General features: G+C 39.5%; 3 protein-coding genes and 1 pseudogene across 4 annotated transcripts; 3 read left to right on the top strand and 1 right to left on the bottom strand.

Moving 5' to 3' along the window:
• The first annotated feature begins 6775 nt into the window (after positions 1–6775).
• Positions 6776–12085, top strand: LOC140853799 (uncharacterized; annotated as a pseudogene).
• An 8631-nt stretch (positions 12086–20716) lies between these two features.
• On the top strand, positions 20717–22764 carry LOC140853798 (pentatricopeptide repeat-containing protein At5g66520-like). The gene has a single exon (XM_073248781.1). It carries the CDS (start codon positions 20783–20785, stop codon positions 22442–22444), a length of 1662 nt encoding a protein of 553 aa, XP_073104882.1. The 5' UTR covers positions 20717–20782; the 3' UTR covers positions 22445–22764.
• An 11788-nt stretch (positions 22765–34552) lies between these two features.
• On the top strand, positions 34553–37764 carry LOC105039639 (ribulose bisphosphate carboxylase small subunit, chloroplastic). The gene is made up of 3 exons (XM_010915853.3): positions 34553–35163; positions 36361–36492; positions 37356–37764. The coding sequence occupies exons 1-3, from the start codon at positions 35011–35013 to the stop codon at positions 37596–37598; spliced, it is 528 nt and encodes a 175-aa protein (XP_010914155.1). The 5' UTR covers positions 34553–35010; the 3' UTR covers positions 37599–37764.
• Positions 37765–40816: 3052 nt separating this feature from the next.
• On the bottom strand, positions 40817–50490 carry LOC105039638 (VIN3-like protein 2). Of its 2 annotated transcripts, none has more exons than XM_010915852.3 (5): positions 50081–50490; positions 49884–49953; positions 48056–48734; positions 42303–42610; positions 40817–42129 (listed from the first exon to the last, which is right to left on the bottom strand). In XM_010915852.3, exons 2-5 carry the CDS (start codon positions 49900–49902, stop codon positions 40961–40963), a joined length of 2175 nt encoding a protein of 724 aa, XP_010914154.1. In that variant the 5' UTR covers positions 49903–49953; positions 50081–50490; the 3' UTR covers positions 40817–40960. The 2 variants fall into 2 exon arrangements, with proteins under 2 accessions (XP_010914154.1, XP_010914153.1); XM_010915851.3 differs by having other exon boundaries at positions 40817–42201; positions 50081–50483.
• Between the last annotated feature and the right edge of the window lie 1929 nt (positions 50491–52419).

The following is a 52419-nucleotide window of genomic DNA, read 5'->3' as shown; positions in this document are numbered from 1 at the left end:
ACCCACCGCTGTAGATTTACTAGAGGAGATCCTACGGACTAAATCAAAGGTGGGACTCAACAACAGGTTCCAGGGGCCATTGTCCATTCTGATCACCTATCTTTCTTAGATGAGACCCACCGGATTGATGGCAGTGGGTGAATGGCTGAACCGTCCGTCTGATATTTTATGTAAAAATAATAATGGATCCAATAATATTCATATGTTATCTAAAACAATTTTTTTTATCTAAATCTACCCAAAATGAATAGTAATTTGAACATCTGACAATTATTCATATTTATTTTTTAATTTATAAAATATATATATATATATATATATATATATGAACAGATAATTATCTGATTTGTAAAAAATATTTTATTTTATTTATAATCTTATTTAATTTTATATGATGTTCATTAATTTTTTTAAAAAAATAAATAATTATATTAACATACTTAAAAATATTTTTCATTCTATCGTTATAAGAATCAAATGTCTGAATTATACCGATTCTGATTTGAATCCGTATCTATTTTTTAAAATAAATATAGATATAAATTTTTAAATCTAATGATCGTATATATATCTATATCTATATCTATATTTTATCAAATTAAAAATATAAATATAAATATTAGTCAGATTTTAGTCATATTTTTTGTTTAAGAATCAAATCAAATGGTAAGAAATAAAATCAAAGTAACTGCATGCAAATTTCTTTTAAACCAACGAGGAGAAAAAGATGGATGGTCACCTGGGGAACGAAAGAGGAGGCTTCTGCGTCTCCCGCTGTTCCGTCTCACTGCTCCCGGACGAGGGAGGGGGCGAGAGATGGCGACAATTTTTATGAAGAAAGTTTTTAGCGAAAGGAGATGGCGCTCGTAATGGTGGTGGGTTGGGTTTTCTCGAAGGTCTCACGAATCCCTCGGTTGGAACGTTTGATTTGCCTTTTGTGCTTGCCGATGCCGTCGGTCTTCTCTTCCTCTGAAAGTTGGGTAGTAAAAAGAAATGGTAGCAGTTGATTAATGAGAGCAGTAGTAACGGAGGGGGAGTGGGCGTGAAAAGGAGCGCGGGAATATTATTGCTCGGACCGCCTGCCCGAAACGCACGCGTGTCTGGTCGCATGTAAAAAATTTAAAGATTCGGGTAATTAAATTAGAAAGGAGTGGTTACGATTGCTCCGCTTGGACCGTCCAGATTTTCTATGTTGCCACATGGTCGGATTAGGTTCGAGTCGGTTCCTAACATCCATGCGTCTCGGTTCCTTCTTATTCCATAAAAATGGTGCCTGGGCTGGGGTGTCGGCATTAGTATAGCACCTGTCATTAAAAAATATTAAAATATTCATAACTTCTTCTGATGATTAATTTCTTAAATAATTATAGATTAACCATGATAATGAACGATTACCCAATTATCTATCAATTATTTGAAGAACAATAACGACAGCAAACCAACCCTCTTTTTACCCTCTTTTATTTTAATTATCCAATTATGGCCAAACTTTTTTACTGTTAGTATTCTCTATATTTGTGGATCTCTCCCGTTGCCAAAATATTCCCGGATATTGTTTTAGTGTTGCTGCTTGGTATGTGCTTTAGAATGGTGACATTGGCCTCTTGGATTAGCTCATGATACATAAGTTTGAACTCTAATCATGTTTTAGTTGATTTGTCTAGAATTGCTATGCTGGTCCATGATCTAAGATTAAATTAAATATAAAAAATTTCTGGAACGTCTCCCCAATATAGGATCAGTTTCATTTAATGCCTCTTAAGTTTAAAAAATCTAAGATAGTCCTAAATTTAGTTAAATTGTTCGCTCGAATCCAATACAACATTTATTGTTGTTAAAACACCACCATAAAGGATAATTTTGCTCGACACAAATGGCTTATTTATCAAAAAATACCATCTCTTTTTCTTTTTTTCATCCTCTCCACTCCCAACACCTCTTTTTCTAAGATTTTCTTTTCCTCCTCTCTAAATTCCATATTTTGTCCTCGTTCATCCTCTTTATCTAACATGATCTCAGCTCCATCCGCTCTCACCACGACCTTCTCTTCCGATATATCATCCTCCTTTTTAGACCTAATTGCTATCCTCATTTCTCCTCTAAATTCTTTCTTTCCATCTAACTTGGTCTTGAGCCCTATCCGTGTCCTACCCACTCTCTCCATCTCCTCTTCTAGCACCTTCTTTTCCTCCTTTCTAAACTTGGCTACTATCTCCATCCCTCTCTCTCTAATTTAGTCCTAAGCCTCATCCACTCCTACCATATCCTCTTCTTCTAATATCCTCTATCCTATCCTACCTGCCCATCGCTCCTCTCATCTAAACTATTCCACATAATAAGTATTTCGATCTTAAAAATCTCAAGCAACCATCACACGTCAGAATCTTATAAGTTCGGATGAATAAAAATGAACGATAAGACCATATTGAACTGCTTAACTAAATTGAAAGATCATTTTAAAACGTTTGAAACTAAGTAGGTGAAGGCTTCTAAGTTGACGGGTGTTTAACTAATTTTTCCATTTAAATATATTTCACCTTAGGAGTCAAATGAGCTAGAGATGACACATGGCGACCAAGTCTAATAATTTTGATCTTTTATCATGGGGGAAACTATTATATTTTTGTTGGTAATATTTTATAATATAGTCAATACACTTCCTGTTTTCAGCTCGTTCTAAAACCAACAACCATCCCAAGCTGGATGCATGCATTTGTAATGTTTGCCACATAAATTGCCTTGTCAATTAGCTAGGCCTCATTTGTTCTAGAACAAGAGCATGCATGCGTACATTAGTGATTAGTCAAAGAATTCGCAATCAATAAATATCACCCCCTCTAAATATAATGCAAAATATAAACCCTTTGATGTGACCTTTAATTATCACATGTGATGCTTTTAATTTATATGGAATAGTTAAGTTATTTTTTATCGTAATTGTAAGTTAGTCTAGTTTGCTGAAGGAGAGAACGCACTCCCCCGTTGCACTACTATAGCAAGGAAGGAATGCACAAGCACTCAGTCATGTGGCAATGTAGACCGGCAATATATGCAAGTGCAAGTATATAAACATTAGATAAAAGAGGCAAAAGAAATTTAGCCAAATACAAAACTTTCTTCTACCTTTTAATATTCTATGTCCGTTATCTTGACAATAACATGACCATCCTCTTGTTCTCTCATAATTGTCCAAAAGTTTTCTTGACTGCACACCAATTACTCTTTTAATTTAACTTAAGTGAGTGAGTTGGATGTTGATCGAACTAGACAAGTAACCTTAACATACACATCTTGGGACATGGATTGCGGATGCGCGTTGGCAGGTTGGCCTAGGCAATAAATGGTCTCCAACTCCTATGTCATTAGGCACCTGGTATCTTCGGATGGGCCCATACCCAACCGAAGAAACTATAATTAAGTTGGGACTAAAATCAGGCTAATTAAGCCGTCTTAGCTTGAATAGACCAGGCTTCTCAGTCTATATATTGGACAAATACAATCAAATTTTTGATGAACTATAAATTTATAAAATAACAAAGAACAATTTTAGAATTCTTTTTCTAATAATATGTTCACATTCGCAATAAAGAATGATTTTTCATTCTTCATTTCATATATTTATAGTTTCAAATATGAATTGATACAAAGCTTAATTTTTTTTAAAAAATCATAAAAAAAACTACTATTCTGTACTTGTAGAACATGCAGTAATGTCATATATTTTTATCATGTATGTGAAATATATATGCTTGGCATATATGCTCACAGCTCGTATTATATATCTATATATATATATAAAAATGGAGCAACCGTGTGGAGGCGTCTCTATTCGACACGTGGCTAAACAATTGCACGACATGTGGCTAAAAAAAAAAAAAGAAAAAAGCTCGAACAATGGAGAGAGGGCCGGCCTTCAACTCCCCACTATCACGACTACTCCGACGATGCTATTCACATTCTCGGATCATGCCCTAACAACTCTCTTGTACGCTGCCACGACGCCATGCAGGAGAGGAGAAAAAAAAAGACCTAACGCTAGATTCAGCAAGAAGGGATGAGCGAAGAATCTTTGAACCTCGTCCCAGGAGTTGGAGAAATTTACAATTTTTCCCTCTAATTTTTTTCTCCCCTCCAGAGAAAAAGATTATCGCAACGAGTCCGCGATGCACTTTCGTTTATTTTCCTACTCTTCCCCTCTCCACCCCCTCCTGCTCTCTCTCTCCTGTCTCCCTCTCTCCGCCCCACCCTCGGCCTTTTATTTCTTTTTCATTTTAATTTTGAGTTTCGAGCCCAACAATTGTTGGGCGGAGACGAACTAGGTCCGCATAAGTTAGGGGTGGGACGTCTTTGTTTTATTTTGGGCGGCGGAGCAAATGAGAACCGTTGAATTAGATGTCATGGGTCGTCTAAATGTGGGGTTGAGTGCGTTGTGTTTCTTCTACGAGAGAGAGAGAGAAGTCCGTTTGGCTGGTGCCAGTGGAGATTTTTTTTTTTTCTTTCTTTTTTCTGAGTTATGGTTGGAGATTTGGGAAAGTAGATAATATCGATGGAGAAAGCGTAAGCTCCTCTCTATCGGCAATCGGGGAAGGAAAAAAAAAGGAAGGAAAGAGATGGGCCTAATGGATTTGGATTTTGGATCCCAACCCGATCTGAAATCTGACATAGATCTATTTATTTAAATAGAAAATCTTGCATTTAGACCCTTGATAAAGACTATATTCAATTAAGCCCTTTTGACAATTGACTTAACCAGATCATGTTGAGTTAATTTAGTTTAGGGATGTTTTGCAATTAAACCCTGACAATGTATTTATTATATAAAGGCCCTTTTCTACTGGATCTCCATATTTCTGGCTTTGAACCCAAGGGCAAAAAAAATATTAATTGGGATTGTCCCCATGAGTCAACTACTACAATCATGCATATAAATACAAATACAATATGACTACTGTCTACCTCCTACTATTACTTAACCATCCATTCTTAAATACATACAAAACGAATACAAACTACTAATCTCAGATATGTATATATCATCATTGTCTCTTAGTCATTCTGGAAATTCTGAACTATTGGGACTAAGAAGTTATTAACAATTCAACTATCAGAAAATTTGTCTTTATCTTTTCTCTGAAGTAAGTTGATGACTAAAAATTCAATAAAATAAAAAATTATATAATAATAAATATATATTATTTTTATTGATAGACTATGAAGAAAAGAGATATATGTGGGATGCAAATAGGTGGTCATGTTCTGCTTAATCATGAAGATTCCGAAATAATTGATGCTGAAAATGTTGATTCAAAAAATAATTTTTCTGCTGGTAGAAGATAGAAATAATTATGTTACTTCTTATTATTATGTTATTTAAATATTTTAATTTATATTTTAATTTGAAATATTCGATATCATCTATGATGTCTTTTATATTATATTAAATTTTTAATTTATAAAAATATTATTTTAAAAAAATAAATATATATCGTGGCATCGCATGAGATTCTAAACTAGTTATTATATATATTTCAAGCCGGCCCAAATTGGGCCATGTCATAAATCATAAGCCTAGGCTTAGTTTAAGACCGAAACGTGGACAAGCCCACCAAACATTAGTCCAACCTATTGGAAAAGGGGCTTGGTCGAGTGAGCCGTCGGCTGCCTAGTCGAATGTGCATCAAATGGACGCAGGCCATATTTTGGCAGAACGACAATATTGTGAGGCCAATAAGTCACTGTACAAGACAATTCAGTGTAATTTTTTTTTTGGTAATCAATCATTGTAAAATTTATATCCACAAACTACAGCCAGATATTTTGCATGTACATGGGATAATAACTTAATAAATGTATATGTTCTCGTAGCAACTGTGTGATCCTATCTTCTTTTTTTTTTTCTTTTACTTTTTTTTTCTAATTAGTTTTTTGCATGAAAATTAGTAATATATTATTAAGAGGAAGGTAGGGGAGACTCACATACATTAAGTACATCCAAGAAAGAATCTACTACTTGTGACTGCTAAGCAAAACAATTTTACATTGAGGCAAGCCCCAATTTATAAAGAACAATGTTAGGCTCAAAATGAAAATTGAACTAACATCTATGCCGGCCTTGTTATTCATCAAAGTGGAATAAAATTAGTGGCTTATCTGTTATATGTAGAGGGATGGGATTCATACCATGAAAAATAGTGGGATTTGGGTGTTTGGCTGAAGAAATAAGTACAGGAAGAATGGAAGTGCATCAGAATTCATGATACATTTGGATTTTGTTAGAAAGACAAAATTATCCTCCCTTTTTTAGATTAGATTAAATAAAGACGAAATAAGACTGAAAAGTTGTTAAGGAGAATAAGCTTCCTTTTATTCCCGCAACTCTATTCCATTATTTTAATGAAATATAGTGTTTGGGCCCACTTGCATCTTCAGAAGGGCCAATGTTCCTTGGCACCTTCTTAGTTATTGGGTGTCAGAACCACGGAATACGAGTTTTATCGTGCCCTATTTTCATGGATTACATACATCTACGAACATGAGGACCTTGGAGACACGCATCCTAGGCGACCCGCACTTCTCGCGTTTCTTGATGAATGATCAGGGGGCTCGCGCTACACAAGACCATCGATGAGTCTTGCGAATGTGGGCTTAATTGGCCTGATTTGTCTCCAAAAAAGAGCCAGCCGAACGATTCCCACTCTACGGTCTGGATTAAATGAAATCGACGGTTTGAATCCTCTAAAGGCCTCATCGCAGGGGAGCCCTCCCTCCTTCACAGGCTTACAAACATTGGTAACAGGCTATTCCGCCTCGACAACAAAACCTCTTCAAGGTTCCGACGCTCTCTCTCTCCGTTCTCGCTTCTCCCTCTCCTCTCTCCGTAGGGGAGCTTACACCACAGTAGTGCGGGGAGAGAGGAGGATATGGCGGAGAGGCGAAGAGAGAAGGAGAAGATTCGCGATCGAGACCTCTACGGGCCACCGCGACCGAGACCGAGACCGAGACCGGGATAAGGACCGCGACCGCGACCGAGATCGGGATCGGGAGCGTACCAGAGACCGCGACCACCGGAAGCGGTCCCGCTCCCCGGACCGCCGCCGCCGCGCCCGCTCCCGCACCGCTCCCCCGACACCCGTCGCGGCTCCCGATCCCGCTCCCTCTCGGCCGACCGCTCCCACCGCCGCCACGGCCACCACCGCCGCTCACCCTCCCCTGACGACCACCGCCGCAAGCGCCGCCGCGAGGGCAGCGACGACGAACGGGATCGCCACCGCTCGTCCGCCCCCTTGAGACAGCGGACGGCGCCGCCAAGGAGCGCAAGAAGCAGGGCGGCGGTGCCGCTGCCCCCGACGGCGGTGCTCCGGCGGAGGGGACGCTGCGGTGCCCACTGACCTGGACCCGGACGAGCTGGAGATGATGAAGAAGCTGGGGATCCCGCTGGGTTTCGACTCCACGAAGGGAAGCCCGTATCGGGGGCCGACGTGAGTGGTGTGCGGGCGGTCACCAAGAGGCAGCCGAGGCAGTACATGAATCGGAGAGGGGATTTAACCGCCCATTGCCCTCGGAACGGAACCGGTAGAATCGAAACGCCGGTGAACAGGTCAGGGTTTTCTTGATGCCCTAGTTTCGGATTCTTTTCTTTTCCTTCATTTTTAATTATCCTGTATGGTGATTCTAATATTGAATTAGATAGTATACCTCACGAATGAATGCGCTCTAAATGACGATCTTCTGGGAACATTTTGTAGAAACATAATTAAACATAAACTTATGTAATTTCATATAGTTTTATAGCATAACGCATACTTGAAAACCTTATTAGGTGATGTCATATGAGAAGTTCTTGAGCTGTGAATATTGGTTGCAAAACACCAGGTTTATTTTGTTTTTCACTGGATTATCAAAATTAGCATATTTGTTTGAGTAATCCAGAGGATGTTCGATATTGATTATTAAATCACAAGGAATTTTTGATGCATTTATCCTGAGGCTAAATGATGCTAAGTTCAAGGTTTGACGTTGTTTTGTAATTTCATGGGACCTTCGTGCAAGAGGCACTATCAATGTCTGAGAATATGGTTGTCTTGATATTCAGCAGCACACTAAAAGATTTAATGCTTGAGCCAATGCGCTCTCATGCACGGGCTACTTTTCTATTTTTTTTATTTTTTTATTTTTGTTAATATGTGTTACAGCGAAGTCAAACCTAGTTAAATGTATTTTCCAAACCTCAATGGCAGGCTTAGGACTTTTGAACATGTATGCAACTAGGGTTCAAGTTAAACACTTGAGTGTTTATGTGTTTTTTACTGATTCATATTGTATGGACTTGCTTAGAAGCGTTACATGTTAGACAAGCTTGATTTAATGTTCTTCCTTGTCCTGGAGCATTGCTCAGTATCTAATCAATTTTCTATACTGAAAAGTTAAAATTGTAGCATATGTTACTGGGTCCAGTTTGGGATCTGTATATTAACATTATACCATGGAAAATAAAATAAGCTGTATATCAATATTTACGTTCATATACAAGTTAGATGGTAGAAGAATTTTGAAAGAGGAATCCAGTCTCAAGAATCAAGGAAATACAAAGTAAATGACTTGTTCTCTTGTTAGTTATAAATAGATCTATATATTTTGTTTTCACTTTCCAGAAATTATATGATTATGGAACCCTAGGAAACATAGATACCTCAAATCATGTCATTTCTGTATAGTATCCATATTAGATATCGATATTTGCCAAATATATCTTGAATAATATGTATATATATACCTTCTGAGCAAACTGTCACTTGCAAATATATTATATGTATTTATATGTATAAAATCAATTTGCAGAGTTGCATATATTTAGATTTTTGAATTTTCATGTCGAAATATCCACTGGTTCAGAAAAGTTATAGATTTGTTCACTAATATCATATGAGAAGTTGTTGCTTTGTATGAGGTTTGTTTGTTCATATCACTTTAGAAATTTATGTAATTAAGATGCTTGATAGAATTACAGCCTGCGACTTGATTATGTATTTATGGTTGTATGTATGTATCTACGTTTATGGAGAGAGAGAGACAATTGTTGAACCCTGTGGACTAACAAAAAGTGGAGTGGGCTTTCATCAAGGAGAGTTCATGTGAAGTTTCAAAAATAAAGGATGGAATTAAAGGCACAAACCACTTTGAGCGATGTGGTAATTTGCTTATGTTTTTAGAACTTTTAATTAGGAGGGACGAGTTCGAAATCAAGATACATGCAATGGAAATTATAGAGTCATATTTTTCTATACCTTAAAATAAGGGTGTTTATGTTGAAGGTTTTCTGCACCCTCTAGCAAGGAATATGAAATCACAAGTCAATTGGTACTTTGTTGTGGTTTAACGCAAGTATGTAACACATTTCTTTGGGCCATTTTTGAGAGGATCTTGTTTCTAAATACCGTTATGTTCTTTTGGCAACATCATTTGCTCTGGAGTTGAGGGTACAATATAGATGTCCTTAGATTGGCATAAGTTTTTATAGATTGCCCTTCTAGCTGAGTGGCTCCAGCGAAGCAGATAGTTTTTGACGGTTTCTGCATTGGTGTAGGCAAAGTACTTAACTCATGGATGAGACAAGCTTGAGTAAATCATGAGTAATTATGAATTAAAAAATTAGAGTAAATTATACTGATTTCCCCTTGAAATTTGGGGGTGATTACAAATTCCCCATACTACATTTCGGAAATATACACATATCCCCCTATTATTATCTTTCTATTAAATAATCTGAAAGGCCTTACTAACATCACTCCTTCTTATTTTATTAAATAACCTATTTGATTTTAAAATAAGTTATATTCTTAATTTTATTATCTTCTTCTTATTTCAATTTTTCCAAACTTGAAATTTTTATGTTTTGGCCGAATTATTCCCAAGTATCGAACTTATGAGGATGATTAGAACTCAATCAAAGGAGTATGCTTATTAAAATCCAAGATGTTGTATATAATTTACCAGATTTGGGCTTTGAGATGGGCCATGCCCGCTTTTGGCCATAGATTCCAGTAGCCATGAATAGCCACATGACACAAATGAGCTTATAAAGCCCAAATCTGGTATATTATATATAAATATCTTGGATTTTAATAAGCATACTTGTTTGACTGAGTTTTAATCATCATCACAAATTCGATATTTGGGAATAATTTGGCAAACCATAAAATTTGAAAATTTGGAAAAAATTTCAAATAACAAATGGAATAAAAAGAAAATAAAAAAATAAAAAAAATATGAGATATTTTAGGACTTAAATGGGTTAGAAAGTGATGATGGCAGCAAGGTTTGTTAGCTTATTTAACAAAAAGATAATGGTAGGGGTTATGTGTTATACATAGCAATAGTTACGTAGTGTAATATATATTTTTGAAACATTAGTTGGGAATTTATAATTATCCTAAACTTTAACGGGGATCAATTTAATTTACTATAAAAGTTATTATGGTGAAACCACCCACAAAAGTGGATTTTTTAGCCCCTGTACCTACCAAAGTATTTTGAACTAAAAGCAGAGAATGATATGGTATTAGTGGATTAAAGAGCCTACTTATACAATTTGGTAGATGGCGTAACCAACATCAGCTACGAGACTTATAGGTCCCAGGCCTAAGATAAGTTCAAGATGGAAACACCATTGTTCAAATTTCATGTATACATTTACTAAAATCTACTCTTAAGTGGACAAGAACTTTAATTCTTTGTTGGCCAAACACACTTAAAATCTACTTCAAAATAGGAACCACAAAACAAGAATCAAGAAACTTGTACATCAAACCATATAGATAGCAGGAGCAACCAATGTGTTACTCAAACAATTTATAGGCTATGGATGGCATCAAAGCCACTAATAACCTGAATTTAGATACTTGAAAATCCATGTAGCAAACCTTCCATCATGCAAAGGTCTGATACTGACAAATGTCAGATAACACATGATTACAACCATACCAAGTTTTAGATGAGAAAGAATAAGACTACTAGCTACAGAAGAGAAAATCCAATATGTTAGCACATATTGTGTAGCTCCTTGGGCTTTCTCACTTCTCTTGCTTGCTCTAGTATCATAAACAGAGCTGGTAGGAGTATGAATAAAACAGTAAATGATAGTCTATCAACTGACTTACGCGAATTACCTTTGAAACTGTTCAACAAAGAGCACATATGAAAGCTCTGGCAGACTGCTGAAAGCATGAATGCTCATTATGTGTGAATTTGGATTAGGAAAATTTGAGAAGTTTATATAATTCTTTTCTACTAAAAAGAAAGAGAGAAGTCCATATAATAGAAAGAATAAATAGTTTACTCTTATAGTGGTTCTAGAGCTAACTATATATGAAACAGTATTTTACACTAACCCTATTAATAGAATCTGAGTTTCTTATAGGTTATAAAGCTCCAGCAGAGTTGCGCTACAACCAGCTGGGTTTTTTTTTGACGTGCCTGGGGAAATGGAAGCTCAGAGCTAATCTAATTTTTGAATTGCCGTGCAGAAGAGACACCACAGTTCCAAGGAAAATGCTTACTAGCACTGGTGACTGGTTTTGGACAAATTTTCCTGCTAGCATACACATAATGAAAATGAGTATCTCACTTACATAGTTTACTGCACGATGCTAATGTCTTACAACGGAAAAATTCAGAATGCAGCTGTTCAGCTTTTGGGCTTCTCTTTTACCTACCCTTACATATTACCATATTGTTTCTCAATGGCATTGATGTAAATACTTATGTTATTTCAGGATTCTGGAATCATACAGGTAACGCAGCACAAGTTGGAGAACTTTGATGTTCTGTACCTAACCCAGGAACGCACTTCTACCTATCATGTATAACTTTTAAGACGACTCATAGATGTGACTCGTTTGAACATTCATAGGATAGCAGAGTTATTGGAGCTGCTTTGTTTCATCTTTTGTGCTCTTGCAGCATTCCAGGACAAGATATTTGTTGCCATTGTATTGAAACTATTGGTTGTCATGCTGTTACTTCATCAAATTTGGTGAGCTCCAATAGATTGCTTGCCTAATGTATTGCTTTGGATTTCCAATGCTAACTATTCTATTCGTTCTTCAAGTTTCTATTTTGCAGAAACACACATAAGGCCTGTCAGGTAAAGAACTCTAGCATCCCTTTCCCGTCATCTTTTTCTGTTAGTGTGTGCAATGAAATCATCTGGCTTCAATGTCATTTTTCTGTTGCTTGCTACCTCCGTACAGATCTCATGCCCGATTTATATACTTAAAATTCATGACATGTCAACTTAAGTTAGGAGTTGATCCTTGTTCTATTTAAAGTTTAAAATTGCTTATTTTCATATCTGCCATGTTCTGCACTGACCTCAAAGCGAACCTGGCGGATTAAGGCCATATTTAAATATGAAACGGTGAGCTTACCCTCGACAAACAATCCTCTGTCGATGAAGAATTGCCCTGCTCAATGTATGCTACAATTCTTGTCCACCAATCCAAGTTTTACCGGCCAGGGGTCTCTTCCTCCATGGAGGAAGAATTATGTCCCACCAAACCTCAAGCATGTCGAGAAGCCATCTTAGGTACCCTGGGATTTTAATGGGTGCGTGTTAGCGTACATGGAAACTAAATACAAATCCTCTTAGAGCACCGCTCTAATAAGCCGTTCCTCTCTCGTGTACTGATAATTTCCCTATTGACTGTTAGGAACCCCATGTATGGTACACGATTGGTATTGAAAACAGAAATTCTTTGTGCACCGCGGGCGGTGCGTGCGTGGTTGGCTTACGCGTGGGGCCGAAGCATGGTGTGAAAAATTTTTTTTTTTTTCTTCCCGTCCTTCTAGCTGGATTTTATTCATATGTTCAAAGCGTTACATTTTTTCGTGCATGCGGCCCATGTGCAGGCAGGAAATATGTTGTTCTACTCTTCATTGTAGGGAAGGATTGAGATTATATATATATATATATATATATATATATATATATATATATATATATATATATATATATATATATATATATATATTAAAATTCACTAAATTTTAATATTTTTGAAACATAAATTATGCAAAACATTGTATTGAGTTATTTAAATAGTATATTTTTGGATCATTTGATGCATAGACAAATATTTTCTAAATCAAATGATTTTTTCTTTTGGTTTCAAAGTACTTTTTATGTCCGAAATCATAATCAATGGTGTAGATTTTCTATATAGAATCTCTATCAGTAATTTTGAATTGATGAGATTGAGAGTTTAAACTTTCCAAAAGAACGGGAGACCAAGTAGATTTATGTATGTTGGTCCAAACCACTCGATCTAATATGTTAGAAACACAAGTTGATTTGATGGAAACACAAGTCGATTTACCAAAAAAAAAAAAAAAAAGTTAGAAACACAAGTTGATTTGATAGACATGACACTAGCTTGTTTCATCTATTATTTATGGTTAAGTCATGAATGTCTTGTTTAATTAGTTTATTACTTTGTAATCTTTCGTATACATAGTTTTGATATAAATTATATTCAGAAAAAGTTAAATGAATCATTTTCTAGTTTGAGCTTAATTTTGTTAACTCAATTGATTATTAAATAAATCAAATTCACATGAAGCCGATTAGGCCTCTAAATCCAAGCTTGATGCATTTCATGAACAAATTATATCTGGCAATTTGTTTATGATGTGTGATCTTGAGCACTTACCTAGTTAGACTAGAATTCTGTTTGAGATTGTTGTTGATTGTAGAGCTTTTGGAGTTTTTGAAAGTAGAACTTTCGAAGAGTTGAATTTTTATAAAAAGTTATTTATTGTTTGATAATTATATTTATAAAATATTTTAAAATTTTAATATATATTTAGTAATTAAAATAAGAAAATATTTTAGGTATGATAAAATAACAATAAAATACATCACATAATATTGTATAATAGAAAATAATATGATATAATATCATAATATAATAATACTATTGTTATCATATAATACAATATAAAATTATATAATTATTATATTATAATATAATATATAATGTAATCATGGATTATAATCTAATCTAGTATTATATTATTATAATATAATAATATTATATTATTATTAAAATTTTATTATATTATATTGTATTATTTTTATTATAATATTATAATAGATGATATTATATCTTTATAATATAAATATTTTCATATTTTTAAAATATTATTATATTCTATAACATTGTATAAATATTATGTTTATACTATATCATAATATTAATTGATTATTATATCATGTTATATTTATAGTATAATAATATGATATAAAATATAATTATTAGATTTATTGGTGGGTATTTTGGTTATCAAAAAATTTCATTCAAATTAAAATAGCTTCCTAACATTACTCAGAAAGTACTTTTGGAAAAAAGCTCTAAAATGAAAATTTTCTCAAATATATCCTTTTAGCTTTCTAATCAAGCCAAAATAATTTTCTAATTTTTTACTAAACATCTTTATACCATATAAAAGTGCTTTTGAAGAATCAGAAAGTACTTTCTGACATTTTAAAAGCTTTGTCAAACAAAACCTAAATGTATTTCCAATGGTTGTGAAAAATATTTTGCTCAAGTTTGTCCTATTTTATTTTAGGATGAAAATTATAATTCAAGACCGGCTTAGAAAAGCAAGAGTCTAGGTTCAAACCAATTTTATTTAAGGATTTTTTTGGATATTTTTATAGGATTGGATTGAAAATCTTATACAAATTGGATTTGTTGGCTCATCTAACTTACAGTTTCTAAGAGCTTATCTAAGCTCAACCTAGATCTTAGCCTGTAGGCTGTAAGAAGAAAGGAGCGTGGAGATTTCCTTTATTCCCTCAAAATTTGGGCTAGTATTTGTAGAAATATTCAAACAGCAAATTCTTTGTGCACTGCGAGGGTATAAAAAATCCGATGTGGAGCGCACTGTCTTATCCGACTAGTCCACATAGTCATCACTTTTCAATACGTATTTAATATCTGTAAATTAATTTTTTCGTTTAAAATTTTGTATGACGAAAATATCTCTGTTCTTTGATAAAATTATGATATTTTATGTCCATATTATGACATCCTGCATCCAAAAAATCATAATTTTTATCCTTAGGATATCATAATATAATGCAAGATGTCATAATATGCACAGAATGTCATAATTTTTTTTCAAGAACTAAGATATTTTCGTCATTAAAAATTTTCAAACAAAAAAAGTAAAACTGCGGGCATTAAATACGCATTGAAAAGTGGTTGGACAAAAATATCTCTTTCATGTTATGATATCTTAGGTCATATTATGACATCTTGGGCTATAATACGTTATAGGATATCATAATTTTTTTTCAAAAGGTAGGGGTATTTTTCATCGTATGAAATGTTTAAACAAAAAAACAGACCTACAGATATTAAATGTGCATTGGAAAGCGATAACTTCGTAGACCAATCGGATAAGATAGTATGCTCTATGTCGGATTTTCTATACCAACCATGGTGCACAAAGAATTTCTCATATCCACACACACATGCATAGAGAACAGAATTTGTGTGGATTGGGAAATGGAGGCTCTGGCCCTTTTAATGGTGGTTGGAGCTAGAAGCTTTGATTGTTTGGCCCTTTCTAAGCTATGGGTGAGGGGAGGGAGGAGGGGGGACGAGAGAGAGGTGACGATGGGCTAGAAGTGGAGAAAGAGTAGGAATTTCGGCGCATATACTCTGTGGTGGTCATGTAGTAGTGTTGTGACTTGTAAGGGAGAATAAAAGAGCGAGGGTTGGGCCATTTTCTTGGCCACCACTGGCTCTACAAGTCTTCAAAAGTTGTGGAATTACCATCTGGCCCTTTTAATTTTATGTTGCAGGTTCAATCAATGGAACTTTGCTTGGGTCATCACATGTTCAGTTCCACAAAGCTGAAGCAGGTTTTGAGTATTTGTTATTATCCTTTGTATCTCCTCAACACGAGGCATATCCTACTTGTTTGGATTCTTAGTTCACTACTTCCTCATGTCTCCAAAGGGTTGTGTAAATGATTTACAGTCATTGATCTCCCAAAATGTTATCACTTGGTCTTCATGTTTTCATTCTTAAAGACTTTAGTTCTTCAGTTTACAGATTATGTACTGCTCTGCCTCAGTTTCAGAAATAAGGCAATACTTTAGGGCCATGGGACATCAGCGTTTCTTATTCCTCTATGTGTGTGCTTATTTTATTCTCTCGCTTGTAATATTGTATAATTACCTGTGTTTCTTGTTTTGGTGGGTTTCTGATAGTTTTATATCCCAAGTCGGGATTTGCATATATACTTTGATTTCACTCCCCTGAGTTCTTTTTCTAATTAATATAAAAAAAAATTATTTATCTAAATAATTTAATTTTTAACTTATTTATCAGAATGATGCAAAATCGATAAAACGCCATTTTGAACGACGTTTTATCATGACCACGTCACCCCCTATTTTTCATGTAGACCACATAAAAAAAAAAAATTTAAAAAAAATGTCAAATGATATGGCGTTTTTAAAAAAGCCATTCCAAACAGCGTTTTTAAAAACGCCATATTTTTTGATATTTTTTTCCTCCAAAAAAAAAATAATAATAAAAATTAAAAAAATTAAAAAAAATTAATTTTTTTAAAAAATAAATATTTTAATTTTGATAAAAATAAAAATTATCATTTAAAATTAGTATCTCCATTTTAAATTATCTTTTTAAAAAATATCTGAAAAAAATTGGTGTAAAAAAAAATTTAAAAATATCATTAAAAATTTTAAGAAATAGAAATTATAATTCTAAAATTTAAGAAAATAAAAATTTTAAATTTTAATTCAAATAAAAATCATCATTTCAAATTACAATCTCCTTTCAAATTATTTTTTTAAAAAAATATCATAAAAGAAGAAAAAAATAGAAAAAATAAAATTATAATTTTGAATGAATTTTAAAGAATAAAAATTTTAATTTTAATTCAAATAAAAAAGATAATTTTAAATTATTTTATCCATTTAAAATTTATTTTTTTCAAAAATATCTCAAAAAAAAATTTAAAAAATTAAAAAAATAAAAAATATCATAAAAAAAGAAAAAATGAGAACCAAATAAAAATTATAATTTTTAATTTAAAAAATAAAATTTTTAATTTTAATTAAAATAAAAAATACCATTTCAAATTACTTTTCCCATTTCAAATTATTTTTTTTAAAAAATATTCCAAATAAAGAAGTAAAAAATGAGAAAAAAATAAAAATTCAAATGTTAACTCAAATAAAAACATAAATTTAAATTATTTTTTTCATTTAAAATTAATTTTTTTAAAAAAATATCCCAAAAAATTTATGGGGGTTAAAAAAATAAAAAATATCATAAAAAAGAAAATATCAAAAAAATGAGAAAAAAATAAAAATTATAGTATTTAAATTTAAAATAATAAAAATTTTCATTCAAATTTTTTTTTAATACCGCACCGTACATAGCTGTTTGTGCCCGTACCAAATCGAGATGTATCAGTGCGGTCCGATTAATCTCATAATTAAATTATCCGATATACTATTATTATTTATATTATAATTTTTATAGTCCTTTTAGCATAACTTTTTCTCTCGTAATGTTCTGAGATATATTAGTGTATGTGTAACCATATCCACAAAGCATAATATCCGATCACTTGAAATTAAATAATATAAATAAAATTAATAATTAATAATATTAAATAGAATAAAAATGTCAAACGTACAAAAAATAGTACAATAAAAGTTTCAAAAATATTAAGTACAAATCTAAAAAAGATTAAGTCCCATAAAGACGTCGTGGTGCCCGTGATCGCTTGGACCTTCTCAGGAAGGTCCTCAACGGCTGCTCCTGCTCCTGCTCCTGCTGTGATGGCCCCTTCTCTATATCAGTAGAGGAGGTCTGCTGGTCATGCTGCTCAGGAATAACGGATACTATCAGATCATTTACGGACTGATGCCGTGCTGTCGGAGAGGAGAAAATGCTGGAGATAGCCGGAGAAGAAGGAGAGAGGGGTTTTTTTTTTTTTTTGGAATTTAAGCTTCAAAAATGCCAAGGGAATGACATTTTTGAAGGGAATGGCATTTTCAAAAATGCCATTCCCTTTGACGTTTTCCTCTATTTTTTTTAATAATTTTTTTAATTTTTTTAATTTTTCTTTACTTATTTTTATATGATTTTTTAATAAATAAAATTAATTTAAAATGGACATAGTAATTTGAAATGATAATTTTTTATTTGAATTAAAGTTAAATTTTTAAGTAATAATTATAAATTTTATTTTTTTACTATTTTTATTTGAATTATAATTATAATTTTTAATTTTTTAATTTTAAAATTATAATTTTTATTTTTAAATTAGAATTACAATTTATAATTTTTTAAATTCAATTCTTTTCCCTTTTTTCTTTTTTTTATGGTGTTTTTTATTTTTTTTACACCAATTTTTTCTTTTTTTCAGATATTTTTTTAAAAAAATAATTTGAAATGGAAAAAGTAATTTGAAATGACATTTTTTATTTTCATTAAAGTTAATTTTTTTTAAAATTTTAATTTACAATTTTTATTTTTTTTCATAATTTTTATTTTTTTCACTTTTCGTATGGCATTTTTTTCTTTTATTTTTCTTGAATTTAAATTTAAATTTTAATTTTTTTATAACTTAAAATTATAATTTTTATTTTTTTTCTCATTTTTACCTTTTTTTCTTTTTTTATGAAATTTTTTTGAGGTATTTTTTTATTTGTTTGGAATATTTTTAAAAAAATTATTTTGAAATGGAGAAAGTAATTTGAAATGATGTCTTTTATTTTAATTAAAATTAAAAATTTTATTTTTTTTAAATTTAAAATTATAATTTTTATTTTGTTCCTATTTTTTTAAATTTTTGACTTCTTTATGGCACTTTTATTTTTTTAATTTTTTATTTTTTTGAACATTTTTTTTAAATTAATTTGAAATGGAGAAACTAATTTGAAATGATGGTTTTTATTTTAATTAAAATTAAAATTTTAATTTTTTAAAATTTAAAATTTTTATTTTTATTTTTTTTTCATTTCTTTCTTATTTTTTCTTTTTTTTATGGTATTCTTTATTTTTTAAAATTTTTAAGTTTTTTAGATATTTTTTTAAAAATTAATTTTAAATGGACAAAATAATTTAAAATTATCTTTTTTATTTGAATTAGAATTAGAATTTTTACTTTTTAAAATTCATTCAAAATTATAATTTTTATTTTTTCTCAAATTTTTCTCATTTTTTTCTTCTTTAATGATATTTAAAAAAATTAATTTAAAAAAATTAATTTTATGGTATTTTTTAATGCTATTTTTTAAGATCTTTTTTGATATTTTTTTAAAAAAAATTAATTTTTAAATAATTTTAGAATTATAATTTCTATTTCTTTTCGATTTTTTAATGGTATTTTTAATTTTTTTTTACATCAATTTTTTTCAGATATTTTTTTAAAAAGATAATTTGAAATGGAAATACTAATTTTAAATGATAATTTTTATTTTTATCAAAATTAAAATTTTTATTTTTTTATAAATTTAAATTTTTTTTTCTATTTTTTACCGTTTTTTTCTTTTTTTTTTGGGAGAAAAAAATGTCAAATAATATGGTGTTTTTAAAAATGCCATATCATTTTACATTTTTTTTTTAATGTAGTCTACATGAAAAATAGAGGATGACGTGGTCACGATAAAACGCCATTCAAATGACATTTTACCAATTTTACATCACTCTGATAAATAAGTTAAAAATCAAATTATTTAAATAAATAAATTTTTTTTATATTAATTAGAAAAAAAACTCCACTCCTCTCTATATGATAAAGCAGCTGGTTTGTTTGCTTACCAAAAGAAAGAAAAAAAAACAGCTAAGGCATGTCCGGAAATGCCAGATTTGTTGGGGTCAAGATAATGCGGCTGATGGAAAGGAGGGAGTGGGAGAGATGGGATCAGTGGGCTCGATCATTACAGGTTGAAAAGACAACCTATCAGGGTCCTTTTTCCCTCATCCTAAGGGGATTGAACCACGCGATCCTTGTGTTATCCCTCTTTTGTACCCCGGTTCTCTCCCTTCCATTCCTTGCACCTTCTCTCTACCAAATTTCATTGGATGTGGCTATAAATTTCTAGAGAGATCCTTAGATCTGCCTATAGGATTGGGCTGAAGCTTCCGTGAGAATCGAGTCTGATCCATCCAACATATATCTTCTAAACTATATACACAGATATATCTAATATTGTAGAATATAAGACTCCTCACATCAACTAGACCTCTTCCAGTATAGGATAGAAAAAACTAGTGAGGTTATTTTTTTCCCTTTATGGAATTCAAGCTGACCCATTCCATTCTTGACAAATTTGTGAAATGAGCCTTTTGTCCGGCGTGTGTTTTTATGAATCCTATTGGATTGCACATAATTACCCAAACAGGACCCACAGAGGTATAGGATTCCCTAGGTTCTTAAATCTCAGAACTCATATATATATATATATATATATATATATATCATACAGATAATAAATAATATATAATAAATATGTATGAAATTATTTATTCATCAGGTTGAATTGGCCCTCAAGCTAAATCAAGGCCTTGCCCATCTCGTCAGGCCTAAAGGCCCATTTAAAGTCGGGCCGGGGTCGGGCGGGGCAGGCTGGCTGTTTTTGGTGATGTCCATGGTGCGCATGGGATAAATCTTTCAGCTTCAGCTTCATTTCGATTCGCGCAGGTCATCCATCGTGCGTGTGCCTCTCTCTATGAGGCGAGGCATCTCCAGGAGGGCCATCTCGGCTCTCTCCGTCGATCTTCCTCTCTCTCCATGCCCATCATCTCATCCCCCACCAAATCCCACCATCACCACCTACCCCTTTCTCTCCCTCCTCGAGAAATCCTCCACAGTAAAAGAAGTGAAGCAACTGCACGCCCATGCTATCGTCTTGGGCCTCGTCCGCTATACCTATGTCACCAGCCGAATCCTCGCCATCTACGCCCTCCACGCCAACCCCGACATCCACTCTGCCCTCCTGGTCTTCCACCGGATCCCCGAGCCCACCATCTTCAACTGGAACACCGTGATCAAGGGTTACTGCAGAACCCCCTACCCCGAGAAGGGTCTCCTTTTCTACTCCCACATGAGACGCCGAGGGCTCCCTCCCAACATGCATACCTTCCCCTTTGCCATCAAGGCTTGCCCTCGCCTCTCGTCTCTGTCCCAAATCCACGGGCAGATTGTCAAATTCGGGTTCGACCTCGACGTCTTTGTGACGAGCTCTCTAATCAGATGTTACTCGCATCTGGGTGGCCTGGACTTCGCTTCTCAGGTGTTCGACGAAAGCTCTAACAGAAACATCGTGTGCTGGACCAGTCTTATTAGCGCGCATTGTGCTCATGGTCTGGTGGATAGAGCGAGGGAATTCTTTGATCGGATGGCCGAAAGGAATGATGTTTCCTGGAGTGCAATGATAACGGGTTATGTGCAGAATGAACGTCCGGAAGAGGCGATTGAATTGTTTCGCGAATTGAAGGGTGGTGGGAGCGTAAAGCTCAACGACTCTTTGCTCGTCAGTGTTCTGAATGCGTGTGCTGGTTTGGGCGCTTTGGAGGAGGGTAGATGGATCCATGATTACATTGATAGGAGAGAGACACAGTATGGACTCGAGCTAGGGACTGCCCTCTTAGATTTCTATTCAAAATGTGGCTTTATAGAGAGTGCGAGGGAGGTGTTCTGCAAGATGGGTCGCAAAGATGTGACGGCTTGGAGTGCAATGGTCATGGGTCTGGCTCTCAATGGGCTGAGCCATTCAGCCATCGAGACTTTCTCAGAGATGTTGAGGTGTAAGGTTGTGCCAAATGCCATCACCTTTGTTGGGGTGCTGACTGCTTGCAATCATGGCGGTTTGGTAGATGAAGGATGGGCTTATTTTGAGGACATGAGCAGGGTTTATGGTGTGTCTCCCACGATCGAGCATTACGGATGTGTCGTCGATCTCTTAAGCCGTGCCGGGAGGACTGCTGTGGCCGAAAGCTTGATCCAGTGCATGCCAATGGAGCCCGACGGGGTCATATGGGGGGCTCTGCTCAACGGTTGTCTGATGCATGGACATGCTGAGCTAGGGGGGAGAGTCGGTAGGCATGTGATCGAGTTGGAGCCACACCATTGTGGGAGGTATGTGGGTCTCGCCAATGTATATGCTTCAATGGGAAGGTGGGAGGGTGTTGTGAAGGTAAGACGGGCGATGAGGGATAGGGGAGTGAAAACTACTCCGGGTTGGAGTCTGATTGAGATAAATGGAGTTGGCCATAGGTTTATAGCTGATGACAATGGCCATCCCCAACAAGAAGAGGTATACGGGATGTTGGGTGATGTCATTATGGAATTGATATCACCAGGCAATGGGGCTATCATAATTGACGTATAACAGGTCTCATACTCTCATGAGGAGCACGAATAATCTATTCGGGTGTTCAAATACGAGCTTTTATTGATGTTGAGTTGGTCTGGAATTGATATATTTGATTCAGTTTTTGGTGCTTCTAGAAACATATGTGCTCGGATCCATCAACAATGATGGAATGGGTATTGTTGCGCTGTGGGACAGTCCAGGATGAGGCACGTTCTCACACGGAGCACAGAGATGCTTCTGAACTGGTCGGACGAGAAGCCATTTGATTATGCTAAAAAAATTATAAAAATTATAATATAAATAATAATAATATATCAGATAATTTAATTATGAAATGAATTGAATCATATTGGTACATCTCGATCTGGTACAGACACAAACAGCTACTATGGTGCGGTATTGAAAAAAATTTTGAATTAAAATTTTTATTTTTTTAAATTCAAAATTATAATTTTTATTTTTTTTGATATTTTTTTTGATATTTTTTATTTTTTTAACCCCCATAAATTTTTTTGGGATATTTTTTTAAAAAAATTAATTTTAAATGAAAAAAATAATTTGAATTTATTTATTTTTATTTGAGTTAACATTTGAATTTTTATTTTTTCCTCATTTTTTACTTCTTTGTTTGAAATATTTTTTAAAAAAATAATTCGAAATGAAAAAATAATTTGAAATGATATTTTTTATTTTAATTAAAATTAAAAATTTTATTTTTTTAAATTAAAAATTATAATTTTTATTTTTTTCTCTATTTTTAAATATTTTTCTCTTTTATGTCACTTTTTTTATTTTTTATTTTTTTAGATATATATTTTTTAAAAAAATTAATTTGAAATAGAGAAAGTAATTTGAAATGATGGTTTTTATTTGAATTAAAATTAAAATTTTTATTTTTTTAAATTTAAAATTATAATTTTTATTTGGCTCTCATTTTTTTCTCTTTTTTTAATGGTATTTTTTATTTTTTTAATTTTTTAAGATTTTTTTGAGATATTTTTTTAAAAAAATAAATTTTAAATGTATAAAATAATTTAAAATTATTTTTTTATTTGAATTAAAATTAAAATTTTTATTTTTTAAAATTCATTCAAAATTATAATTTTTATTTTTTCTATTTTTTTCTTCCTTTATGATATTTTTAAAAAAAAATTAATTTGAAAAGGAGATTGTAATTTGAAATGATGATTTTTATTTGAATTAAAATTAAAATTTTTATTTTCTTAAATTTTAGAATTATAATTTTTATTTCTTAAAATTTTTAATGGTATTTTTAATTTTTTTTACACCAATTTTTTTCAGATATTTTTTTAAAAAGATAATTTGAAATGAAGATACTAATTTTAAATGATAATTTTTATTTTTATCAAAATTAAAATTTTTATTTTTTTATAAATTTAAATTTTTTTATTTTTTATTTTTTATCATTTTTTTTCTTTTTTTGGGAGAGAAAACGCTAAAAATATGGTATTTTTAAAAACGCCATTTGGAATGACGTTTTTAAAAACATCATATTTTTTGATATTTTTTTTAAAATTTTTTTTTATGTGGTCTACGTGAAAAATAGGGGGTGATGTGGCCATGATAAAATGCCATTCAAAATGATGTTTTACCGATTTTGTATCATTCTGATAAATAAGTTAAAAATTAAATTATTTAGATAAATAAATTTTTTTTATATTAATTAGGAAAAGAACTCTGTTAATTGAACCTCGAAGAAAGTAGGGTGGAAAATCTCTTATTTATGCATCATCATTCATTTGTAATGTTTCATCTCTTTGGTTCTGTTTTGATGCTTAATGTATTCCATGTGTACTTTTGTTTTGGGTAAGGTATTACATTTGTACTTGGAATAAGGCATTGTTGGTGCAAAAATCCGCCTGCGCCGGGGAAGCTGGAGTTGAGGAAGCCGCGGTCGCCGCCGGGACCTGCAAGGGAAGTCTAAACCGGATGTGGGGTTGCTCCGGCAAGACCCTCCGACGCTCAAGTCAGTTCTCTGCCTCAACAAGAATGGAGTGCTCGAACGGAGAATTTAGCAGAGTTTTGAGATAAGACAAAAGAGCTTAGAGAATAACGTATCTGGGTCCCCTTTTATAGGCGGGGGAGGCAACGGGCCGATGGCGACGTTTGTAACCGTCTGGTAGTGGGCCGCCCACAGTCAGGGGAATTGATTGCAAAAGATAGTGGGGTAGACGCGTGGGCATCATCGTGGCTTGCCACGTGGAATCTGTTACGCTGGGTGGGGCAGCATCCGTTGTCGTGACTTGCCAGCAGCTGGGAGAATCGCATGGAATCCGTCGCAGGGGGTGGAGCAGATTCGTGGCCGTTACTGCGGCCTGGTAGTGGAGCTGTACAGAATCTGCTACGAGAGGTGGAGCAGGGCGGCGATGGCTGCTGTGGCCTGTCAGGGAATGATGAAACTGTGCGGAGTCCGCCATAAAAAGTGGAGCAGGATCGTGAGTGGAGCCCGGCTCCCGTAGGAGTCCGGGCGGAACCATTCAGATGTCGGCGGTGGAGCCCGGCTCCCGTAGGAGTCCGGGCGGAACCATTCTGATGTCGGTGGCGGAGCCCGGCTACCGTAGGAGTCCGGGCGGAACCATTCTGATGTCGGTGGTGGAGCCCAGCTCCCGTAGGAGTCCGGGCGGAACCATTCTGATGTCGGTGGTGGAGCCCGGCTCCCGTAGGAGTCCGGGCGGAACCATTCTGATGTCGGTGGTGGAGCCCGGCTCCCGTAGGAGTCCGGGCGGAACCATTCTGATGTCGGTGGTGGAGCCCGGCTCCCGTAGGAGTCCGGGCGGAACCATTCTGATGTCGGTTCTGCTGAGGGTTTCAGCCGTGGGTATTTTATACCCAACACCAGTCCCCCTACTTCCGAGTTTGAATTTCAAACGAAGGAAGTACAGAGAGGGAGAGAGACATAGCTGAAACCGTCCCTTCGAATCCTGCGCACTGCCGCCTCCAGATATTTTGGCATTAAATGAGCGCGTGCCGGGGTCTTTTCGAGTTGGGGCGATACGAGGGGGCGCTTCGAGAATCCCGCAGGTACACTGGCCTAGGTACGGCGTAATTATGGCCCTGCCAACCGCCAGCCGCCTTTAGTCGTCCGTCGCGGGGAGTGGGACACGTGTCGAGCGCGGACTGGCCTGGGGGGATTCGAGATCATTATGGCGCCGGATCCCAGGGTCTATTTAAACCCGTCCTCCCCCCTTCAGGCATCCTACTCCATTTTTTATTTTCGCTGGCGTCTGTCATCTCCCCGAGAGTCTGCTCTCGCGAACGCCCTTTCGAGCCGTAGGCGCCTTCCGTCTCTCGCCCCCCGGGTCCTCAGAGCAAGATAGGTTAGTGCCCACCTTCTTTTCACCGCCTAGGGATCTTTCGTCTTTTCATTCTCTTCGTGTCTTCCTCCGGGTTGACCTTTGGCGTTTCGTTCCCCTCTCGATTTGCCTTTCTAGGGCCCTTTAGATTTTCCCCCGAGAAAAAATGTCTTCTGAATCTTCTGTCCCCGTAAGTTCTGGGAGTTCTTCTGCTTCGAACCCCCAGGCCCCCGTTTCTGCGGATGAACCCGCGCTCGGGGCAGGGCCTCGCCCGGTTTTCGCGCCGGGCGCCATTTTGTGTTCGTCGACTCCGGACGAACTTCTCCTGATAAGGGCTCGATACGGGGTCCCTGCGGAGTACGACCTGGAGCTTCCTGGCCCCTCTGATAAGGCCAGCGCTCCCCCTCCCGGCCGCTTTTGCCTGTACCAGGAGGCCTTTCGTGCCGGGCTTCGGCTTCCGCTCCCAAACTTCGTCGCCGCCTTCTTTCGCTTTTTAGATATTTCACTTGCTTCTGTTGCCCCGAATTCCTTTAGGTTTTTGATAGGATTTCTCTCTCTCTGCCATATAGCCGAGGTCCAGCCATCCCTCTCCTTATTCAGACATTTCTACACCTTCAAACGCCATCCTTCAGCGAAGGACTGGTGGTACTTCTCCCCCCAGTTCGGTAAGAAGGGGTTGCTGAAGGGCGCCCCTTCTTCGATTCACAACTGGAAGGGGAAATTCCTCTTTGTCTACTGCCCGACCTTAGAACTAGGTCTGCCCCGTTGGGGGGCTCTGAGGGATTCCGTCCGTCGGGCTTCCAGCCTGGGAGAGGACGACCTCCAGGCCACCCAGAAGCTTCTGAGTTACCCCGCTCCTTCCCTTCCTAACCTTCTGAGGGAGCAGCTTCTTTTCAACATCGGCCTGAGCCCCCAGGATCCAGCAAGTATTTATCTTTTCTCGCCTTCTTTTTGTTTATTTTTTCTCTCCTCTTCCTTTTCTTTCTCTTCTTTCTCTTCTCTCTCTTTTTTTTTTTTTTTTTTTTTTTTTTTTGACTCCGAACTGATCGATGTTGCTTCTTTTTCTTCTTCTTCTCTCCCCCCCTCCTTTTTCTTTAGCAATGGACGCCGAAGCCACGCGGATGCTCGCCAAGTCCATGAGAGCCCAGAAGAGGAAGGGCGCGACGACCTCCGGCTCAGCGAAGAGGGCCAAGGTGGGAGAGACGAGCTTGGTCGCGCCCGTCCAGGCGACCCCGGCCATCGACATTCCTTCGGATGCCGAACCAGTGGTCCCCCGGGCTCCCTCAAGGAGCTCGCCGACCGAGGTCCCCATTCCGGAGGTCCGCCCCGCGGAGGCGCCCGCCGTGAGGAAGAGAAGGAAATCGGTGGCCCGCAGGGCGAGCGGCCACCGAACTGCCGCAGACGAGTCCGTCTGCTCCGAGGGGGATCGGAGAACCCCTTCAACGACAAGGCTCTGATCAGGCGGCTGCTCGACGGCTGCATTCTGCCCGATGTCGTGGAGAGGATCGACCATGCCGATCCCGAGCAGCGGGCCTGGGATACTCTGGGATCCTTTCTTGAGGTAAGCGGATGTTTATTTGCATGGTTGTTCGGTCTTTGTTGTAACTTTCTATCCATCCTTGCAGATCGGGCACCAGCTCTTCGCCTACGTCGAGGCGTCGGGCCGCGCGAGAAGGGACCTTCTCCGAGCGGAGGAGCGCTGCCGGGACGAGGCTGCCCATCTTCAAGCGAAGACGGTCGAGATGGCCGCCCTCCGGGAGGCCCTGGAGAGAGAGAGACAGGATCGGGAAGAGGAAAGACAAGCCCGGGAGGAGGAGAGACAAGCCCGGGAGGCGGAGAGACGGAGTCTGGAGGAGTCGGTGAGGAAGGCGGAGGCCGAGGTCGCCCATCTGGCCGAGCAAACTCCGGTTCTGGTCTCGGAGGCCAGGACCCTTGCGGTGGAGGAGTTCAAGGCCTCCGCGGAGATGAGGGAGCTGAACGTCCAGTTCGGCCTGGAGGCATTTACCAAAGGGTTTGAGCTTTGCCGGGAGAAGGTGGCCAGCAGATATCCCGATCTTGGCCTCGAATTCTTGGAGGAGTCCGACGACGAGGCCGGCCCTTCGCCCGTCGCCACAGCAGTTGCACCCCCCGCGCCGAACTCTCCACCCCCCGCTCCCGAGGTCTGAGACCTCCGACCTTGTATCTTTCTTTTGTTGTCATGCTTCCTTTTCATTTGTCTTCAAGATCAATTAATAAAGCCGAATTTCTTTTTGTGGATGATTTTTTCCTCCCTCTGCTCCTTCTTTCCGACCTTTCTTCTTGTAACGAATCGGTCTTTGACGCTTGCCTCTTCCGATGGCAGTGTCTCGCTGAAGCACTCCCCTTGCCCCTGGGGGTCCCGCTGAAGTCCACTATCCGACGGTTGAAAAAGGAGGTCCTCCACTTGACGAGGAAGCTGAAGAAGTCGGAAGGCGAGCTCCGTCAGGCGAAAAAATGCTACTCCGAGGCCGCTGCCGAGGCCGCCCACTTCAGGAGTATTCAAGTGAAGGCGATCATGGACTACAGTCGGAGGAAGGCGAGCTTCACAAAAGAGCTTGAGGAATGTAAGAAGAGCGCCAGTGACCGAACTTGGGCTCAAGAAGCCAGGATCAGCGCCCTTAAGATGGAGCTTTCAGCTGCGCAGAGGAGGATTGGCCAGCTGGAAGGAAACTCATCCCGGACCCTAGTGCGGGCTGACGATGCCCAAAAATGGTCGCAGAGGGTCTCCGACCTCCAGAAGCAGCTTCAAGACGCCGAAATGAGCCACGACGTGCAGCGGGCTAGCTGGCGCCGACAGGTAGAGGAGCACAAGGGGAGATTCCGTCGAGCGGCGGACGAGGTAGTCCGTCTCCAGAGGCAGTTGGTTACTAGGGCGCAGCTTGCTAACGCCCAAGATAACGAAGAGCTCCGAGCCCTGAGAGGCTCTGTCGAAGGGATTTCTGTCTCCCTTGGGGAGAAGACAGCTGAGCTTCAACAAGTAAAAATTCAACTGGGACTTGAGCGGAAGGCCGTCGCGGACGCAGAGGCGGAGTCCGAAGTTTTGCGGAAGTGGCATCGGGAAGCGGAGGCTGAGAGCCGGCGACTTCGTCAGGCGCTCCAGGATATGTTGCAAAAGAAGGAAGAACTAGAGGAAATGGTGGAGACCCTGAGGCAGTCCTGGTCGGGGGATGGAGGTGATCACCCTATGTTAGAGGGAGCAGGACCTCCTTAGAGTTCTTTAGTAGTCACCCCCCTTTTGTAGCTGCCCCCCTTTTCTTTTCTTGTCGTTTTGTCCCTCTTTTTCTGGCCGTCCTGGTCCTGTAGCACATATATCGGAAATGAGAAAAAGGCATTTTGTGTTACCTTGTCCGCGCGTAGCACTAATATTGTCGTTCGTTGACCCTTTCTCGTTGTTTGGCCTGTTTGGCTTAGAGGTCGTCGTGGGAAAGGGCTCTTCCCTTCCATCCGATCTCGTCATGTGGCCGAGCCTCGCCACCGTTTTTAACCCTTGCTGGCGAAGTGGTGGATGGAGCCCGGCTTTCTTAGGAGCCCGGGCGAAGTCTTTCTTGGGGGCGGAACCCGGCTCCCGTAGGAGTCCGGGTGAAGCTTTACCTGGCGGCGGAACCCGGTTTCCGTAGGAGTCCGGGTGAAGCTTTACCTGGCGGCGGAACCCGGCTCCCGTAGGAGTCCGGGTGAAGCTTTACCTTGGCGGTGGAACCCGGCTCCCGTAGGAGTCCGGGTGAAGCTTTACCTGGCGGCGGAACCCGGCTCCCGTAGGAGTCCGGGTGAAGCTTTACCTGGCGGCGGAACCCGGCTCCCGTAGGAGTCCGGGTGAAGCTTTACCTTGGCGGCGGAACCCGGCTCCCGTAGGAGTCTGGGTGAAGCTTTACCTGGCGGCGGAACCCGACTCCCGGGTCTAGCGGAGTCCGTGGAGTGGGTGAAGCTTTACCTGGCGGCGGAACCCGGCTCCCGTAGGAGTCCGGGTGAAGCTTTACCTGGCGGCGGAACCCGGCTCCCGTAGGAGTCCGGGTGAAGCTTTACCTTGGCGGCGGAACCCGGCTCCCGTAGGAGTCCGGGTGAAGCTTTACCTGGCGGCGGAACCCGGCTCCCGTAGGAGTCCGGGTGAAGCTTTACCTGGCGGCGGAACCCGGCTCCCGTAGGAGTCCGGGTGAAGCTTTACCTTGGCGGCGGAACCCGGCTCCCGTAGGAGTCCGGGTGAAGCTTTACCTGGCGGCGGAACCCGGCTCCCGTAGGAGTCCGGGTGAAGCTTTACCTTGGCGGCGGAACCCGGCTCCCGTAGGAGTCCGGGTGAAGCTTTACCTGGCGGCGGAACCCGGCTCCCGTAGGAGTCCGGGTGAAGCTTTACCTGGCGGCGGAACCCGGCTCCCATAGGAGTCCGGGTGAAGCTTTACCTTGGCGGCGGAACCCGGCTCCCATAGGAGTCCGGGTGAAGCTTTACCTTGGCGGCGGAACCCGGCTCCCGTAGGAGTCCGGGTGAAGCTTTACCTGGCGGCGGAACCCGGCTCCCGTAGGAGTCCGGGTGAAGCTTTACCTGGCGGCGGAACCCGGCTCCCGTAGGAGTTCGGGTGAAGCTTTACCTTGGCGGCGGAACCCGGCTCCCGTAGGAGTCCGGGTGAAGCTTTACCTGGCGGCGGAACCCGGCTCCCGTAGGAGTCCGGGTGAAGCTTTACCTTGGCGGCGGAACCCGGCTCCCGTAGGAGTCCGGGTGAAGCTTTACCTGGCGGCGGAACCCGGCTCCCGTAGGAGTCCGGGTGAAGCTTTACCTGGCGGCGGAACCCGGCTCCCGTAGGAGTCCGGGTGAAGCTTTACCTTGGCTGCGGAACCCGGCTCCCGTAGGAGTCCGGGTGAAGCTTTACCTGGCGGCGGAACCCGACTCCCGTAGGAGTCCGGGTGAAGCTTTACCTTGGCGGCGGAACCCGGCTCCCGTAGGAGTCCGGGTGAAGCTTTACCTGGCGGCGGAACCCGGCTCTCGTAGGAGTCCGGGTGAAGCTTTACCTTGGCGGCGGAACCCGGCTCCCGTAGGAGTCCGGGTGAAGCCTACCTTTGCGGCGGAACCCGACTCCCATAGGAGTCCGGGTGAAGCTTTACCTTGGTGGTGGAACCCGACTCCCGTAGGAGTCCGGGTGAAGCCTACCTTTGCGGCGGAACCCGGCTCCCGTAGGAGTCCGGGTCTTCCATTTTGCTTGAGCCGGTGGCGAGGTTCTCGTCATCAGCCTGGCTTGTGGGGGCGCGTTAGGGCGCTGTAAGGCCTCTCCCCCCTCCGGTCTAAAAGAACCGGGCCTTCAACTTTGCTCATGTCAGGACGAGGTTCTCCTCCTGTTCCTGACATGGCTATGGGGGCACATTAGGGCGTTGCAAGGCCTCTCCCCCCATCCAGTCTAAAAGAACCGGGCCTTCGACTTTGCTCAAGTTAGGGCGAGAATTTCCTCCTGTCCCTAACAGGGCTGTGGGGGCACATTAGGGCGTTGTAAGGCCTCTCCCCCCATCCGATCTAAAAGAACCGGGCCTTTGACTTTGCTCAAGTTAGGGCGAGGTTTTCCTCCTGTCCCTAACAGGGCTGTGGGGGCACATTAGGACGTTGTAAGGCCTCTCCCCCCATCCGGTCTAAAAGAACCGGGCCTTTGACTTTGCTCATGTCAGGACGAGGTTCTCCTCCTGTTCCTGACACGGCCGTTGTTTTTTGGAGAGGTCATATCCAGTCATAATACATCCGCGTTAAGCAGGAGGAGTGCGTTAGCTAGAAAGAAAAGTAGATTCAAAACGAAACAGTAGGCAATACATTTACAGTTCTCCCGCTCCTCCTTGAGGCCCTCCGACGATGGAGTCGATGGTCCCGATAGGAGGCCGGTCCCCGGGCTGCTCCTCCCTCTTCTGCGGTTCGGGCGGTGGGAGGGCTCTTGGCCGGTCTCCTCTACCCTCAGGCCTGCGGCGGATGAATCTGTCGAGCCGACCTCGCCGGATGAGCTCCTCGATCTCGTCCTGGAGCTGGATGCACTCTTCGGTGTCGTGGCCGTGGTCGCGGTGGTAGAGGCAGAACTTGTTGGGGTTGCGCATCCCGGGGTGCGTGCGCATCCTCTCCGGCCTAGGGATCAGCTCCCTGACCTCCATCAGTAACTGGGCCTTCGAGGCGTTGAGGGGGGCGTAGCTGCGGAACTTTCCTGACGGGGAACCCCGCCGAAACCTATTGTCCGGGCTTCTCTGCCTGCGTGCCCGGGGTGGAGTATGGGCGCGCTTGTGCCCAGGAGGAGATCGGGAGCGAGGCCGGGCTTCCCTTGGCCTCTTCTCAACTGCGGGCTTGCCAGAATCTCCCACCTGGCGCTCCCTTGCAGTCTCTTCATCCTTCATTTTGAAGGCCTCTTCCGCTCGGGCGTATCCTTCAGCCCGAGCCAACAGATCAGCGAAATCCCTGGGGTACTTCTTCTCCAGGGAGTACAAGAGATCATTCTTCTGAAGGCCACCTTTCAAGGCGGCCATGGCCACTGACTGGTCCAAGTTCCGGACCTCCAGCGCCGCGATGTTGAAGCGGTTGATGTAGGCCCGTATGGACTCCCCTTCCCTCTGCTTGATGTTGATGAGGGACTCCGAACCTTTTTGGGGACGTCGGCTGCTGACAAAATGGGCCACGAATTGGTGGCTCATTTGGTCGAAGGAGAAGATGGTACCCGGCTTCAGTGCCGAGTACCAGTTTCTTGCTGCTCCCTTCAAAGTAGACGGGAAAGCCCAGCACAAGATGGCATCGGGGGCACCATGAAGCAGCATCATTGTTCGGAAGGCCTCCAGGTGGTCCACCGGGTCCGACGTCCCGTCGTAGCTTTCAAACTGGGGGAGCTTGAAATTCGGCGGGATCGGTTCCTGCATAATCATTTGGGAGAAGGGAGGGTCAGTGCAGATATCCTCACCGTAAGCGAGAGGTGCATGGCGGAGTTCTTCGATCCGCCGGTTCATCTCCTGGAGCCTCCGGTCCAGGAAATCCTCTCGACTTCGAGTCTCGAGGGTCCGTTGGCAGAACGGGGGCAGGGATCTCCCAGGGGTGGAGCCGTGGTCCGACTGAGGGCTCTCCACCCTCGGATTCGCCTTCTCGGGAAGGACGGGGCGGCTAGCCCAGGTGGCCCGCCCCACCGCCGGGTTCTGGCATTCCGGAGATGCCCCTTCCGGATGCGCTGACGCCTGCGGCGGCTGCTGCTGCATCGCCTGTACGGCCTCGACGAGGCCCTTGACCTGCTGCGCCAGCAAGTCAAACTGCTCCGCGCCGACCGCCGTCGCCGGAGGGGGAGGAGGGGCTGGCTGAGACACGGGAGGGGAGGCCGGAGCCTGAGATCTGGCCGCGGAGGCCGTGGACCGCCGGGTGGACGCCCTACGCGGAGGCATCGGGTGTCGATCTCGCGGGGGAGGATTAGGAGTAGATGACGGAGAGATGGCCGGAGGTGGCTCCGTTGAGCGCTCCTTCAAGAACAAGGGTGCTGCGAAGACACAGACCCTTCCTCTAGCGCCAATCCTGTTGGTGCAAAAATCCGTCTGCGCCGGGGAAGCTGGAGTTGAGGAAGCTGCGGTCGCCGCCGGGACCTGCAAGGAAAGTCTAAACCGGAGGTGGGGTTGCTCCGGCAAGACCCTCCGACGCTCAAGTCAGTTCTCTGCCTCAACAAGAATGGAGTGCTCGAACGGAGAATTTAGCAGAGTTTTGAGATAAGGCAAAAGAGCTTAGAGAATAACGTATCTGGGTCCCCTTTTATAGGCGGGGGAGGCAACGGGCCGATGGCGACGTTTGTAACCGTCTGGTAGTGGGCCGCCCACAGTCAGGGGAATTGATTGCAAAAGATAGTGGGGTAGACGCGTGGGCATCATCATGGCTTGCCACGTGGAATCTGTTACGCTGGGTGGGGCAGCATCCATTGTCGTGACTTGCCAGCAGCTGGGAGAATCGCATGGAATCCGTCGCAGGGGGTGGAGCAGATTCGTGGCCGTTACTGCGGCCTGGTAGTGGAGCTGTACAGAATCTGCTACGAGAGGTGGAGCAGGGCGGCGATGGCTGCTGTGGCCTGTCAGGGAATGATGAAACTGTGCGGAGTCCGCCATAAAAAGTGGAGCAGGATCGTGAGTGGAGCCCGGCTCCCGTAGGAGTCCGGGCGAAACCATTCAGATGTCGGCGGTGGAGCCCGGCTCCCGTAGGAGTCCGGGCGGAACCATTCTGATGTCGGTGGCGGAGCCCGGCTACTGTAGGAGTCCGGGCGGAGCCCGGCTACCGTAGGAGTCCGGGCGGAACCATTCTGATGTCGGTGGTGGAGCCCGGCTCCTGCCCGGAACCATTCTGATGTCGGTGGTGGAGCCCGGCTCCCGTAGTAGTCCGGGCGGAACCATTCTGATGTCGGTGGTGGAGCCCGGCTCCCGTAGGAGTTCGGGCGGAACCATTCTGATGTCGGTTCTGTTGAGGGTTTCAGCCGTGGATATTTTATACCCAACAGGCATATTGGCAGGCTAGCTTTTTAAATCGTTTTCTTGGTATTGCGAGCATGTTCTCCACCTGTTACTCATCATTAAAAAAATAGTTTATAGTGAAGTAGGTATGCTCTAGTCCTGGTCGAAGACATAGGTTGACACTTCATAACAAACATCTTATTTGTCCGCGATTACCAAATTACGTCGTTGATGATGTCGTCCAACCTATTCCAGAATTGGCTATCCCCAATCCCCATTGAAAATTGGAAGACAAGGGGAGGGGTGCTTTCACTTGGGAATCAAAACTTCTCCAATTTGAGTGTTATCTGACCCTACTCGTCTGCGATCATCCATTGGGGTCTTGGTTGGTGACAGAGGTGGGAAACGGGACAGAGAGTTTAGACGGGAATAGGCAAAACAACCGGCCAAAAAGTAAAAACGCCAGTCGGGCAGGCTCCTCCGTAGTTTGTGCCATACCATGGGCGACTGCCCATGGCTTTCTCCTCTGTGCTCTTATCTATTATTTTAATGCAATGCCGTATGGTGGGCCGGGGAAAGCAGGAAGAGAAAAGGTGGCAGCAGTGGTGACCAGAAAGCCCCAGCCCCCTCCCAAAATCTCTCCATCCGGTGCAGACTAAACCCTCTTCCTTGCCCCGATCGTCTCTCTTTCTCTCTCAATGACGCCATACTTCAATTAAGAAAAGAAGGCATCACTCGAGACCGCCTTCCTTTATCTCTTTTCCCCATCCCCTTCAAAACCACCTCCCTCGCCCCATACTCGCATCTCTCTTTCTCTCTCGGTGATAGGGGGGGAAGATGTCGTCCCTGTTTCTGTCCGCTGTCCCGGTTGCTGGCTCGGCCTGCATCGGCCTGAGATCTGATGCCTCCGGCAGGCTTTTCCCGGAGACGGGCTCGGTTCAGTGGCGGGCGAGAACCGTCTCTAATGGCTCTAGAGTCCACTGCATGAAGGTAAGCATGTGAATCATTGATCTGTAATTAATGGCTTAACCGAGTGACCGAGTTGTTTTTAGTCTTGATGGACCCAATTTATGCTCGTGTCTTCCCTCACCCCACTTGGCGATCTTCTTCTCTCGTGTGATGTTGTTCTGGGTTAAGTCGGTTGACACTAAGCTTTCATCCAGTTGGTTTAGATCTATGTCAAAATAACTGTTTTATTTTTTTTATACCTTGTACTTTATGCTATCTCTAAAGTTCTCCTCGGTTTGGGATAAGTTCTTTATTGAAATTCTAATATTTGTACAAGGTATTCAAGTGATATCATGTTCCGATTAGGAGGTCTCATGACTTGAATCAGAGGCTTCTTGTTAAATTGAAGCTCCTAGAAGAGGACCATCTGACTCTCATTTCAAATTATTGGATGGGGAGACCCAGTTGCTTAGGATTCTAGAGAATGAAATTAAGGGAACTTGTTGTTCCTTAATTTTATTTCGTATGTTACTTTTATTTATTTAATTATTTTTGTCAATAAGATGGAGTTTGTACGATGAAAAATGGTGTTTCTTCTGCTAAAAAACATAGAGATATCGATGTGTCAGTTTTTGCTGAAGGGTAATGAAAAGGTCAGAGCACCTCTCTTTTCGATTCTTTCATATATCCCTGTGACACTAAATGCATTCCTTTTTTTTTCCTTTAAGGGATCTAGATAAATTATAGAACTAATTGAATTCGGTAGGGCAGAATGATTAATTGTACAATGCAGTGGAGTGTATAAAGTGAATACAAGCTGGTTCTAGCTATACCTTCTTTAACAAAAGCCATCTGTTATGAGCATTAAAGCACAATAAACTTGTCTGCTACTTATGCCATAAGATAATCTATCTCCGCTCTGTACATATCTAGATTTTAGAATATTCTATTTAAGAAAGTTTCATGAGCCCCAAATCAATTCTGTGAGATCTTGCACAAACTATATTACGTACATATCTAGATTTTAGAATATTCTACTTAAGAAAGTTTCATAAGCCCCAAATCAATTCTGTGAGATCTCGCACAAACTGTGTTACATATTGCATCATCTATATACAGCTCTCTTTTTTTTTTTTTTGCCCTTTTCTATTTTTTGATGAGAACATACAGATCTTCAAGATCTCTGATTTTTTAAATATCTTTTCGTTTTACTTTTTGCTTTTGTCTAAATGACATCAGACATGGAACCCAATCAACAATAAGAAGTTTGAGGCACTCTCTTATCTGCCATCCCTCTCCGAGGAATCAGTAGCAAAGGAGGTTGAATATATGCTTTCAAAAGGATGGATCCCCGGCTTGGAATTCGACGAGGTAATATATGATTTGCAAAATAAATATGCATCAGAAAATTTTGATCTAAATTTTTTCCCCCTAATTTCAGTTATATTTGGAAATGAGCGACCCCATGTCATCATCGGTTGTTAATAATCTACATGTTTTAGCTGAACATATTTTGCACCATTTAAATCTTATAGGCTGATTTCAGGTTTTCAAGAGTTCGTAAAATATCTCTCAAAAAAAGAACAATTCGTAAAATATGAAACCCGTTAATTTTAACTGATGGTCGTGTGTAATTTTTAGATGTTAGTAGTTAGAAATCTTACCGACTTGGGATGTTCAGGTTCCTGTGGTGGAAGCTACAAGAAGCACAACTCTTTTTGGTAGCTTCACTGTAGAAATAGTTGGAAGATCCTTTGTTCTGTCATATTTATTTGGAACACAAACTTTGTGTTGCCAATACTGAATTGAATAATTGAACTAACCTTTTTTTAATTAATTTTTCAATTCTGGTATTAGGAGATTAGCTAGTCTCAGCTTTTCATATTGTCCATGCAGCTTGGAAACTGCTATCAACTAATATCTACTCAGAAAAAAAGGGAAATGAAAAGGACATTCACAAAGTACTCATTAGGCTTTTGCAGCAGGTTTTACTTTTGTAACCTGTTTCTTTTATTCTTTGATTCAATGTCGTAAAACATTTCCGAAGCAAAATTTTTAGGATGAAATGTTTTTAAAATAGAACTTTCAAATGAGAGAGAGAAAATTCATCACTTTGGAGGTAAAGTTTATCACTTGATTGTGCCTCTTTATCAATGCAAGTCCATGGGTGATAATATGTGAGAATATTAGAGATGTGCTATTTATCACTTATCATATGCTATGGATTATGGAAGGTGGGAGAAGTTCATAGGACCAACAGCCGGATCCCAGGCTACTACGATGGAAGGTATTGGACACTGTGGAAGCTGCCAATGTTTGGGTGCACTGATTCTGCTCAAGTCCTCCAAGAGATTGATGAGTGCAAAAAGACATACCCGAATGCTTACATTCGGTTGCTGGCCTTCAACAGCAAGCGCCAGTGCCAGTGCATGTCCTTCGTCATCCAGAAGCCCTCTGCTACCAGTGCTAATGCCTGAGCCTTTTTCTGTCTAAGAATTTAGTTTTTCCGCCGCCGAACGGGAGAATAACATGGGGACATGGACCGTTCTTTTCTTTAAATCAGCCATCTCTTATGTACTCCTCCTCACTTTTGAGCCGAGTTATGGCAGCTTAATGAAAAGATTAAATAAGTGCTTGATATAATATATTGGTTTTATTGATCTTTGAAGTAAACAATTGGATGCTTGCATACGCAGTTTATCTGTGATTTTTGTGACATTAACCAATCTGTATTTCAAGTGACACAGAATATGGTAGATCTCATGTGCTGGTTACTTGGGACTTCATGTTGGCAGCAATTATTGGTATGTAGCGGTCAGGATTTATCACCTCAATCTTTCCGGTGCTGCTACATATGGTAGCAGACATGGTGGGTTTGCTCTTTGGCTGTTGAGCTGTGGGATGTTAGGAATAACGGCTTATTCCAATTAAATTACATTTCTCCAACTATGCTGAGTATGACTGTTCATTATTCTACGTTGGATGCTTTGTCTGCTTTTGTCTCTCAACTATGCAAGGCATTATCAAGGAATTGGGGTTCCATCATCAGCAATTTGTCTCAGAAATTCGGTCGGTATGTTTTCTGGCAATCCCCGTCCTCTGGTGCCATCAAGCTGAATTTTGATGTTTCAGTAAGGTATTCTAGTTCAGCAGCTAGTTATGTCATTCAGGATAGCTATGGGTAGTAGTCACTTAGAATGGAAGATACTCAGTTGCCCTTGTGTTCGGTTGGTTTTTGCCGAATTGTTTGTAGCTTGTTCAGCAATAGCACACGTTTTCAAGCAACTCAAATGCACAATTATGGGTGGAAGGTGAATCTTAGGTAGTCGTCACGGAGATCTACAAAATCCGTTATATAAACTAGCCCACTAATCATCTATAGAAGAATTCCGCTTTGTGTTTCAAGCTACTACCCATCGTCGTCGGTGGCTTTGCAGCGCAATTTTTTTTACTCAGTCTCAGGATCATATTCCAGCGGTTGTGGGTCAATGTTATAGTCTTTCTTATCTCAGGTTTTAGTATCGGCTTCTGGCCGTCCCCAACCGGAAGCAAAAAAGAAAACCACTTTTCTGTAACGGTTTTCTTCGGAGTAGCCCTGCTTAAACAAAGCTAGAAAAGCGAAATCCTTCGTCAGATTCATCCAATCTAATATGTGAACTAGATTGCATCATCACAACCATAACAATCTATTTTTATGCTCATATGAAGTACATTTAAACCTGGAAAGAATGTTAGGTTTTTCAAATCAGTAACTGCGGGAGGGACCGAGGATAAAATAAATCAAGTTCGCTTGGGTTCGCGTGGAAAAGTTTGATCTTTTGGATCATATCGAACGTCCCCCCTCCCCACCAACCAGCTACTATAAACCAGTCTGAGCTTGAGGTCGGTAAAGCCTTACCTCAAAATTTCATTCATTTGGTAATCAAGGGAGCTGGCTCATTTGATTCTGAGCCAAAATTAAGCTTCACAGACAATTCATTTAAATGTCGTGTCATAACTATTATCAAGGTCAATAACAGCTATGGTAGGAGTCCGGGATAACTCAATATTTAAAAGCTAAAACCTTATTAAAAATAATTTTAGAAAAAAAAAGGGCTACAACCTTGCCAGGTTTTCCTACCTTCCTATGAAAGCAGGCAGGGCGTGATGCTCCTCCATATTACAGCTAATGCTTCATCCTTCTACTCTTTCATCCTGGTGACCTGTCATGCAAGTTAGGATCTGTTTGGGAAATCCAGCAGTCTTGGTCTGGATTTTCTGTTGGATCATGAAATACACAACTTATTTAAATAAAATCCATATCAATCTAATTCCTCACCAGCACAAATCGTGTGAGAGAGAGAAAAAAAAAAACAGTCCAATGGCCACATCGATAGGATTTATGCCAAGACTAGGATGGCCAGCAGTACTTGCACCGGCCTCAACTTCCATGGAGAGCCTGTGGAGCCTTACAGCCAGCTGCACACTGGCTACCGATTTCAGGGCAGAGTGACTGGTACTATAATTCTGAAATACGGATTTCAGATACCCGGACTTTGTCCAAGAATGCTTATGTAATAGCAAGGCTGAGATTAACCAATGCTGCACCGGATCACGGTGTACTATGTTAACGAGGACTTGAACAAACAATGACATTATATCGCGCTACAACGTCATATTGGGCTTTGTCACACAACCATACCATACTATGCTATGCTCCAACGCACCCATAGTATAGCAATACTATATACACTGTAAGTATACAGTAGGTAATATAATTCTCTTTAGATTATAGCAATACCGTATTACAGTATAACTACACAAAAATCAACAGCCATACTAAACCATATTCCATCATTCCATACTTTACAGTACAAAATTATATAATTCTATAAAGTACCAAATTAACATTGAGCAGCACGGTGTCCAGCTGTACAGTGACATACTGCCCAGGGGTCCCACATAACCAACCAATATTACTACAAGTAACTATACAATGCAAGTTTGCAGTTTTAGGTACACACACAACAGTCTTGATTTACGGGGAAGAAAATAATAGATTAGAATTTTTATGACTAAAGTGCAAGCACTTTTTTTTTTTTTTTGGCTAATTGCAGGCATATCTATTTGCAACTACCAACAATAACATTCTATAATGGACCTTTGTTGTGCTGATTTACCATGATAAAATTAGGCACACATCAATTTAGTTTACAAATCTATTGCCCTAGATTATGCATTAATTTGAGTTTACCAGAATTTTTGAAAACTGATTCTACATTACAAGTTAAAATCATTTTTTTCATTTTTCTATATAGTTTTAGCATATTACACTACTGTCCGAATTTTAATGAATAAAAAGTTCACATGCAGCAGTTGCAGTTATTATCATGCATAGGGATCTTAGCTGGTTCCTATCCAGTCCATCCAAGCAAAAATAGAAAAAGGTCAATATCCAAAATTACAAAAAAAAAAATCCATTTATCTCCAATTTCCAAAAAATAGTAATTTACTTTTATGATAACTCAGTGTCTAATTATCAATCCATATACCAGACCTGTTTTCAGCAAAGAGAATATAATTTTAACCAAATGAATTAAGTTTAATACAGAAGAAAGAGTCCCTAGTGTTCTTGTAAAGATAAAGAGCAGAGCATTACAATTTCCTAAGCACAGAAAAAGAAAACAGTTCTACAAATGAAAGCTACAGTTATAAAGATGGAAAGCTCTAGTGATAATGAGCTAATGTATTAATCAACCTGAAGCTACTGAATGAAATGTTTAATGAAGAATTGATGCAACAATTTGCATCCAAAGAATTGGGCTCATATATTACCCAGAGAAGAATAGCTCTCCAAGTCTTAATGCCAGAGCTTCATGCAGAACCCAGTTGGTACCGGTGGAGGTCTCTTGCTGCAGACTGTTTCTGAAAAGGTGTCCACCAGCTGTCCTGCAAGGCTTCCAGGATCATCAATCAGAGTATCAACATAAACACTCACAATTCTCCTCTCCTGTGGCGTTGCACGCAAACTGAACCAAGTCAGAAACTTAATCCTGAAGTTGGTCTCAATGTGCCCCTCACACTCCAGCCATCTGACCACCTTAACGCAATACTCGTATGATCCTTCCAGTGACCCATCTTTGATACATATCTCCTCACACTTCCCTGCAATTCTTTTCTTTGACGAGCTCCCTGGTTCTCTATCTGCCTTTGACATTCCATTCTCAAGTATATTGCCTCCTGGCTTTACTTTGCTGCTCCTTCCAGAACCTTCTTTACCAGTTTCCAACCTGCAGGGAGTCACAAGCAGGGTGGAATCAGAGCGCCCATATGGAACAATCACCATCTTATTTCCAATTGGTGCATTAGACTCATTCTCTGACTTTGGGACATCCAATGTCTGGTTGTGCTCCATAGAATTTGTGGAACCTCTATGGGACTCACTCTGAATAGTTGAATTGGGTTCCTCATCTAAAGCAGAACCAGAGTGTCCTGGTGTTTCCTCCGGCTCAGTACCTCCTGTTCCACTTATGTTGCCGACAAATGCATTCAGTGAATTGCTTGCATCCTTGCAGGTGTCTTCAGATATTTTTTCTAAGTCCAGAATCTCTGGCTTCTCACTATAACCATAACAACTTTCAGGCGACTTGTTCAGGTCGGCATACACAGTATTATTATTAGATTCATCTCCTTCTGAAGTATGATTGGAAAGGCCACCGCTGTTTGTTTTTGGACTTCCACAATGCGGTTTAATGGAAGCTGCTTCTGATACCAAGTTCTTTGAATCATTCTTTGAGATGCCTGCGGTTATGATTCCAACTTCCCACTTGCCCAATTCCCTCACACTGCCAAAGGCAATCACCTTGAACATGTATTTTGTGGCTGGAGTGAGTTCTGTTACCTGGAACCTTTTGTTTGGCTTAAATAAAGTACAAGATGGTTCTGTGGGATAGTCCAGAGTTTCAGCCTTTCGATGCCACACAGTGAAACCAGCTATCTGTTGCGCTAATGTCGTATGATCTTCCAAATCTAATACAACAGTAAGAGAAGTTGCAGACATGGCCTCAAATTTGATAAAGCTGGATGATAGCAACTTTTCTTCTGAAATTGCATATACATCCAAAAAAAAAAAAGTTCAATGAAAATGAGAAAAACAGGCATTATTCATGAATCCCTAGACTAAGGAAAATTTAGCAAAGTACCTTGTACTTGAGGGTCAACTGATGGTGCACTAGAAAGCATAGAATCTAGTAACTCTACAGCATGCGCACACAGCCTCTGAACTTCAGCACCAACACATAGTCTGTTGACAATCCCACGTGCCATGTTTGGTAGATCAGTGATTGGCCCAACCTCAACCACCAGTTTCTTCATTGCTGTGTCCACAATCTCATGCAAGCTTTGATATTTAACTGTTAAGCTAAGAAGTTTATGACTCAGAGAAATCCGATAGCATAGTACATCCACACGTCGAGCATCCTTGGCAATCATGAGTTGTTTTTTCCAGCATCTGCAGAAGATAGGGTGAATTCTAATTTAACTGCATCTTGTAGCCCATTTTCCCACTATATGGTAAATCTCGATATCAACAAATATAAACGAAGAGCAGCAAAGAATGATCTGGACAATATAGAGATTAGTAATTTCATGAATGACCAAGTCATGTATGTATACTTTTGTGCAACTATAATGTCCAAATGATAACAAGGCAAAGCTAAGAATTGAACTTTAGAAGAATATCAAGATGTAAGATCTACTCGAACCCAAATGTAATTGACACATCCAACTAGTTAAGAGGCATCAACACTTTCCTAGAGATATTTGACTAAGAATCAATCATAATCTATAATTGTTACTACCCCGAAAATGTCCTTTGAATGAAAAAATCCAGGCACATTTATAGAGTGTGCTGGTTAGAAAGGAAAGGCAACTTTTGGGAAAAACAAATAGGCCATTACCCAGTTACGTTTCTGCCAATCCAAGGTCCTAGGAGAGGCGAAGTGGGGATGGCCCTAGCCCTTTTTTTTATATATATATAATACACAAACTGGCCGCTACAAAACTCAAACCATGTCATTGCACTTGTCAGCCCAAGTCTTTATCACTGCACCAAGCAATGGCCCTTGAAGAAGCACCTTTCGTATTGTAAGATATTCTAAAACCATGTCAATGTTTTGAATTTTATACGTAAAGCATAACCATCAAGCTTAGTCCCAGATAAATAGGGAAACTTAAGTTGATAAAATAAACTGACCAAACCAAGATAAAATAACATAATAAAACAGAAATTATTTCTAAACCATAATACCATATTATGTGTACTTAACCAAATTAGAACCATATTTCTCAAATTAAAAAAAGATAATTACTTGCTTGAACAGAAGTAGTTATATGTAACAAAAGACCTGTCTTGCATGGTAGTAACAAACTTCAATCATAATCATATTCTGTAGCTTTCAGCTTTCTGTAGTCATCCTCTTTTGCCATAATGACAAATAAGTTTTTCAACATGATCAGATGGTTCTACAAAATCTATGCATTTTGAACTAATTTGTCATTTATGGTACAAGGACGCCAAAGAGCCATGAACTCTTCAAAAAACAAATTTTTACCCAAAAAAGATTTCAATTTTATAAATCTCTTTACATCTGAACCTTAGATATGCCCATGTCGCTACTAATAGATACATGTGTAGACCCAACAGAAATCAATTCACTAGAGGGATAGTGAACAACCATCTGTACTTCGATGAACTATTGGGGGGGGGAAAAAATATTGCAGTCATGAGAAAGCATAGTCCTGGGGAAAAAAGGCCAGATTGACAAGAAACACCACATCACATCAAAGGATAAGCAATTATTAAACCAACATGTTCAGATCAAATCAAGGAATGCAATACATGTCACAACTCCTGGTTCGGTCAGTATTATACCACATCAACCATGAATGGGATAGTTCAAAGTCATGATTCGATCGAAATGGGAGAGAAGGATCCAGAACCCTTTTCTCCCTCTATGTCAAGGTAAGAGAAGAGAGGAGAATATGAGGAGAAAGAGAAGGAGAGAGTGGAAAGTGAGCTATTCCTCCAATGCAAGTATTTCTCTCTCCCATTTCTTTCTTTTTTATGTTACATCCTACACATGGGCAGAAATTAAAAAAGATAGAGAAATCGTGCCAGAATGTTGTATCATGCTTAGTTAATATAACATGTATTATAGTGACACCATTCTCTAGGCGTATAATATAAAATAATTAAAGTATATTATATTTAAAACTCAAAAATGATCTCATAATTTTTCACTAATTTTTTTTAAAAAAAAAAAAGAGCTTAAAAATCTTTAGAAAATTAAAATTTTATATTTCTTGGTGTACTGGTATGATGAGGTATGGTACTGGTACCATACCATACCAGTCGCCTACCAATACACCATCTGATATCGAGACTGGGAAGTGGGAATCTTATTCCAATTCCTACTTACATAGCTTGGCAGCTATTGGATATATGACAATCAGTATATGCAAAACTAAAACCTTGGTCAGAATTATAAGAACAAAACACCTCTCTCAAAAATACAAAAAACAAAAAGATTATTTCTATTTGAGATACAACTTTCAGTATTTAAGTTTCTCTCATACAATTAGGGCTCTCTTTCAGTGGAATATAAAGACTCGTATAGGAAATGTTGCTTCATTTATGGTGTCCAACAACGATGTCAAAATATGGCTGTCTGTTGCATCTCTCTCTCTCTCTCTTACAAACACACATGCATGCACGCACGCACACATTGGGTTCACTAGTAAAGTAAAAAGAAGAAGAACAAATAGTTTCTGTCATCATAAATCTATGCTTCATGTGTTACTTTTGATGGCTAAATTATGTCAAAGCCTTCAGTCAAATATCAAGATCTCAAAGGAGAATATGTACACTGCACTATCATGGAAAATCATCTTGAACATTTTATTTATGGTTGGTTATCGTCATTGGATGACTAAACTTCATTTTTGTTCGACATTCCCCAAATAAAAACCCCATATAAGATGAGAAAAAGCTTGAACAATGAAGAAGATGATAATGATTCACCAAAGTAATAGACATAAAAAGAAATATCAAGGTTAGTTGAAGAAAGCATGACTTTGTACTGCTTGATGGCAACACAGTAGAAAACTATGTGAATATAACTGGCTTATAGAAAGAAAATTTGAGGTAGATCTGATAACAAAAGTAATTCATGGTTGTCTTGAGTGTTTTTTTTTTTTTTTTTTTTTTTTGTAAAAAATGTGGAAGATCTAACAAAAAAACAATTGAAGTTGCAAGTACAGGCTTCTTCAAGCTATGCAAGACAGTGGATGATGGACACATAAGTCAGACCAAAAAAGGATGGTGTATAAATAGTCAATCATGGTATGATTCTGCATAATGCTAAAAGAAGGACTTGGCGTCTAACCTAGCTGCTGTATAGCATGAAACCAGATGATAGATCGATGTACATGTGCTCAAAGATAACGTTTGTTTAAAGTGATAATTTGTAGCATAAAATCTGATGGATAATAATGAAAATGCCAGAAGGGTATGATTTCTGAGCATTTCTTACAAAGAGAATTAGAGAAGAAGGGACTATTCATTAGTTTAAGATGAATTATTATTAAGAACGAGTAAATAAAAAAAATAGAAAAAAAATCTTTGACAACCACAGGCCTCCTTACAAAATGGCAGCAGCATTAAAATACCTCACAACATTCAACTGGAAAAATGCAAAAGTTTTTCAGTGATTAATCTGCAAACAAGTTAAAACGAGACAATAGGGAAATTATTTCACTATTTAATAGTCTGAAGGAGATAAGAACCCTAAATGAAGATAAATGCTAAATGGTTGACACATAGATAACAAAATAAAAATTTAGTTGTAGGGAAATAAAATTATCATGTTATCATTCATTATGCATCAAATATCTCGAGTCCATCGAACCAAAAGCAACTTTAATCTGTTTTAAACCTTATCTAAGCTGAAACCGTACATTCCCTCCATATTTCCTGAAGTCAATATTAGATCATTAGTTTATCTTTTTACCCAATCACCACATATGTGCTTATCTCCAATATGCTGCGCCTTCAACTTCCTTTCTTTCATCATCTTACATTTTCTCCTTTTACCGAAAGAAAGGGATTTAAAAAAAGAAAAGAAAAGAAACAAAACAGCATATACAACTTCAGTGTGGAACTCATCTTGCCATGTTCATCTATACCTTCAAACTGCTCTACCCTCAAACGTTCTATCACCGGGAGTAAATCAAAAAACCTCTTTGCATGCCATCTTCATTTTGGAAAACAAAGGCTTCATATGTATCTCATCTCGATAGATTTATAAGTAAAACACAAACACCTTTGCAGACCATCTTCAAGTCATATTTTCAATGTGTAACATGCAATAGCTCAGCTTATTAAATAAACAAGACCTTCCCAACTCATTTACTTCATTACCCATTTTGCTTAATGAGCATGACATATGGTGGGCATACATGCAGCAAGAAATGCAACCATCATTTCAAACTGTCACATTAGCTGATACATTTCTAACTTTCCTGTTCTTGCAGGACATCTGCCCCAATATCTTGGTGGCCACAATGTAAAACGAAGTCAACTAAATAGCAAGCTTCAGATGTTGGCCTCACATATTACAACATTTTAACATGTCAAAATGCAGCTACATTTGCGACTTCCCAAGCCACATGATTTATATGCACCTAACCAGATGTGTTTGCACATTTTTCAAATGTTGCAGACAACAAACTCAACCTTAAATCATGAAGAGACCAATAATACTTGTACATTGACAATCAGTAGGTAGCCCGGTGATGATGATGATATCAGTGCAACAGATTAGCTAAAGCTGGGGAAATATTTCAGAGTCATAATACAATTATGGGCATCTTGAAGTTGAACTCTTGTCACTCACCACTATACCTGGAAGCTCAGGAATAGCCTCCTTCAGTTTGTCTTACAAGAGCAGAAGCATTAATAAGAGGACAAGACCCAACATGACAATGATGAGTGATGGGTATACCAAACCTCAATGCATCACGGCAAGCAGGAAAGTCGACAAGTAAATTGATGTGGGCATATGCAATATGGTCATTCATATGACATCATACAGTCATATCATATGCTGTTTGGGTACATGATAGTGGACCATAAGCAAAGGATGGAATTTATGAGAATGCATTGGGAGTGGTCTGATTCAAACAAGAGTTCCGCATCATGTCATCACTAAAATTATCATAATATATCCTCCAACTTGTTGAGAAACAACATGGATGACCACCATTTCCTTTTGAGGCCACACAAGAACCAGATGCTGGAAATGAGATTGTTTGTTTCTTAAAAATATATGTACAAAATATGTTTGCCACTAGCACTGATCTACATTTTTCTCTGATCCATATAATTGACAGTTAAATCATAATTAAAAACAGAGATAACAATTTGCCAAGGCAAGCCATAAATAGTAATTAGCAGGCTAAACCCATCAAACTACCCAAATCATCATCCTTTCCCCCAACACTGCAAACTCTCAACTACTTCAGAGAACTGCTCAAAAGCCTCAAATACTTTTTGAGTTCAAAGTAATTCATAATTTCTTATATTATATAAAAACACAAAATAAGTTTGTTGGAAGAGTGTTGAAATTAAACATAAAACTGAACCAACAATCAAAGGTTGGATATAATTATACAGAAGCTACTGCACGTTGAAAGCGGTAATGAACACTTAATAAGATAGCTTAAGGACATTAATCTAACAAAGGAAGGCATATCAATCAAGACCACAATAATAATCAGATAAAGCTGGGCCAGAGTAAAAGTGGAATTCCTAGATTCTGAAAAGTTGTCATAAGCACTTAATACAATAGCTCAAGGAAACTAATCTAAGAAAGAAAGTAAAGGCAAATGATATTACCCTAGTAAGTCATTAACTTTTCCACAGTATATGCAGTAGTAGCTGCCATCCAATCTTGTACACTGTCCATTTTTCAGGATGCCAGCTCTTTCATGCTTGAGCGCACACTCAAGGTGACACGACAAGCCGCAAGAATTACCTTGATAAGGAGCTTCTGAAGTACAAAACAGCCAAAGGCTAGGGTCCTTATTGTCATCATACTTGTGACATATACAGCAGGAGCACCGTTTGCAGAACATATCCTCTAGGGTAAGAGTAGCCCTGCAAGCTAAATTCTGGCAGTATCGGATGTTATTTAGAGCTTCATTTCCATCACTTGCTAGGAGACTGTTTGTTGCAACAGGTAGTCGTGATGGATGATCATTCTTCCTCTGTCTTTTAGATGGAGTCTGAGAAATAGATTTTGGCGGTTCTGAAGTTGAGTCCATGTCTTCTCCATGATTCCCAGATTTCTTCTCTGACACAACTCTAAAAAGATATTCTATCATTTTCTGCTTGGTTAAGCCAGTGTACTTTCTCTCCTTTCCAAGCTCTGCACATAAGATCTCCAAAAGGTCCCGGCGGCTCCATGCCTGTAGCTTTTCAGGAGCACTCTCTGGCCATTTTGACAGTTCACGAATGAGTTCTCTCTTTTCCTCAATGCTCAGCTCGCGACATTTAGATGGGTCAAGGACAAATCCTGGGTAAGAGAACATGTCAAATTGGAAGATTTGATGGCCAGTGAAATAAGGAAGAAATAGATTTGGAAGTCAAAGGATATCCAATAGAAGAATTCAATGAGTCCGCATGAATGCTTTTTCAAAAAAGAAGGAAAAAATCCGATAAAAAGACGAGATGCAAAGATAGCATGGATCTATCCATTGAGCAATATAATTCTAAAGGTTTAAAGAATGTAGAGCATTTCATGACTAAAAACCTAGGGAATCAAAAAAATCAGATGGTGTAGCAGTGTACAATACTTCATGTAAGAAACTAAAAAAACTTTTGATTCTCAGGCATGCTTGCGTGCTTGACGAGTAATTACGCATACAAATAACAAATACTATCTGTGCACGAATATAAAACCAGGAGTTATAACCTTCTAAAGCAACAATAACAATCACTCTCTACTATTGATCCTTCCTTGTTCAAAGCAAAGATAATATAAAGTAAAGCACATTTCACTTAAAAGTAAAGAGGGGGATTGAATTTATTGAATCTTCTTACATTAAAAAAAAAAAAGAATTTTTCTAATCCAACAAATTAAAAACAAAACAAATAAAGAGAAGCATACATGAATGACCAGCCAAGACATTGACCTTGCTAACTCCGATGGAAGCAATTTCATATACTTTTTTTATCCAATTATTAGAAAAAGAGAGTTTAGATTCACAATTACGGAGAAAAGTCGTAATTTTTTTAAATATATGGACAAACCTAATGGAAAATAAATTTCAAAAATCGCATTCCAGTGGAAATAAAAGGAGGAAAAAAATCAATCCAATGCATGAAGAAAAAGGAATCTTAGCAGAAAGAAATAATGGAAAGAAGAATCAGATTCGTTCATTCCCCTTCCGCACAAAAGATTCACAAAATCTCCCAATTACACAAAAAAAACCCCGCAATCCTCCAAGCGTTACCCAGAACCCAAAGAACAAACAGCAAGAAATTCAAGAAAACCCACAGAAACCCTTAAAAATGCAATCTTTACCGACCCCGCAGCCCAAGTTAGCCTTTTGACCCGATAACCCAATCCAACAACACAGATCAAGAACTCCCAACGCATCAACAGCCAAAATCCAACAATAAGAACCAAAAAAAAGGGAGGAGAAAGGGTAAAAGAACGCACCGGAGAAGGGCGGATCCATGGAGGCCGATCTCAGCTCCTCTTCGTCACATTACCGCCACAAAGCCGAACCCTGCAACGGTGCCCGCCCATCAAAACCAGAAGAAACCGAAAGAAAACAATAATTCCCATCCCCTCCTATCTAAATTCCAAACACTATAATTTATTCCCATCGAGAAAGAGCGACTAGATGCCATTACCAAGCAAGGAATCCACGCCCGACCGGGTCTCCCTCTCCTCTCCGTTTGCTTTGAGATTCGCACCCACCCCACCCAGCCAGCAAGTGCGAGAGAGAAGACAGAAGAGATGATAACGCCGGGGATGGTGTTTTATAATAACATTAAACAAAATAAAGATTAAAGAACAAGAGATAGGACACGGAAAGCAGTAAACAATCGAAGGGAAAGAACGAAATTATAGAGGGTTAATTAATGATTCGGGCGGGCAGAGAAGGAGAAGGAGATGGAAAGGGGAAAAGGGGATGCGTATCATCTCTTTTTTTTTTTTTTCCCCCGCTCAAGGGGGGTTGGAGAGAGAGAGAGCGAATAGAGAAGAGAGAGAGGGGGGAGAGGGAGGAGGGTAAATAAAAAGGAAGGGGTCTCGCGTTTCTCCACACAAAAAGGTTTGGTGGTGGGCAACTTGGAATGGCATTCGGTCTTCTCTCTACGGCAAACTATTCCGCTTGTTTTCCTTCTTATTTTTCTTTTCGTGTCAAGAACGTTGTGTGAACACGTGATAGTTGACAGGGTGAGATAAAGATATCCTATGTAGGGTTCACGTAGGTCTTGCTTGGTCCAAGACTCCAATGTATGCGATGGTTATTCCGAGTTTGGGGGCCGACCATTCTTGCTAATAGCGGGGTGAGGTGTGATTGAGATGTGACGGCACGATGATGCTATACTTGCCTATGTGCATGACCCTGGCATGGGCATGGTTCCCACACATTGTTCCTCTGCAGCCCCGTACCGTGTTGCTCCTCCTCTGTTTCACGGTGGAAGGAAATACATGTATTTTTTTTTCTAAATTTTTTTAAGACCAATTTTGACGGTAACACTAAAAGTAGAATAAACTTTATGATCAAAAATTGGACTCTAGATTTAATATAGCGGATGAGAGTCTAATTTTTGACACCATTACTCTGGAAGCAAAATTTAAGAGGGTTTGAATGGGCATCAATTATACGTGAAAAGAATTGAGAGCTGATTGTTTGCTTTTTGAGGCAAACTATGACTATCATTATCCATATCTAGGAATAGAGGAGGAGAGAGGGGTTGGTGCACTCTTTCTTCTGCAAGATATTTGAAAACTGGCAAGTGAAAGTATCATCTTCATTACTTCTATCATGAGATGAATGAGACTACTGATTGGATAGCTTTTTTTTGTCGCTAAATACTTAGATAAAATTTTATGAACCAATCTTATCGATTACGAGGAGGTTTAAAGATATTTTATTTTCTAATTTTTTTGTATATATTCGTATTAGAGTGGTGTGAATAAACCATCTTAGCATTTATAAAAATAAAAATTAAAAAAAAAAATCATCAATGGTTGATGCAGTGCTAGGCGTACAATCTTTCATGCCTTTGTTCTCTTTCAAAGAAGTTATTCTTGTACATGCATGTTAATTTATGGCATTTAAGACTTCTTGTTTAATTTATCTTCATATTAAAAATTAAGTTGGGGTGATGATGTTGGTGGATCATTAACGTGCTATCTTAAGGTCGTGGATTAACGTGCCATGCTAATTAAATATAAGCTATTAGACAAGTACTGATTGAGAAAGAAAATGAACTCAATATTCAGGTTAGGTCAAATAATAAATCATGTTGATTATTAATTAAATTGGCCTCCATCACCAAGACATCAACGAAACCTCTTATAATTTTTTTCCCCCTAAAAAAAAAAAGAAAAGAAAAAGAAACTTATTTCAAAGAAAAAGGAAAAAGAAGGAAGGAATATTGAATATTTTCAGAATGGTATCATTTGACCTAGCAGTTATTTCAGAGAGTTCTTTTCTTGGTAGTTGAAGTAGTTAAAGCAGGATACAGCTGGAACGGCAATGTAGCGATACTAGCCAATCATAAGCACTCCTATGACTGGCTCACAACGCCAAGTGGTACAATATGAGGTGTTTATTAGAAAGCTAGCCAACCACCCATAGGCGTATAAAATGACTTAATTAAATCCTGTTACCTAACTTGTACAACCTAAAAGATGCTTCCAATACAACTTTAATTAATCAAACAACTTTACACATATATAAGCTTGCTTTCAAATAATTAATCCGGTTCCGAGGAAATCTAAGGTCAATAATGAAGACAAAACTTCTTTATAAATAACTTGACTAATATTTAACACGGGGCCTTTGTGATCGGGAAATGGAGAAATAGAAAAAGGCAGACAAAAATACAGCAAATATTAAACTAAAAAAGAAATTCTATGTTGCCTGTGAGGGTGAAATAAGATACATTACATAGACATTTAATTTTAACATGTAATATGCATATCCTTTAATATAGATCTAAAGTTTACATATTCT

This window comes from Elaeis guineensis, chromosome 1 (genome assembly GCF_000442705.2).
Source record: "Elaeis guineensis isolate ETL-2024a chromosome 1, EG11, whole genome shotgun sequence".
NCBI classification, from domain to species: domain Eukaryota; kingdom Viridiplantae; phylum Streptophyta; class Magnoliopsida; order Arecales; family Arecaceae; genus Elaeis; species Elaeis guineensis.
This window is presented reverse-complemented; position numbering and strand designations above follow the sequence as displayed.

What these genes read in the sequence shown, in the direction of transcription:
- LOC105039638 (XM_010915851.3), bottom strand. An exon ending in AAAGTTAATGACTTACTAGG is followed by an intron (nt 42,611 to 48,055) that starts GTAATATCATTT and finishes TATCTTCTGCAG; the next exon opens with ATGCTGGAAAAAACAACTCA. An exon ending in AGTTGACCCTCAAGTACAAG is followed by an intron (nt 42,202 to 42,302) that starts GTACTTTGCTAA and finishes ATGCAATTTCAG; the next exon opens with AAGAAAAGTTGCTATCATCC.
- LOC140853798 (XM_073248781.1), top strand. Translation starts at nt 20,783, where the DNA reads ATGAGGCGAGGCATCTCCAGGAGGGCCATCTCGGCTCTCTCCGTCGAT.
- LOC105039639 (XM_010915853.3), top strand. Translation starts at nt 35,011, where the DNA reads ATGTCGTCCCTGTTTCTGTCCGCTGTCCCGGTTGCTGGCTCGGCCTGC. An exon ending in CTAGAGTCCACTGCATGAAG is followed by an intron (nt 35,164 to 36,360) that starts GTAAGCATGTGA and finishes AAATGACATCAG; the next exon opens with ACATGGAACCCAATCAACAA. An exon ending in CCGGCTTGGAATTCGACGAG is followed by an intron (nt 36,493 to 37,355) that starts GTAATATATGAT and finishes GGATTATGGAAG; the next exon opens with GTGGGAGAAGTTCATAGGAC.